Source organism: Pristiophorus japonicus, chromosome 14 (assembly GCF_044704955.1).
Source record: "Pristiophorus japonicus isolate sPriJap1 chromosome 14, sPriJap1.hap1, whole genome shotgun sequence".
In the NCBI taxonomy this organism is placed as follows: domain Eukaryota; kingdom Metazoa; phylum Chordata; class Chondrichthyes; family Pristiophoridae; genus Pristiophorus; species Pristiophorus japonicus.
This window is the reverse complement of record NC_091990.1, coordinates 28040010-28112098: the sequence shown is the minus strand read 5'-3', so window position 1 is coordinate 28112098 and position 72089 is coordinate 28040010. Positions and strand designations below refer to the sequence as shown.

General features: G+C 43.6%; 2 protein-coding genes across 3 annotated transcripts in view; one reads left to right on the top strand and one right to left on the bottom strand.

The window, feature by feature from the left end:
- The first annotated feature begins 14649 nt into the window (after positions 1 to 14649).
- On the top strand, positions 14650 to 64889 carry LOC139279583 (orexin/Hypocretin receptor type 1-like). Its single transcript, XM_070898704.1, has 8 exons — positions 14650 to 14723; positions 14827 to 15125; positions 40200 to 40378; positions 41987 to 42266; positions 46780 to 46943; positions 49794 to 49972; positions 62009 to 62130; positions 64699 to 64889. Exons 1-8 carry the CDS (start codon positions 14650 to 14652, stop codon positions 64887 to 64889), a joined length of 1488 nt encoding a protein of 495 aa, XP_070754805.1.
- A 2819-nt stretch (positions 64890 to 67708) lies between these two features.
- Positions 67709 to 72089, bottom strand: part of pef1 (penta-EF-hand domain containing 1) — a 21182-nt gene continuing 16801 nt past the window's right edge. For both annotated transcript variants that reach the window (XM_070899066.1, XM_070899067.1), the window contains exon 5: positions 67709 to 72089. This exon is cut by the window's right edge and continues 991 nt beyond it. The gene's annotated coding sequence lies outside the window, so the exon portion shown is untranslated.

The following is a 72089-nucleotide window of genomic DNA, read 5'->3' as shown; positions in this document are numbered from 1 at the left end:
GCCTGCCTTGGAGGGCCAGACAGAGAGCTTGATTTCCCTGTGCTGGGAGACGGTCGCCATTGGTCGTGACCTTACCCAGGGATTCGAGGGATTCTCTGCGAACTGGAGCCAGTTTCCAGCATCCTGGAGCGAATTCTCCCAGAATTTCTCCAACTGGTCTTCTGAGCAGTCACTGACTGCAAGGGAGACCTTGGAGGCTATTCGGCAGCAGACAGCCGCAACCAATGCCCTACGGCACGTGTTGCTGGCTGGACACGGCGCTGCACCCTAATGTGTCGTGTCTGCTCGCAGTTCCTCCGGACTTGGAAGTGGCGCCTCAGGCTTCCGCTTCCGCTTCCTCTCCGTCACCTCCACCACGGCAGGAAATCTTGACATCCCACTCTGCACAACGTCTTGGTGTCGGTTTGCGTAGACCAAAACGGGCGAGTGGGGTGCAAACACGGGGTGGGACAGGATCTGGAGGGAAACGTGGCCGCAGGTAGGGAGGGGAGAGTCCTTTTCTATGTAGGTCACTTGTTTTAAAATGTTCACTTGCTGTTATCAATTTATTACACTCTTGTTATTGTTATTGCTACTAAATTGGCCAATTTTATTCAATAGTTAAATGTTCACTTGTTATTAATTAACTATTCACTTTCCATTCTTTCTTAAATGGTCACTTATCATGACTGAAATGTTGACTTGTTGTCTTGAATGAAATGGCCACTTATTAGCATGACTGAAATGGTCACTTGTTATCATTACTTAAATGGCACTTGTTCCTTAAAATGTATTTCTTCTTCTTTTAACGTTTTGGGGATTTGAGGGAAGGGTGGGTTGGTGCGGAGGGTGGGGGGTTGGAGGGAGGGTGTTGTTCATTAGTTGTTTAAAAAAAATTTTGTTTCTTAATAAAAAAAATATTTTTCTACAACTTTTGTACCTTCTCTCTTAGTTACATAAATTTTACAATGTACAGTTTTTCATGCATATTTGTTTGTTTATTCTGTTTCCTCATGGAAATGAAACTTTTGATTAACCATAACTGTAATTAAACGTTTGAATATCAACAATAATAGTTCATGCGAAGTGTTCATTAATGAGCTGCTGACGCAAAAGCTTAGCGGCCGTGTAACTGCCACTGGCTACTGGTCTTCGGGAAAGGTGTGGTGGTGCCAGTGTTAGATCGCCATGCTGATTAAGCTCCCCTATGTCTTCGCCCGCCTGTTCCTCCTCTTCATCCTCGCTGGCTGCCTCTTCTGTCTCATCTCCTTCTGGAGGTGGACCTGCAGCATGATCTGGCATTATTTGTCCTCTCTTTATAGCTAGGTTATGCAGCATGCAACACACCACAATAAACTCTGCTACCTGATCAGGGTGGTACTGGAGGCTGTCTCCAGAATGATCCAGGCATCTGAAGTGCTACTTTAGGACTCCAATTGTCTTTTCAACGATCTTGAGAGTCGCTATGTGACTTTTATTATACCGTTTCTGTGCTTCAGTGACAGGATTACGCAAAGGAGTCATGAGCCAACTGGCAAGGACATATCCTTTATACCCCAGCGTCCAACCGTGACCTTCTGGCTGATTGGCAAACAGGTCAGGGATAGCACATTAACGTAAGATGTGCGCATCATGGATGCTGCCAGGAAATGTAGCATTTACTGTCATAATTGTTTGATTGTGGTCGACAACAAGCTGCACATTTAGTGAGTGGAACCCCTTTCTGTTACGAAACACCACTGCATTCTTTAAGGGTACTTTCAGGGCAATGTGTGTGCAGTCTATTGCTCCCTGCACCTTGGGGAAGTCTGCTATTCGAGAAACCCAAAGCCCTCTCGGTCTGTGCCTCCCTGGTCATTGGGAAGCTTATGAAGTCCATCCTGCGAGTGTAAAGGGCTTCAGTCACCTGTCGAATGCAGCAGTGTGTAGCGTGCTGAGAGATATGGCAGATGTCACCAGCTGAAGCCTGAAAAGATCCCATTGCGTAAAAGGCTAGGGCAGCAGTAACCTTCACCTCAACGGACAGTGCAGTTCTGATGGTGCTGGAAGGCTGCAGATCATCCTTGACGAGTTGACATATCTCATTGATGACCTCCTTCTGGAATCGCAGCCTCCTCAGACAAGCATTTTCAGACAAGTTCAGGTAGGATTGCTTTTCCAAGTACCTTCGTTGGCTGTACGGTCTCCTCCTCTGTCTTCGTCTCCGTCTACGCATTACTGTGCCACCTCTTCGATTGATCCTTTCAGTAACCAGTGTGTGAGCAGTTGCAATTAAAGGCAGGGAAAGCATGGGCCCCATCACTATCGATAATTACTTTCACTAATTTTAATAATCTCTCTACTCTCCAATCACAGTAGCCTGCCCTCTCTATACCAGTCAGTTTGATAGGCCCCAACAATATTAAATAACTTCACTATGTAAAAGCTATTTACTAAATTATTCCAATATAGGAGATTTATTTAGCATAAATAAGTTGATAATACCTATTTATATTCTCTGTCCAAAATTTCTGAGTACAATTTTCTTGAATTTTACTCTCTAAATAACTCAGAACTAATTCTCCACCCTTCCTCTGAAGTTAAAAATGGCGTCTGTGGTGCCCATTTCCCTCTGTAAGGCCCTGAAAAAGCGACGTGCATGCTAGGTGCCGAAACTTGGGATGGGCCTTGTGTGGGCGATCATCTCGGCGATCAAAGTGGAAACTTAGGGGCCTGTTTGTCCGGCAATATTTTGAGCCTAGAAACATAGAAACATAGAAAATAGGTGCAGGAGTAGGCCATTCGGCCCTTCGAGCCTGCACCGCCATTCAATGAGTTCATGGCTGAACATGCAACTTCAGTACCCCATTCCTGCTTTCTTGCCATACCCCTTGATCCCCCGAGTAGTAAGGACTACATCTAACTCCTTTTTGAATATATTTAGTGAATTGGCCTCAACAACTTTCTGTGGTAGAGAATTCCACAGGTTCACCACTCTCTGGGTGAAGAAGTTTCTCCTCATCTCGGTCCTAAATGGCTTACCACTTATCCTTAGACTGAGACCCCTGGTTGGACTTCCCCAACATTGTGAACATTCTTCCTGCATCTAACCTGTCTAAACCCATCAAAAAGCAACTATTCTATGAGATCCCCTCTCATTCTTCTGAACTCCAGTGAATACAAGCCCAGTTGATTTAGTCTTTCTTGATAGGTCAGTCCCGCCATCCCGGGAATCAGTCTGGTGAACCTTCGCTGCACTCCCTCAATAGCAAGAATGTCCTTCCTCAGGTTAGGAGACCAAAACTGTACACAATACTCCAGGTGTGGCCTCACCAAGGCCCTGTACAACTGTAGCAACACCTCCCTGCCCTTGTACTCAAATTCCCTCGCTATGAAGGCCACCATGCCATTTGCTTTCTTAACCGCCTGCTGTACCTGCATGCCAACCTTCAATGACTGATGTACCATGACACCCAGGTCTCGTTGCACCTCGCCTTTTCCTAATCTGTCACCAGATAATAGTCTGTCTCTCTGTTTTTACCACCAAAGTGGACAACCTCACATTTATCCACATTATACTTCATCTGCCATGCATTTGCCCACTCACCTAACCTATCCAAGTCGCTCTGCAGCCTCATAGCATCCTCCTCGCAGCTCACACTGCCACCTAACTTAGTGTCATCCGCAAATTTGGAGATACTACATTTAATCCCCTCGTCTAAATCATTAATATACAGTGTAAACAGCTGGGGCCCCAGCACAGAACCTTGCGGTACCCCACTACTCACCGCCTGCCATTCTGAAAAGTACCCATTTACTCCTACTCTTTGCTTCCTGTCTGACAACCATTTCTCCATCCATGTCAGCACACTACCCCCAATCCCATGTGCTTTAACTTTGCACATTAATCTCTTGTGTGGAACCTTGTCGAAAGCCTTCTGAAAGTCCAAATATACCACATCAAATGGTTCTCCCTTGTCCACTCTACTGGAAACATCCTCAAAAAATTCCAGAAGATTTGTCAAGCAGGATTTCCCTTTCACAAATCCATGCTGACTTGGACCTATCATGTCACCACTTTCCAAATGCGCTGCTATGACATCCTTAATAATTGATTCCATCATCTTACCCACTACCGATGTCAGGCTGACCGGCCTATAATTCCCTGTTTTCTCTCTCCCTCCTTTTTTAAAAAGTGGGGTTACATTGGCTACCCTCCACTCGATAGGAATTGATCCAGAGTCAATGGAATGTTGGAAAATGACTGTCAATGCATCCGCTATTTCCAAGGCCACCTCCTTAAGTACTCTGGGATGCAGTCCATCAGGCCCTGGAGATTTATCGGCCTTCAATCCCATCAATTTCCCGACTAATAAGGATTTCCCTCAGTTCCTCCTCCTTACTAGACCCTCTGACCCTTCTTATATCCAGAATATTGTTAGTGTCCTCCTTAGTGAATACTGAACCAAAGTACTTGTTCAATTGGTCCGCCATTTCTTTGTTCCCCGTTATGACTTCCCCTGATTCTGACTGCAGGGGACCTACATTTGTCTTTACTAACCTTTTTCTCTTTACATATCTATAGAAATCTATAGAGCCTAGTTTCCACTTTTTGCTCAAAATGGCCGTTTTGGGCCATAGATGGGCGATGTGAAGTGAAAAGTCTAGCCCCTTGTTTTTAATTGGATACCATCCTTTATTTCTTTAGTTAGCCACGGATGGCTATCTTTTGTTTTACACCCTTTCCTCCTCACCGGAATGTATTTTTCTTGAGAGTTATGAAATATCTCCTTAAATGTACACCACTGTTCATCAACCGTCCTACACTTATTCTTTAATACATTGGATGTAAATTGTGCATTGGCAAGTGCAGCCTGTTGGAGCGCTTGACATTGTGCATATTCAAACAATCCTTCAGTAGATATTGATACATAACAGTGCCATTGAGCACCAAAGAATTTCAGAGTATAATGATGCATATATTGGAGGAAATAGAACGTTTTCTAGTCACCATGGATGATACGCATGGGTGAAGAACAATATGATAAAAGATTAAGCAAGTTTTGCAAAGAGTGAGAAGAATGTAAATCTCAAGCCAAAGAGTGCACGATAGAGTTCCTGAAATGAGTTATTTGGGTCAGACACTCACAGAAGGACTCAATTCCGATCCAAAAAGTAGAAAAATCCACAGAACAAGCATCAAGGAACTTCAGCAGTACCCTGCAGTAATCAACTACCGAGCCGAAAGTCTACGTTATCTGTCCAGTGTTACCTAAGATCGCTGAACATTTTTTGAGAAAAAGATTGAGTGGCACAAGTCTTGAGAGCTTGACAGGCATTTGTTTTTAGTTGTAATTACTCGTGACGGACGACCCAGTGCTCAGATTCTATTGCGACGTTTTTGGGTTTCCACGCGAGATATATTCCTTCAGCACAGCACCACTGGACGCCACGAATCATAAACCAACGTGCGCCTTTATCTGCCCAATAGCTAGATAAATGCAGAAAGATCCATGGGTGGGCCAGAATACCCTTATTACTGTACACCCTTACTGAAGGCCTCAGAGAAGCTGCAGAAAAGATTTACGAGAATGATTCCATTGATGAGGGACTTCAGTTACGTGGATAGACTGGAGAAGCTGGGGTTGTTCTCCTTGGAGCAGAGAAGATTGAGAAGAGATTTGATCGAGATGTTCAAAATCATGAGGGGTCTGGACAGAGTAGAGAGAGAGAGAAACTATTCCCATTGACAGAAGGGTCGAGAACCAGAGGACACAGATTTAAGGTGATTGGCAAAAGAACCAAAGACGACTTAAGAAAAATCTTTTTGCACAGTGAGTGGTTGGGGGAATGCACGGCCTGAAAGGGTGGTGGAGGCAGACTCAATGTTATCTTTCAAAAGGGAATTGCATAAGTATCTGAAGGGAAAAAATTGCAGGGCTACGGGGAAAGGGCAGGGGAGTGGGATTAGCTGAGAGTCGGTTTGGGCTCACCGGGCCGAATGGCCTTCTTCTGTACTGTAACCATTCTATGATTCTACACCACTCTAATTATAGTAATTGCAAACACTAATCTCAAAATGCCAAACGTATCAACAAACGACTGAGCTTCGAAACATAACTGTTTACTTCTTATGTGGCCACTCACTACCAAGGAACCTTCTAATTAGCTTTATACTTCTGACAGCCTCTGATTGACAGGTGAGTTGAGCACTGGCAGCCAAACAATCAGAAGCTGCTGGCCACAGAGCTGCCCATCAAAGAATCAATGATGGATCATGGCATGCCCCTCTCACTGACCTGACTAATATTGTCACCACAGATACAGCTATCAATCAAACATCTTGCTGCAAAAGATGCCCAGGATGGCAATTACATGGGAGATTTGAATTGAATGGGCTTGGCCCCTTGCTGAGGAACACAGCGATCAGGATTGATGCATTGGACATACTAGGGCCAAGGTTCTGTGCTCAACAACCATTACTACATTTAACTACCCATTATCCTACAGGATCAAGCCACAGACACACATGAATGCCTTCAGGAAACCTGGCCATAAAGTATATTTCCCTGCAGCTTGTAGAATCAGTTAGAAGTAACCCAGTTTAAACCAATAATTAGATAAATGTAGAAAGATCCATGGTTTGACCACAGAACCCTTATTACCATACACCACTCTAATTACAGTCATTACAAACACATACTAATCTCAAAATGTCAACTTGTATTCAACATTCAACAAAAGACTGAATTCCAAAACACTACTGTGTGATGTGATCAGAAAGAAAGAATGCAGTGAATAATCCATCATGGACAGCAATGCAGTACTTTCGTTACACTTTGATGTGATGCCACACGTGAAGCAGTAATTGGTGTAGAGGCAGCCAACAAAACCACCTGGACCATGACCAATTGGCCCACAACTGTCAAAGGAAGGTAAAGGTCCTACCACTGTAACATCACCAACAATCCATCTTCTAGCACTCCTGCCCAAAGCACTAACAAAGTACTGCACCATAGCCTTTCCTGCTGTTTGTGCCATGCAATTGCCATGGCAACACAGCAATCCCAATCATTGACATTTAGGTCAACTACCTGCAGTTACTACACAGCTTTGTCAAAAAGGACAATATTTGGGCAGTTTGAACTTCCCTTAGTTCTAATTTCACACCTCTACCTACATTGTACCCTGTATAAGGTAGATGCTTTTCTTTCCCCCGGATTACAGATGGTAGTTCAACCACCCTCCTATGGATTGAAATATGATTATTACTCATCATCACAGGCAGTCCCTCGAACGCGGATGACTTGCTTCCACGAGAGTTCACAGGTGTTTCGATGAAGGACCCGATGTTCCAGTCCTGAACTTCAGTTGAGGGGGTGGAAGATGCCTGTGCGTGAATTTTTTTTAACGTGTGGTGACCGTTGCACATCAGCCACCACACGGGCTTGACAGAGCTAGGTCTTTATCCAGTGGCAAGGATTAACCAGGACGACTGGAGACCTGCTTTTCTGCATGGACCTAGTGCGCACACACATCGCAGTGTGGGCTGGCTCGTGCTGCCTCTGGGACCTCGGCTCTTCTCATTCGCCGCACCTCCGCCACGATATTCCAGGGCCCGGCACTCCAGCTCTATTTATAGCCCCGACCTGCGGTGGTGTTCTCACACAGGTCAGGGCGGCCCATGCTGTTACCATGGCCCATATAACACACATACCGGAATGAATTGTATTGGTTTTCTCAGAACTGAAATGTTACACTTGTGTGTAGGTGCCTCCTTATCTAGAGTTTTTGTGGCTCAATTCCACAAACTAGAAAGCTTTTCCTCAACATATATATATTTATTTCCAAACACACGTAGGCTATAATGAAAAATAGTGATTTTTTTAAAAATCGATATAAGTTGATAGTCTTTACCTTGCAGCCCAGTTCCTGGTTCTGATTGCCTTTGTCATCAGAACTATAGGTTTGGAATTGTATCATCATTATTATATAAAATTGTAAAAATTCACTTCTAAAATTTTGTTTGCTATTGTGGCAGTTTTCATTTTTATTGTAGGTCGAATATATTAGTTGCAATTATTTGAGATTTTTAGCATTTTCGATGTTATGATGCACGAGTTGGAGTACTGCTGGGTTAATTTTTACAGTTAAAGAAAGCAAAACAGGAAACTTTGCTGCTTCATTTAAATGCACAAGAGTATGTGTAGAACATAGAGATTAATTTCAACATTTGTCTTTTCCCACCTTTAGTATTGAGGTTAGTGCTCTTTTAAATCCAGGCACCATCAGTGAAATCAAATTTTCACATTTAATAAAAAGTTTCAACTGCAAAGTACTCTCCAACATTCATAATATGAAAACTAGTTATAGTTGAGATACCAATGTAAATTGAGTTGCTCCTGTGATATTAAATGCTGAATTAGCTGTGATCTAATCAGTAATTTTAAGAACTGTCCCAATTTGTGGCCCTGAAATCCCGGTTTCTTCTTCCTCCCGCGGGCGTTTGACTAAAAATAGGACAAAAGATGCACACTTACCTTTTGGTCGAAAGCTCAGCAGAGATCCCAGTCCTGAAGCCTCATCTTCTTGCGCAACGGAGCGTGTTCACGTTGGGACATCCGTAGGAATCAGGTGGGCCTGGACACCCAATCACGGTAAAGTATTTTCTCATTCATAGTAATAGGAGTTTCATAAGTCCGAAACTTCTATTACTATGATTGAGAAACACCCAAACATTACATAAAACATTAAAAAAAACTTCATATAAATACATTATAGAAATTAAAGTTGATAGAAATGTTTCTGAAAAAAGGAATTTTTGCCGATTTTTAAAAAAGTTTTAATTATGGTTTAAAATAAAATTACCTGAGTGGGAAGGGTTTTAACATAAATATGTATTTTAAATTTTTTTATATGTTTTTCATATCTTTTTAAACTCTTACGCTGGTAAAAGTAAGCTGTGCGCCTGTTTTTACCAGGCGCAAGAGTTTTAAGGACATTCGAAGGACAAGAGATGAGCAAATAGCCCAATCTCTGCTGTGGGAATGCCCTTCTCCCCGAGATGCGTGCAATTTGTCAAACCAGAAACTTGACAGATCAGAAAAGCCGGTTTTCGGCGCATGCGCATTGCGCGCCAAAAACCGGCTTTTGTGATGCCTTCCCGGGTGTACGGACCCAGGGAGGCCGGGAATTCAGGGTCTATATATTTGCATTTCAGACACTCATGTTTGACGTTCTAGAAGCTATTAAACTCTAGACACAGAAAAATAGCCAATGTCCTCACAGAGTTGAACCAACCCAAAGAAACGGTAACAGCTGCTAGTATGCCATAGGGAAAAAGGGAGCGCAGCAAACCAGTTAGCTGCATTGTGCCACAGAGCGGTGGGATATAGGCCCTGTGATTTTTCCAGTACTGAGCTCCTGATACTGCTGAATTGAAGACCCCAACCAGAGAGAAAGACAGACAGCAGGTAAACCTGAACAGGTCTTAAGCCCCGCCATGTGTTGGCACAAGAGTGCAGAGTGCTTGGCGTAAATGCCTGCAAATACAATATAGCACGAAATAGAAAAACTGATAGTAAGAGTTTCTAAAGGTACATAAAAAGGAAAAGAGTGGCTAAAGTAAATGTTGGTCCCTTAGAGGATGAGACTGGGGAATTAATAATGGAGAACAGGGAAATGGCAGAGACTTTGAACAAATATTTTCTATTGGTCTTCACGGTAGAAGACACCAAAAAATCCCAATAGTGGATAATCAAGGGGCTCTGGGGAGGGAGGAACGTAATACAATCACTATCACTAAAGAAGTAGTACTCGGTAAAATAATGTGATTAAAGGCGGACAAGTTCCCTGGACCTGATGGCTTGCATCCTAGGGTCTTAAAAGAAGTGGCTGCAGAGATAATGGATGCATTGGTTGTAATCTACCAAAATTCCCTGGATTCTGGGGAGGTCCCAGCAGATTGGAAAACAGCAAATGTAACGCCCTATTTTAAAAAATGAGGCAGACAGAAAGCAGGAAACTGTAGACCAGTTAGCCTAACATCTGTTGTTGGGAAAATGCTGGAGTCCTGCTGGAAGTTTAGCAGGACATTTGGAAAAGCATGATTCAATCAAGCAGAGTCAACATGATTTTATAAAAAGGGAAATCATGTTTGACAAATTTGCTGGAGTTCTTTGAGGATGTAACGGTGAATAAGGGGGAACCAGTGGATGTGGTGTATTTGGATTTCCAGAAGGCATTCAATAAGGTGCCACATAAAAGGTTACTGCACAAGATAAAAATTCACAGAGTTGGGGGGTAATATATTAGCATGATAGAGGATTGACTAACTAACAGAAAACAGAGTCGTGATAAATGGGTAATTTTCCAGTTAGCAAACAGTGACTAGTGGGGTGCCACAGCGATCGGTGCTGGGGCCTCAACTATTTACAATCTATATTAATGACTTGGATGAAGGCACTGAGTGTAATGTAGCCAAGTTTGCTGATGATACAAAGATGGGTGGGAAAGCAAATTGTGAGGAGGACACAAAAAATCTGCAAAGGGATATAGACAGGCTAAGTGACTGGGCAAACATTTGGCAGATGGAGTATAATGTGGCAAAATATGAGGTTATCCACTTTGGCAAGCAAATTATAATTTAAATGAAGAAAAAGTGCAAAGTGCTGCAGTACAGAGGGATCTGGGGGTCCTTGTGCATGAAACACAAAAAGTTATTATGCAGGTACAGCAAGTAATCAGGAAGGCAAATGGAATGTTGACCTTTATTGCAAGGGGGATGGAGTATAAAAGCAGAGAAGTCCTGCTACAACTGTACAGGGTATTGGTGAGGCCACACCTAGAGTACTGTGTACAGTTTTGGTCTCCGTATTTAAGGAAGGATACACTTGCATTGGAGGCTGTTCAGAGAAGGTTCACTAGGTTGATTCCGGAGATGAGGGAGTTGACTTATGAAGATAGGTTGGGCCTATACACATTGGAGTTCAGAAGGAGAGAGGTGATCTTATCGAAACATATAAGATAATGAGAGGGCTCGACAAGATGGATGCAGAGAGGACATTTCTACTCATAGGGGAAACTAAAACTAGGGGGCACAGTCTCAGAATAAGGGTCCGCCCATTGAAAAATGAAATGAGGAGGAATTTCTTCTCTGAGGGTTGTAAATCTGTAGAATTCTCTGTCCCAGAGAGCTATGGATGCTGGGTCATTGAATATATTTATGGCGGAGATAGACAGATTTTTGAGCGAAAAGGGAATAAAGGATTATGGGGAGCGGGCAGGGAAGTGCAGCTGAATCCATGATCAGATCAGCCATGATCTTATTAAATGACAGAGCAGGTTCGAGGGGCCAAATGGCCTACTCCTGCTCCTATTTCTTGTGTTCTTATGTTCTTAAATTCTTCTGGTCAAGGGAAATCCCAGTTACCCTGGGGAACCCAAGGAGGAAATAAAAATGCAGTGTTAGATCATTTGACATTCTACGTGATACTATTACCTGTTAACCAAAGACCAAATACAAGGTATCATAGAAGTTTAAAGCACGGAAGGTGGCCATTTCAGCCCATCGTGTCCATGCTGGCCAATGAGGCGCTATCCAGCATAATCCCACTTTCCAGTTCCAGGTCTGTAACTCTGCAGGTTACGGCACTTCAGGTGCACATATAAATATTTTTTTAATGCGGTGAGGGTTTCTGCCTCTACCATCCTTTCAGGCAGTGAGTTCCAGACTGCCACAACCCCCTGCATGAAGAAACCTCCCCTCAAATCCCCTTCAAACCTTGACCATGTACTTTAAATTTCTGCCCCCTTGTTATTGACCCCTCTGCGAAGGGAAATAGGCCCTTTCTATCCAATATATCTAGGCCATTCATAATTTTATACACCTCAATGAGGTCTCCCCTCAGCCTCCTCTGTCCCAAGGAAAACAACCCAGCCTATCTAATCTGTCCTCATAGCTTAGATTCTCCACTCCCGGCAATATCCTCGTAAATCTCCTCTGTACCCTCTCCAGTGCAATCATGTTCTTCCTGTAATACGGTGACCAGAACTGCACGCAGTACTCCAGCTGTGGCCTAACCAGTGTTTTATACAATTCAAGCTTAACCACCCTGCTCTTGTATTGTATGCCTCAGCTAAGAAAGGCAAGCATTCCGTATGCTTTCTTAACCACCTTATCTACCTGGCCTGCTACTTTCAGGGATCTGTGGAGATGCACGCCAAGGTCCCTTTGTTCCTCTACAATTCTCAGTATCCAACCATTTAATGTGTATTCCCTTTCCTTGTTACCCCTCCCAAATGCATTACCTCACACTTCTCCGGATTAAATTCCATTTGCCACCTGACCAGTTAATTGATATCTTCCTGCAGTCCACAGCTTTCTTCTTCAATATCAACCACACAGTCCATTTTATCATCTACAAACTTCTTAATCATACCCCCTATATTCAAGTCTAGATCATCGATATATATTACAAAAAGAAAGACACCTAGTACTGAGCCCTGTGGAACCCCACTGGAAACATCCTTCCACCCCATCAACCATTACCCTTTGCTTCCTGCCTCGGAGTCCAGCCAATTTTGGATCATATATTATGTATAATTAGAATCATAGAATGGTTACAGCACAGGAGACCACCATTTGGCCATCGAGCCCGTGCCAGATAGTATTTATAGTGTTTGATAGTACTTATCCCTCATGATTTATCCCTCAATCAACATAATAAAAACAGATTATCTGGTCATTATCACATATTATGATCGGCATGTTGCATATGATAATCAATCAGCAATTTTGTTATTTTTTTTCCAGCATCTGAAGCAGTTACCAGCTTCCTATCCATATTATTAAAAGTTTTGTAAATCTCCAACAATAATTAACTTCTGAAGGAATGAGACTCCACACTTGTGAAATTACATTTTCATGGCCAGAGAGGCTGTTTATCAGGTTATTGAATGCACCAGCCCTAGCTTTTTATGCTGTGTTTTTATTGGGTAAGTATTGCAACTCGACAGGCCGAATGTGCTGTAATGAACTTCACGCACTTCATGTATTTTAATGCCAAATATATCGGTGAGATACCGGTACAGCAAAGGAGCAGGGCAACTTGGACAGCAACGTCCTGATTTCTGCATTTAACTGCATGTGTGCGGACACTGGAAGTTGCTGTCCGATTTATTCCATGGTAAAGGCGAGCTCTGATTTTATTTATACCACAAAATCCGGGCCATTGAAGTCCTAAAGGTACAATGAATGCCGAGACAATGTTATCTACATACTGTGAAATATTGGACCATTTGAGCTTTGTGAGCTCCTAAGACCTCAAGAGTTCACAAATATAAATGGAAGTATTTATAACCATCTTCACGGCAAACAGAGGCTTAACATCTCAAACCCTCGGAATATTCTGCTGTACAAGTGTTAGCTTTCTGTTGACAGATTTCATTCACTTGGTGACACTGAGTGATTTCATTTCTCAATTTAAAGCAGAGGCTTGAAATATCAGAGGCTGCTTTGTCACAAAGTTAGCTGTCAATAGTTCCACAACATACTGAGGTCTCAAAGGTACATAGGCTGACATTTTCAGTTTATTGTTATAATTACCTTCACACTCTGTTGTGCCACATGCCTAGGATATTGATATGTTAGATCCAACATCCCCATTCCACCAGAAGCAATAAGGCTGTATCTCCAATCATAAAACATTGTCTAAAATATCTATATGAAATCATATTTCATTCTTTGATCACAAAATAGCACATCTATCTACAGGTTCGGTTTGTCTAACATGGTTATTTACAGATGCGTTATATAGTTGAAGAAAACCAGACTTACAGAATCTGAGTAATATTTACACTTCAAATTAGCATCTGATCTCAGTGACTTCCCTTTGTTCCAGTTATGCAATCAGTTTCTGATGATCCCTCCAATTATAGGACTCACAATTAACGACCCATTAGCAAAACTGCATTCAATATAGCTGACAAAGCCAAGTTAAGATTAAATTTCAGCTAGTCCTAAAACACAAAGCCTAGAACCTGGGCAGTGATGCAAGTCAGGCATGATCAGATTGGCCACCCATTATACACAGCACCTGATAGTCTATTCCAGTCAATAGGATTAAATACCAGACGCTGCATATACCGGGGGCTAATTCGATAACGCCTGTCTTGTGCCACTGCCTGAGACCAATTTCTAGGAACATAGGAACAGGAGTAGGTCATTCAGCCCCTCGAGCCTGCTCCGCCATTCAATGAGATCATGGCTGATCTGTGACCTAACTCCATATGCCCGTCTTTAGCCCATATCCAACCATACCTTTAGTTAACAGAAAGCTGTCAATCTCAGATTTAAAATTAATTAATCTATCAATTGCCGTTTGCGGAAGAGAGTTCCAAACTTCTACCACCCTTTGTGTGTAGAAGTGTTCCTTAATTTCGCTCCTGAACGATCCTGCTCTAATTTTTAGATTATGCTCCCTAGTCCTAGAATCCCCAGTGTAAATAGTTTATCTCTATCTACCCTATCTGTTTCCCTTAATATCTTGAAAACATCAATCAGATCACCCCTTACCCTTCTAAATTCTAGGGGATACTACCCCAAGTTGTGTAATTCTAGGTCCAGCAACCTGCAAATGGCCATTGTAAAATTAATAAATGCATAATATCCACCGATGCTAACCAATCAGGATGCTCATGAATAGGAATTTCATATTTAAGACAAATCTTGATCGTATTTGGTTTATAAAGCTGATTATAATGCTGTATTGCCTGTCTTTAGGCCTACTTGGAAATGGATCACAGTATGATGGTCATAGTACAAAAAATGTTGATTGTAGAAATTGTTATTATTGTTCTTTTTTTCAGGTTTCTTTGGAGTCCTGACTACAATCTAAGTAATTCTCTCACTAATGCTGCAATATTGGAGATGAGCTGCGCTGCTATGTTCCCCAAGACCAGGGATACAAGTGGCTATTCTAATGATACTTTCTATGTGTCTGGTCCCATCTCTAATGAGACTCCCACAGTAGAAGCCGGCACCGACTATGATGACGAATTTCTGCAGTACATATGGAGAGAGTATCTATACCCCAAACAGTACGAGTGGGTCTTTATAATCGGATACATTATCGTCTTTGTGGTGGCGCTCGTTGGAAATATTTTAGGTAAGTGGAAGCCTTTTAAACAAAATAAATCCACATCCCATTAAAAAGCTGAGGAATTTCAGTACTGGTAAACTAAACCTTATTTTCCAAATGTTCACCCAGTGACATCATCAGCATCAGGCTCCACCAATGTAATCCAGTTTCAAGAGTGTGCACATTCCCCTGCATAATCCCAATTTCCACACTCACCACTGTCTTTATAACCTGTCTTGCAAAGATTGCTGAATGTGGGCCAGCTAACATTAGGGGACTTTTATACTATAAGAACAAAGGAAGGCAAGAAATAGGAGCAGGAGTAGGCCATTCGGCCCCTTGAGCCTGCTCCGCCATTCAATGAAATCAATGCTGACCTTCTACCTCAACTCCACTTTCCTGCACTATCCCCATATCCCTTGATTCCCTTAATATCCCAAAATCTATCGATCTCTGTCTTGAATATACTCAAAGACTATGGGGCCGAAATTGGTGAAGGCCAAGTGCAGCCCAAAGGACCGCCGATGGCTGCCGAGATACCTTACGGTACTTTGGGCGGGAATTTTGGCAAAAAGTCCTTTAAAAGGGCACCCAGCGGCAAAAGAGGGACTTATGCCGTCAATCTGGGCGGTAGCTCTCATTCTCGGCGGCAAAGGCGCTTGCCAACCAAGTGCCGCTGAGGATGAAGTCAGGCCCAGGGAGGGTTGAACAGCTGGAAATAAAAATCATCAAAAAAAAAAAAAACATCAGAACACCTTCAGGGGACCCCATCCAGTAAGTTGCTGTAAAGAAAATTAAAAAAAAATGTTTACTAACATTTTCTTGCAGGTCTTCATACCTACGGTCGGGGATAGACCAGCCCCGTCCTGGAGCCGACTCCCGCCCGCACCAATCTGTATCTCGGTGGGCGGGAGGTCACTTGCGCCACTCGGCAGCGGACGGTTCCCCCCTCCCACCCGCTCCAGACCAAATGGAAACTCACACAGGGCGGAACCAGAGGAGGAATGTCAGTGGATCTCGGCGGCAGTGGGTGGTAAGGCCATCAATTTTGGCCCCTGAACCTCCAAAGCCCTATGGAGTAGAGAATTCCAAAGATTCACCACCCTCTGAGTGAAAACATTTTTCCTCATCTCAGTCCGAAATGGCCGCCCCCTTATTCTGATGCTGTGAGCCCCCGGTTCTAGACTCCCCAGCCAGGGGAAACATCCTCCCTGCATCTACTCTGTCAAGCCCGATAAGAATTTTGTATGTTTCAATGCAATTACCTCTCATTCTTCTAAACTCTAGAGAATATAGGCCTAGTCTACTCAATCTCTCCTCATGGGACAATTCCTCCATCCCAGGAATCAGTCTGGTGAACCTTCTATGGCAAGTATATCCTTCATTAGGTAAGGAGACCAAAACTCCAGGAGTTTCCAATCAACTCAGCATGTGTCAGCCCTCTTTGGCATATCAAGAGCCTGGTTGAATCAGTCCTACTTTATAAAGAATAACTTGTATTCTATGGGCCATTTAATGATGTAAATGGACTGGGATAGAAATATTGTTTATTTTGGGGTGAAACATCAGGTAACTGATTAGGGACCCCACCGTACACCTCACTCTCATGCATCAGTTCATCTCTGGGATTTGTGCACATTTTGTCTCGTGTTCTTATCTAGTTTAGTAAGCAACTTTTCCCCAAACAGTGAATGGCCCTTGCCTATTGCCCTTGCAGATAGCAGGTAGACCAGATAATCCGATACCTGAGCGAAATTAATCCTCAGTATTCCAGGACACCGTTGATCTACCTGCACGGCTCACTAATGGATCCTTGAGGAGTAGACTAGTCACTGGAGGCTGGCATTTTTCCCAATGTGATTCTCATCACAGCCCAGAGCTACTCACGGCTCTCTTAGTGCTTCCTGCAAGTGGTGTTCAACATGGCAGAGTGTGGATTCATCAGCTGAAGCAGAACAGTAGTTGGTTATCAGCAGGAGGTTCCTAGGCATTATTTGATCTGCAGCCATGATACTTCATGGGATCTGCAGTCAACGTTGAGGCCTCCCAGGACCATACCTACACAATTATAGACCACTGGGTTCTCCCCTCACCTCCACATCTCTGGTGGTTCTATACTGGTGATGGAAGAGTCTGGCTGTTATCTAAAAAATATGACTGTGCATAGAATATATCAAGCTGTTGTTTCACTAGTCTATGGGACAGCTCTCCCAACTTTGGCACCAGTTCCTAAATGTTGGTAAGAAGGACTTTGCAAGAACGACTGGGCTAGAATTCTTAGAGTCTTGTCCCAATCTAATGGCTGGATTGTTGCCTTTAGGTCCATCGTCTATTTCTCTTTTTGTTCTGTTTCGTAGCAGTTACTTTACAACTGAGTGGCATTTTCTTTCACTTTAGAGATAACCATATATTATGCGACTGGAGTCGGGAGGAGGCCAGTCGGGTCAGGGTAGCAGGTACCCTTCCCTGAACAACATTCACGAACCAGGAGTTTTCATGGTCGTTTGTCTGGTGTTAAAATTAGCAGATTTATTGAATTCCGCTTCCCAACTTATTATGGTGCAATGTGAACTCGTAGCCTCTGGGTTCCAGGTCCATACTTGCACTCCCAGGTCCTCTGAGTAGATACACAGTAAAACTTTCCCTGCACTGCCCCATCAAGCACTTCCAATTCAAGTATGATACAGGTTAGATGGACGGTAAAGCTCCTTCTACACAGCACCATCAAGGAGATGTGTACTTGTTGCGAATTTTGGAGTGTATCTTTGCCGTCATGCCTTTTGGTCTGATTTCCCGGTCTACCTTAGCCAACTTGTCCTTCATACCTATGTAATTGGCTTTATTTAATTTAAGGCTATTTTAGTTCTTGTTTTGTATAATGAGACAGGGTTAATTAGTAATAGGAGGCCCGTGTGGTGGCTGGTGCGCAACTGCAACCACACGTTAAAAATATCCAAGCACAGGCATCTTCCACCCTCCAAGATGTAGTTTGGGATCTGGAATATTAGGTTCTTCATTGAAACATCTGTGAACTCATTCCTTTTTGGCGTGGAAGCAAGTCATCCTCGCTTCGAGTGACTGTCTATGATGACGATGAAGGAGACCAAATCTGTACACAATACTCGAGGTGTGGTCTCACCAGGGTCCTTTATAAAATTGTAGTAAGACATCTTTACTCTTCCACTCAAATCCTCTAGTAATGAAGGCCAACATACCATTTGCTATGGACCACGTCTACTGGTTTAAACTACCAGACCTCACATTTCAGTAAATAGCCTTCACTCAAACAAGATCCGGTTTCCATGGGAAATTTGGATTTGTTTCTCTATTGTGAGTTGATTGGGATAAAATCTGATACATCCGTACTGAGCTCTGAATTAAATGGGGCTCAAGCTGGGAATGTCCATACTATTGAGCAATGGGAAGGGGATCATACTGGAACCGTCGGCTTTGCCCAGACTTTGTTTCTCTCTCTGAAATTATCCAGGTCCACAAATTAGTTCCAAGTACTTACGTCAGTGGGTATGTGCACAGGACTAGCAGATATTTATTCAGGATCCCTGCTCAATCATTTTACACTGAAAATGTTTGTTTGCATTCACCAAAAATGTAGGCGTATATATTCTTCGTTTAGAAATAATCCATAAATTGTATCTGTGTCCCACTGGAAATATCGCCTGCGAAAGAAAGCATTTGATTTCTTCCTGTTGGCTTTATTACTCATGAATTTGATTGTCATACCTGGTGGAAAGTGGACAAAAGTAAGTCTGAAACTAAATCTTATCCACTATTTATGGTCAACCATTTCATTACGGAATTTCCTACATCTAAACCACTGGATTTTCCTGTATTCCCAGGTAATCCAGTACATCCAGGAATATATGCACTGCAGTTAAGAAATGGAGCAATTTTTTAAAAATCGTTTGCAAGGAAATGTTCTAAATACGCTGCTTCTAATGTTCCTTTGTTTGTGATTCATCAAAGTCACCACTTCTCGAACACAAGGCAGAGAGACACTGAGACCCATAGGCTGGTAAAGTCACATTCACCACTGCTTCCGTATCACAGTCAATCTGCAAACGACACAAACTTATCAGGGCGCTTTGACAAAATGTCAAAATAGTTATGAAATAACAAGCTGAAAACGTAAAACAAAAGGCAATCAGAAATTAAAGATATTCAGACGGCCTCCACATAATTACTGGTGTCTGTTTAAAATAAAGTCTTTTTGAGCTAATTAAACATTATGTAGGCTGCAAAAATGCTGAAAGAACCATTAATAAGAAATGTAGTCATCTAACTGCACTAAGCTGCTTCTACATTACAGAAAGAGACAATTAAATTGTAATGCACAGTCTGTCAAACAGAGAAACATAGCAACGTTACATTTACATTGTAAATGTCGTCCTTCTAAACTGATGGTTCAACGCAATAAAAAAGTAGATTGCGGTTATACAATCTGAGCTGTAGAATTTAAAGCGCAGCCAGCAAAACCAGAGTTATATTATGGACTTTGAGGCTGAAAGTCACATTCTGCCCATCAGGAGAGCTAGCGATCTGTGTTGGCACACATGCGCAGAGCTCTGCTCCCTCACTTGCTTTTTTTAATGTTTTGGAGATCATAGGTGACATCTTTCACTTTCTTATCTCTATATTTCTATAATATATTTGAAGTCTTTTATTTAGCACACTTCCTGTGGGTGTCACAATTACTTCCTGATGTGTTTTTTCCATCGTGATGTTTCCATTACCCATGCTTGTGGCATAAAGAGTCTCCTTGTATATTGAGCACTGAGTTTAATATTCTTGTCTGCAGTATGCAGGTAGAAACTGTTATATATGTATACTTGCATTTACTTTGTACAGCCACCAGAGGGCTCATCCCCTGGAGTCCCAAGGGATCCCATAATCCCTTGGGAGCACAGGTATATAAAGAGGCTTCACAAGTTGGAGAGGCACTCTGGAGACCTGCAATAAAAGACTAGTCACACTTTACTTTGAGCTCAGTCTGACTCTTTCTCCATACACTACAACTGGCGACGAGATACAGATAGCGAACCCAAAGATGCAGAGAACAGTGGGCATCCTGGAGAAATTTTCGGAGGGAGATGATTGGGAAACTTTTGTGGAGCGATTCGACCAATACTTCGTGGCCAACGAGCTGAATGGGGAACAGAGCGCTGCCAAACGTAGAACGATCCTCCTCACCGTCTGTGGGGCACCGACGTATGGCCTCATGAAGAATCTGTTCACTCCAGCGAAACCCACGGAGAAATCCGAGAGCATTTGAACCCGAAGGAAAGCGTTCTGATGGCAAGGTACCGGTTCTACACTTACAAAAGGTCTGAAGGCCAGGAAGTGGCGAGTTATGTCACCAAGCTGAGACGCCTTGCAGGACATTACAAATTTGAAGGACATTTGGAGCATATGCTCAGACTTTTTTGTACTTGGCATTGGCCACGAAACCATACTTCGCAAGCTTTTGACTGTAGAGATCCCAACCTTGAGTAAGGCCATAGCGATAGCCCAGGCGTTCATTGCCACCAGTGACAATTCTAAGCAAATCTCTCAGCACACAAGTGCTGTTATAAGTACTGTGAACAAAGTGATGTTTTTGAATCGTAATGAACAGGGCAGGTCACACATACCTACAGCTACATGTCCGCAGATGTCTCAGAGTCCACCATCAAGGGTGATGAATGCAAGGCCATTAACACCTTGTTGGCGCTGCGGGGGTAATCATTGTTTCCATTCATGCCGATGCAAAGGATACGTTTGCAAGGGCTGTGGAACAATGGGACACCTCCAACAAGTGTGCAGGCAAGCTGGTAAGCCTGTTAAACCTGCAAACCATCACGTTGCAGAGGAGCACAGATCCATGGAGGATCACTACAAACCAGAGCCTCAGATAGAGGAAGCAGAGGTACATGGGGTGCACACATTCACCACGAATTGTATCCCGATAATGCTGAATGTTGAACTAAATGGACTCCTGGTGTCAATGGAGCTGGGCGCGAGCCAGTCCATCATGGGCAAAAAGACTTTCAAAAGGTTGTGGTGCAACAAGGCCTCAAGGCCAGTCTTAACTCCAGTTCGCATGAGACTAAGAACTTACACTAAAGAATTGATTCCTGTAATCGGCAGTGCTACAGTAAAGGTCTCTGACAATGGAGCAGTGTACAAACTACCACTCTGGGTGGTACTGGGCAATGGTCCCACGCTGCTCGGCAGGAGCTGGCTGGGAAAGATACGCTGGAACTGGGACGACGTCCGAGCGCTATCACCCGCTGACAACACTTCGTGTGTCCAGGTCTTAAACAAATTTCCTTCGCTGTTCGAACCAGGCATCGGAAAATTCCAAGGAGCAAAAGTGCAGATCCACCTAATTCCGGGGGTGCGACCCATCCATCACAAGGCGAGAGCAGTACCGGACATGATGAGAGAAAGGGTAGTGAGCGAGCTAGACTGGCTGCAAAGAGAGGGCATCATTTCCCCTATCGAGTTCAATGAGTGGGCCAATCCTATTGTCCCAGCCCTCAAGGAAGACGGCACCGTCAGAATCTCTGGCGATTACAAAGTAACTATCAATTGTTTCTCCCTGCAGGACCAATACCCACTCCCAAAAGCCGACGACCTCTTTGCAACGCTGGCGGGAGGAAAGACGTTCACGAAGCTGGATCTGACTTCAGCCTACATGACGCAGGAACTGGAGGAATCATCGAAGGCCCTCACCTGCATCAATACACACAAAGGTCTTTTTGTTTATAACAAGTGCCCATTTGGAATCCGATCAGCGGCGGCGATATTCCAGAGAAACATGGAAAGTTTACTGAAGTCGGTCCCGCACACAGTGGTCTTCCAGGACGACATCTTGGTCACAGGTCGGAACACAGCCAAGCATCTGCAGAACCCAGAGGAGGTTCTTAGTCGACTCAACTGCGTGGGGCTCAGGTTAAAACGCTCGAAGTGCGTTTTCCTGGTGCCTGAAGTGGGAAGGAGGATTGCAGCAGACAGCCTCAGGCCCACCAACATGTAGACGGAGGCAATCGAGAACGCACCAAGGCCACAGAACGTGACGGAGCTGCGGTCGTTTCTGGGACTCTTGAACTACTTTGTTAACTGCTTACCAGGTCTCAGTACATTGCTAGAACCATTACATGTCTTACTACGAAAAGGGGGCAAATGGGTTTGGGGTAAAAGCCAAGAAAATGCCTTTGTAAAAGCAAGAAAATTGTTATGCTCAAACAAATTGCTTATGTTGTACGATCCATGTAAGCGTTTGGTACTAGCATGTGATGCATCGTCATATGGTGTCGGGTGTGTATTGCAACAAGCCAATGATTTCGGGAAACTGCAACCGGTTGCTTATGCATCCAGGAGTCTGTCCAAGGCTGAGAGAGCCTACAGCATGATTGAAAAAGAAGCGTTAGCGTGTGTCTATGGGGTAAAGAAAATGCATCAATACCTGTTTGGGCTAAAATTCGAATTGGAAACTGACCATATGCCACTTATATCCTTGTTGTCCGAGAGTAAACGGAAAAATACCAACGCATCGGCCCGCATCCAGAGATGGGCGCTCACATTGTCTGCATACAACTACACCATCCGCCACAGGCCAGGCAGAGAAAACTGCGCCAATGCTCTCAGCAGGCTGCCATTGCCCACCACGGGGGTAGAAATGGCGCAGCCCACAGATCTAGTCATGGTTATGGAAGCTTTTGAGAGTGAGCAATCACCCGTCACTGCCCGGCAGATCAAAAGCTGGACAAGTCAGGACCCCTTATTATCTCTAGACAAAAGCTGTGTGCTTCACAGGAGCTGGTCCAGTGTCCCAGTGGAAATGCAGGAAGAGATAAAGCTGTTCCAGCAGCGCAAAGATGAAATGTTTATACAGGCTGACTGCCTTCTGTGGGGCAATCGTGTAGTGGTCCCCAAGAAGGGCAGAGACACCTTTCACCAATGACCTGCACAGTAGCCACGCAGGCATCGTAATGATGAAAGCGATAGCCAGATCCCACGTGTGGTGGCCCGGTATCGATGCGGACTTGGAGTCCTGCGTTCACAGATGTAATACACACTCGCAGTTAAGCAATGTACCCAGGGAGGCGCCGCTAAGTTTATGGTCTTGGCCCTCCAAACCGTGGTCTAGGGTACACATCGACTATGCAGGCCTGTTCTTGGGTAAAATGTTCCTTGTGGTTGTAGACGCGTACTCCAAGTGGATTGAATGTGAGATAATGTCGGCTAGCATGTCCGCTGCCACCACTGAAAGCCTGCGGACCATGTTTGCCAAACACGGCTTACCTGTTGTCCTGGTGAGCGACAACAGGCCATGTTTCACCAGTGCTGAGTTCAAAGAATTCATGACCCGCAACGGGATCAAACATGTCACATCTGCTCCATTTAAACCAGCGTCCAATGGTCAGGCAGAGAGAGCAGAGCAAACCATCAAGCAAGGCTTGAAGAGGGTAACTGAAGGCTCACTGCAGACTCGCCTATCCCGAGTCCTGCTTAGCTACTGTACGAGACCCCACTCACTCACTCACTGGGATCCCACCTGCTGAACTGCTCATGAAAAGAGCACTTAAGACAAGGCTCTCGTTAGTTCACCCTGATCTACATGAACAGGTAGAGAGCAGGCGGCTTCAACAAAGTGCATACCATGATAGCGCAAATGTATCACGCGAGATTGAAATCAATGATCCTGTATTTGTTTTAAATTATGGACAAGGGCCCAAGTGGCTTCCCGGCACTGTCGTGGCTAAAGAAGGGAGCAGGGTGTTTCGGGTCAAACTTTCAAATGGACTCATTCACCGGAAACACTTGGACCAAATCAAACTCAGATTCACAGACTATCCTGAGTAACCCACCTTGGACCCTACCTTTTTTGATGCCCCAACATACACACCAGTGGCAACCGGCACCACGGTTGACCACGAAGCAGAACCCATCATCCACAGCAGCCCTGCAGGGCCCAACACACCAGGCAGCCCAGCATGGCCAGCTGCACAGCAGCCCAGTGAAGGCCCAACAAATGATTCAACACCACCAGTTTTCACACCGAGACAATCAACCAGGGCAACAAGGGCACCGGGGGGGGGGGGCGGGGGGGGGGGGGAGGGGGGGAGGGGGGGGGGAGGGAGGGAAGGAAAAGAGAGTGTTGTTATATATGTATATTTACTCTGTACAGCCACCAGAGGGCTCATCCCCTGGAGTCCCAAGGGACCCATAATCCCTTGGGAGCACAGGTATATAAAGAGGCTTCACAGGTTGGAGAGGCACTCTGGAGATCTGCAATAAAAGACCAAGGTCACACTTTACATTGAGCTCACAGTAATCAGTCTGACTCTTTCTCCATACACTACAGAAACCATTTTGAAGTCATATCAGATTAGAAATTACCATTGGTGATATTAGTGGATGAATACTGAACGTGTTTACATGGCATTCCTCTTACAAAATAAACACTTCCATCGACACAAATCATCGAAATGTAATAGCCAGGTACACACAATAAACAAAAAGGCTAATGGAATGCTAGCCTTTATAACTGGAGGGCTACAATATAAAAGGGGAGGAAGTTTTGCTGCAGCTATGCAAAGCCCTGGTTAGACCACATCTGGAGCACTGTGCTTGGCTTTGGAAGAAGAGCAGTGCAGATCCACCAGAATGTTACCAGAGCGCCAAGAGTTAAATTATGAGAGATTACATAAACGAGGCTTGTATTTCCTGGAATAAAGAATCATAGAAACATAGAAATTTACAGCACGGAAGGAGGCCATTTTGGCCCATTGTGTCCGCGCCGACAAAGAGCCATCCAGCCTAATCCCACTTTACAGCTCTTGGTTCGTAGCCCTGTAGGTTACGGCACTTCAAGTGCACATCCAAGTATTTTTTAATATAGAAGGTTATGGGGTGATTTGATTGAGGTTTTTCGGATTTTGAAAGAAATTGATAGGGGAGATAGAAAGAAACTTTTTCCGCTGGCGAGGGAGTCTAGGACAAGGGGGACAGAGCCATAAAAATCAGAGCCAGCCCATTCAGGAGCGATGTTTGGAAACACTTCTTCACGCAAAGGGCGGTAAAAGTGTGGAACTCTCCCCCACAAAAAGCAGTAAGATGCTAGCTCAGTTAATAATTTGAAATCTGAGAATGATAGATTTGTGCTAGCCAAGGGATATGAAGCTAAGGCAGGTGGATGGAGTTAGGATACAGATCAGCCAGGATCTCATTGAATGGCAGAACAGGTTCAAGGGCCTGAATGGTCTCCTGTTCCTATAAACAAGTTAATGCATTGTTAGACTAGTGCACATAGCACGGGTTCGGCTGTTAATATCACCAACAGTAATTCCCAGTCTATAGGAAATTTCACCAAACAATCCCAAACACATCACTAATCAAAACATGAAAACTTGAAAACCTGAAGCTTTTTAAAAACTTTCAATCTCTCTTACCCAGTTATGTCGCTGCCAGGATCTTTGGATATCCAGTGCAATATCCTGCTTGGATAAAATCACACTGCTTTCCATCTAATTTATCTCACAGCAGTGTGGTAAATTGCTATATTGACCCTGTGCAAATATTACTTCCTTCTCCTTGAGAAAAGACAACTTGAGCAAAGTGACTGCCAAAACAGAGTTGCTTTAAAGATTGTTCTAGAAACTTTTTTAAATTTGTTCAACCAAAGCAGATGAAAGTGCAAAACATCTCTCCGACTATGAAAGAAATGCAATTAAGGACTCCCACCACCTCACCCACTCGCTAATTAGTTTGTGTCACTTCCTGAGCAGTTATCTCCATGCTCAACCATCCTGTTGATTTCTGGATTCTTTTCCCTCAATCTGGTTCAGTGAAATCACTGAGTCGAATACCGATTGTGCTTTAAACAAAGCAAGCTTTTATTTAAAAAGCAAATCCCGATCGGGGACCTTATCAGACAGAAGGAATGCAACTCTGATAGATCGCACTCACTTCCTACGGACAAAGTGAGTTTACATTGTAAAGGGACGACGATTATACATTTTCGGTAAAAGATAACGAGATACAATTAGAGTGACATCCTATTTCAGCCTATCCTCTTTGATCCCTCTTCACCATTGTCCACTCATAAGCCGATCTAAGAATGGTATGATTTTACACAAAGGCCCATTATGAGTTACTAAGACCTTGAGGTTTTTCTACAAGCTGTGGGTTTTGTTTCAATATGTGTTAGTGTTGTAACATTTCGCAGTCTCGAGTCTGAGATGTCATGGCTATTCCTCCATGAATTCTTTGTTAGCTTACACTGTCCATATATAATTCCCACGTTCTCAACTTCAATGTCTCTATACATTTTCAAACATTCACATTCCCCCTTTTATCATTCCATGATAACACTTAGGATATTTTGCTGATTAAAAGAGTTTGGTTTTCCCGTCTCTCTTCTCAGGTCACCGTCGGTGTAGCTGGCTGTCTATCACTACGGGTAAAAGTTCAAACTGGTCTCCTCGGGACCCATGTTCCAATTAGGATGCCAATGGTCTTGTTCAGCTATGGAGAAGAGGAAATCTGGAACAGAAACAGGAATTAGAATAACCAGTAAAATAGGTTCGTTAGAAGGTGGTGAGCTTGCAGTGGTGCAGGTGAACCCAGGCACTTTTCCCCTCAACCTTGGCTGCAGTGGGGGTAATGAGTAACACCTGAAAAGGCCCCTCCCATCATGGCTCTAATCCCTTCCGAATCCATTTCTTAATCAGGACATACTTCCCAGGTACCACGAGGGACAATTCGGGTAAAACTGGGAGGTCGAGGTGAGCCTCTCGAACCTGGTTGTGAGCTAGTCGCAGAGCCTGAATCAGAGAAAGAACATAGATAATCATCAGTCGAGCTGAGATACCATATCTAGGAACAATTTCCTTCATTACCACCCTAACAACAGTTTGAGCCTTATTGTCCAGGGTAGGGTAGGCTTCAATCCATCTGCTAAACACATCTACTATTACTAACACATATTTGTAACACTGAACTTTTTGCAACTCAATGTAGTCCAACTGAAATGTCTCAAAGGGACCTTCGGGTAGGGGCGTTTTACCGCAATCACAGGGAACTCCCTTCCCTGGATTATGTTGCTGGCAAACCAGGCAACGACTACTGATGTTCTGGGCAAGCGCCTGGAGTCTAGGGTGCCACCAAGTAGCCAAAAGTGTGTCACTCGTGGTCCTTGCTCCACAATGTATGCATTTTGCTACTCATTCAATAACCCATAAAGCCAAATCAGACATGCAAGTCTGTTCCGCGGGAGTGGTCCAGAGTTTAGAAACATTGTCATAAGTACATCCATAATTTTTCCACAACAGTTTTGCTTTTTCAGGAGCGTCCTCCTGTGCTTTAATAACATCTTGGATGGTTGGCATTGGTTTTTCCGAGGCTAACTTATCCTTCGCAGGATTTTTAGTCTGACTCATCATTTTGGGCACTACCATCTGTTGGTCACGAGAGGCCTGTTTAACCTCTTTGTCAGCAGTGGTTCCCTATATCAACCGGGGATTTTCCAGTGGTGTGGGCGGTACATTTAACAATGGCAATGTGCTTGGAGAGCATGAGGGCTTGCAACAAATCAGATACTAGTTGCTTATGGGATATCTCATTCCCCTGTGAGGTTAGGAATCCCCTATTTTTCCATAATTGTCCAAAATCATAGGCCACCCCAAAGGCATACCTAGAGTCGGTATAGATATTGACTTTGAGGTCTTTGGCCAAGATATAGGCTCGGGTGAGGGCGAATAGTTCAGCTTGTTGGGCAGAATAGGCAGTTTCAAAGGCGGCAGATTCCAAGACCTGATTCTCCTGGTTTACTATGGCGTATCCTGAGATTCGTGTACCTTCTGGATTAATAGAAGAACTTCCGTCAACATACATAATACAGTCTGGATCTTCCATTGGTATATCAACTAAATCTTCCCTGACTGATGTGGCCTCTTGAATTAAAGATAAACAATCATGACTGGGTTCTTCCTCATCTTGGGGCAGCTCAGTAAGAAAACAGGCCGGATTAATTGCAGCACAGTGCCGAAAGGTCAGCTTAGGATTGTTTAGTAAGTAGATCTCATATCTGCTTTGCCTGGCCATGGTAAGGTGTTGAGTCTGCAGTTGGCCAAGGAGGGCAGCTACGGAGTGAGAGGTGTACACAACAATATCCTGCTGGAGGGCAAGGTTGGCGGCGGATTGAAGGCTATTGTAGATGGCAGTTAATATTTGAGTGCATACAGGGTGTCCCAAGGCAACGGGGTCTATTTTGGAAGAGTAGTAGGCAACAGGCCTATGCTTATCCCAGTGTTTGAGTTAAGACAGCAGTAGCAGTCTTTCAGGACTGTACAATACAGTTGAAAGGGCCGGTCATCGAGGGGCCGGCCCAAAGCCGGAGCTTGCAGCAGGGCTGTCTTTAGTTCCTTAAAGGCTTGGACGTCTGCGGTTTCTATTTCAAAGCTGTCTTCCTTATTTGTATACGGGGTGAGGTGCTTAGTCATCAGGGCAACATTAGGGATCCAGGATCTGCAGTAATTGATCATCCCCAACCACTGTCGCATTTGTTTAGCCGTGCTAGGGACTGGAAACTGGCAAATTGGTTCGACTCGGCTAGCCTCCAAAGCTCGGTGGATACTCGGTATTGCCTGGGATTTCAGCGGGTACTGTCGGATAGAGGGCCAGTCCACATTGCCCTGCACTGGGATCTCAATCGGATCAATGGGAGTATAACCCACTTGGGAGGGGTCCTCTGCCCACACATGAGGATCCACATAGTCAGGTATGTCAGAGCCAGTATGATGCTGCAGAGTCGTTAAGACCTTCTCGGGGTCCCCGTGGAATTGGACTGTTCGGCCATGTTTTACAATTTGCACATCCCGGCTGGTAGGGTCAGCCTCGTCTATAGCCTGGCGCACCATAACTCCCAAATCTTTAGCGTGGTGGGGAGGTAATACTTCACGAGTAATATGTGGTGCCACCGTTGGGGGCTGTCCATCTGCCTTCCCTTCCGGTCCAGTCACTCTAGCCCTTAATAGAATTTCCTTCATTTCCCCTTCGTGATCCTGATAAAAGTTCTGCAGGTCCTGATTCTTTCCACTGGGATCGTATGCTAGGGTCACGTGATAGGGTGCCTGCGGCAGGTCCAGAGACCACCACTGAGGGGTTCTAGTGGTATAATACTGCTGCTTAAGGGTTCCTTGTTTTACAATAATCCCATCATCTCCACACTCCAAATGCAACTGGAATTTGCAGAGGAGGTCTCTAGCCATCAAGTTACAGTCCAGATTGGTTGTAATAACAAAATCGATGTTCCACCGATTCTTCCTGGTAACCCATTTTAACTGATTCTGACACCGGGAATGTAGAGACTTGTCCCAGGAATCCTGACAGTCCCAGTGTTTCAGTGAAGGCAGGGAGTTTAAGCTTTGATTGTACAGAAGACATGAAGGCTCCCATATCTATCAAGAAGGGTTGCCACTCATTCCGAATTTATCATCATCATCATCGGTTCGTCATCCAGGGAGGATCCCTGCACAATCAAGCTATGCAGTCAATACGAATAATCGGGGGACGATTGGCCAAAGGGGTTGTTCTGGGAGAAGTTAGTGTAAGATCCCCGTCCTCTCCCCCCTTGCCCCCCTCCTCTTCCTCCTTCGTGCCGACGGGAGGGACACTCTCTACTCCAATGTCCTTCTTACCCACAATTAAAGCATCCATCTCGTCTTTCCCAGCCCCGACCTCTTCCCATACCAGGCCGGGGACAGTAGGGCGGTCCGTAATTAGCAGGGCCCGGGCCATTTGGGTGTTTGGTATAACCGTATCCGTGTTTATCCACCCAACCCTGCACGCAACACTGCGGTTCCATCTGGTATCCCCTTGGGTCAGGTTTTGGTCCTTCCACCCGAGGCGGCTCTTCCTTTCTAGTCACGTATTCAGTCTTGACCCGGGTTGGGGGCGCACCTCCCCCCTCTCCTTTCTTTTCCTGCCAATAATATTTAACCGCCCTTTCCATCTGGGCTTTACTGTTATCTGCCCAATTTATATTATTTGTCCGGATAGCGTGAGCAATTGAATAGGGCAGGCACTGAAGTAGGATAGCGCAGAATTGAGGAGAATCCTCTCCTTCCCTGAAGGCATTATCTCCTGATTGACTTTCGTATATTTCAATAAATCTTTCCATGAATTCATCGGCAGTTTCTTCTCGTTTGGGTTTAGTTTCTAATACTGCGGCCATACTGATGGGCTTCTGAAGGGTTGTGGTGAGAGCATTAAAGACAGCGTTTAGGTGATGAGTAGCACGTCCTAGGTGAGTTAGAAATCGGGCATGCCCAGTGGGGCTCAGGGTTTGCTTTACCAGGGCCCACAGGTCCCTTGATTCTGCGTTATATCCATGCATGTCGAGGTCACTCCGTGAAATCAGAGGTCAGGGTTAAGTTGGGTTTGTGGACCTCTTTCAGCTTATTTATCTTGGCCTTTTAACTCTTCAATTTGTTTTGTTTGAGTATCTATTTCTTTATTGTATCAGGCAAGTATTATTTCTATTCCAATGTCTTTCTTGCCCACAATTAAAGCATCCATCTTGTCTTTCCCAGCCCCGACCTCTTCCTATCTGCCCAATTCATATTATTTGTCCGGATAGCGTGAGCAATCGAATAGGGCAGGCACTGAAGTAGGATAGTGCAGAATTGAGGATCCTCTCCTGCCCTGAAGGCATTATCTCCTGATTGACTTCCGTATATTTCAATAAATCTTTCCATGAATTCATCAGCAGTTGTTTTGCTGTGCCTTCTCTGAATATCTCAAAATCCCGATTCAAACTTTGTAATTCAATAAGGTTCACACTCTTAAACTTCCCACACACAGGACAACACTACGAAGGGTTAAAAAAAAAAACTTGTGTTTGAAAAAGTGGGTGGAGCTAAAACAAACCACAACTCCCCGGCTTTTTTTTTTTTCCCCCCCACAGTAAAAATCACACAAGCATTTCTCATTTAAAACAGACGTTCACAAGAGTCTCTCTCCTTTCCTATTAATTGTTTTGGCCGGCTCTATTTTTGGATCCATGACCTTTCAGGGAATTCGGTAGTTTTATCTAAATTACCCATCCTGTGTCGCCGCACGTTAGATCAGGGTCCTAATTAGTCCTGATTGTCTCCACGTCGCCCCGTGGTGGTTTCAGTTATCTTACTCAGAGCCTAGGCGGACCAAGTGATATACAAGATCGATGCCGTACCTGGCGCAAGTACAATTTAAAATTTACACAGTCCCGCAGCTTAATTTTACGTAATTCCCTAACCTCCGCGTTTCCCTACGCGGTTCGCGCGATTCTCTATCCCTCCGTGTCGCCGCACGGTTTTCCTGTTCGTGTCGCCGCACGAATTGCGTCCCCACGATTTGATCTATCCCTATCTAGCTCTAACGATCCCTACCTTCCGTGTCGCCTCACGGATTTGATCTATCCCTATTCTAAGTTTGAAAGGTATTCACCAGATTGTCCTGGATCTCATTCAGACACTACCTGAGAACCAGCGAGTGGCTAAACTTTCCTCAGACTTTTGAAACCGGGGGAAACTGGAGCAGTATTGAAAGTATACTCATTCCAGTGGCCACTTTCCCCTCGTCTCGTCCAAGGCTAGTCTGGCTCTTAATTCGCAAGTTTTCGGCAGTCGTCCGTTGAGATCCCACTTCTGACACCAAATGTTGATTTCTGGATTCTTTTCCCTCAATCTGGTTCAGTGAAATCACTGAGTCGAATACCGATTGTGCTTTAAACAAAGCAAGCTTTATTTAAAAAGCAAATCCCGATCGGGGACCTTATCAGACAGAAGGAATGCAAATCTGATAGATCACACTCACTTCCTATGGACAAAGTGAGTTTACATTGTAAAGGGACGACGGTTATACATTTTCGGTAAAAGATAACGAGATACAATTAGAGTGACATCCTATTTCAGCCTATCCTCTTTGATCCCTCTTTACCATTGTCCACTCATAAGCCGATCTAAGAATGGTATGATTTTACACAAAGGCCCATTATGAGTTACTAAGACCTTGAGGTTTTTCTGCAAGCTGTGGGTTTTGTTTCAATATGTGTTCGTGTTGTAACATTTTGCAGTCTCGAGTCTGAGATGTCATGGCTATTCCTCCATGAATTCTTTGTTAGCTTACACTGTCCATATTTAGGGCCCAAGTTTCCACAAGAAAAAAAACGGGCGCCCCTCCGAGCTGGGCGCCTGTTTTTCGCGCCTAAAAAAATCCTCGGTATTCTCCACCTACTTACAGGTCCTCTGGCCCTCGGCGCAGCCAGCACGAGCTGTGGGGGGGCGGAGCCAGGTCCCAGCGCTGAAAACAGTGCCGGGACCTCTGCACATGCGCGCTACAGTGGGCACGCAAGTGCAGTAGCTCCAGGCGCCGAACTGTGTGGGAGGGGCCCAAAGCACGCAGCCCCTAGCCCTGGCCGAATGGCCTCACTGGGGCTGCGTGAATGAGGCTCCTCCCACGGCCAGCTCCTGCTTCCCCCCCCCCCCCCAGACCCGACACCCGCTCCCCCCCCGCCCCGACCCGACACCCACTTCTCTCTCCACCACCCACCACCAACTGACCCGACTGTTCCCCGTCCCTCCCTCTCTCCCTCCCTCCCTCTCTCTCTCTCGCTCAGCAGCACGAACGGCTGCAGAATTCTCCGTGGCTGAAGCACTTTCACACAGGTAGGAAGATGGTTTATTTAATCTTTTCTTGGCTTATAAATGTTTATTCAGGTTGGATTTATTTGTATAATATTTGTAGAAGTATAAATAAGGATTTATTGTCGAATTTAATGAGTTCCCTTCCCCCCCACCTCGTTCTGGACGCCTAATTTGTAACCTGCGCCTGATTTTTTAATGTGTAGAACAGGTTTTTTCAGTTCTACAAAAATCTTCACTTGCTCCATTCTACTTTAGTTTGGAGTACGTTTTCACTGTGGAAACTTTCAAATCAGGCGTCAGTGGCCGGACACGCCCCCTTTTGAAGAAAAAATTCTGTTCTAAACTAGAACTGTTCTACCTGCCTAGAACTGCAGAAAAAAAAAAGTGGAGAATTGCGATTTCTAAAATAGTCTGTTCTACACACAAAAAAAATCAGGCGCAGGTTACAAATTAGGCGTCCAGAACGAGGTGGGGGGGAGTGGGGGGGGGGGGGGGGGGGGAGAGGGAACTCATTAAATTCGACAATAAATCCTTATTTATACTTCTACAAATATTATACAAATAAATCCAACCTGAATAAACATTTATAAGCCAAGAAAAGATTAAATAAACCATCTTCCTACCTGTGTGAAAGTGCTTCAGCCAGGGAGAATTCTGCAGTTGTTCGTGCCGCTGAGAGGGAGGGGGAGAGAGGGGGGGAGGGGGGGAGGGAGGGAGGGAGGGAGGGAGGGAGGGAGGGAGAGAGACGGGGAACAGTCGGGTCAGTTGGTGGTGGGGGGGGGGGGGGGGAGAAAGAGAGAAGTGGGTGTCGGGTCGGGGCGGGGGGGGAGCGGGTGCTCCTAAAAATCAGGCGCGAATCATGTGGAAACTTGGGCCCTTAATTCCCACATTCTCAACTTCAATATCTCTATACATTTTCAAACATTTACAATCCTTGTTCTCAATCCTGCTTCACTACTTCACTCAAAGCACTGTGGAAAAAAATACATTTAAATCTACTTAGCAGCACCCTCGCCTATGAGTAGGAAGATTGTGGGTCCAGAGACTTAGAACATGAGAACATAAATAATAGGAGCAGGAGTAGGCCCTACGGCCTTCGAGTCTGCTCTGCCATTTAATAAGATCATGGTTGATCATTGGCCTCAACTCCACCTTCCCGCCCGATCTCCATATCCCTTGATTCCCCTAGACTCCAAAAATCTATCTTTCTCAGCCTTGAATATATTCAGAGACTCAGCATCCACAGCCCTCTGGGGCAGAGAATTTCAAAGATTCACAACCCTCTGAGTGAAGCAATTCCTTCTCATCTCTGTCTTAAATGGCCGACCCCTTATCCTGAGACTGTGCCCCCTAGTTCTAGACACTCCAGCAAGGGGGAAACATCCTCTCAGCAGCTACCCTGTCAATCCCCTTCAGAATCTTGTATGTTCAATCAGATCACCTCTCATTCTTCTAAACTCCAGAGAGTATAGGCTCATTTTACACAATCTCTCATCATAAGACAGCCCCCTCATCCCAGGAATCAATCCAGTGAACCTTTGTTGCATCGCCTCCAAGGCAAGAACTTGTATTGCAGTAATACTGCAGAACTTGAGCACATAAATCTAGGCTGACACTCCAGTGCAGTGCTGAGGGTGCGCTGCACTGTCAGAGGTTCTGTCTTTTGGATGAGACGTTAAACCGAGGCCCTGTCTACCCCCTCAGGTGAACATAAATAGTCCCATGGCACTATTTCGAAGAAGAGCAGGGGAGTTATCACCGGTGTCCTCAGTAATATTTATCCCTCACTCAACCTCACTAAAACAGACAGTGGGACCTTGCTGTGCGCAGATTGGTTGCTGCGTTTCCTACATTACAACAGTGACTACCAGTGTTCCCTCTAAGCTGTGTGGCTCTCTGCCAGTCCCACGCAATGGTAAATTTCACGTGTGCCTCAAACTGTGAATGCGCCCCTTAAAGGGATCATTCACCCCCCCAAAATTAAGGGGAACATTGGTGACTACAGTTCAACAAGTATTTCATTGGCTGTAAAGCGCTTTGGGACGTGCAGCGGTCGTGGAAGGTGCTGTAGAAATTCTTTGTTCTGCAGTATTACTGCAATAGAAGTTCGTCCTCCTAATAATAGCTTTAATGATTTCATTTCTACTCAGGATACAGCATGGTAGTTATCACCTCCTCCCGTGGCTAGGGGATTTCAGCAGGCAGGTGGATTTTACTGACTGATTTTTAAAAAAATAATTGAATTAATTCGCAAATTTCAAAAACACTTTAAAAAAGATACATTTATATAGCGCCTTTTACGACCACCAGACGTCGATCAGCCATGATTTTATGAATGGCAGAGCAGGCTCGAGGGGCCGTATGGCCTACTCCTGATGCTATTTCTTATGTTCTTATGTCTCAAAGTGCTTTACAGCCAATGAAGTGCTTTTGGAGTGTAGTCACAGTTTTAATTTGTGAATCGCGGCAGCCAACTTGCGCACAGCAAGCTCCCACAAACAGCAATGTGATAATGACCAGATAATCTGGGTTTTTTTGTTATGTAGATTGGGGGATAAATATTGGCCAAGACACCAGGGATAACTCTCCTGCTCTTCTTCAAAATAGTGCCATGGGACCTTTTACATCCACCTGAGAGAGCAGTCGGGGCCTCGGTTTAACATCTCATCCGAAAGATGGCACCTCCGACAGTGCAGCACTCCCTCAGCACTGCACTGGAGTGTCAGCCTAGATTTATGTGCTCAAGTTCCTGGAGTGGGACTTGAACCCACAACCTAAAAAGAGAACATTTGTTCCTGGGTTTCTGATGTCCAGAGAGTTTTACTTCATGTTTGGAGCACAATACTCAGGGTGCAGAGGGATTGGTTGTGCGGGTGAATTTTTAAATTTGCCTTGAGAGAAAAATGGGCACCTTTCTCCATCGTATCATTGCTTTAATGATCAAGCATCACAACATTAAACATTCACTGGCAGAATCATTTGGCAGTAATTTCTGATTTGACACAGCAGTAATATTTCTTGTGCAGATTACTTTAAAGTAGAGGAAGTAAAGATCATCATCAGTTGCTGTGGTGATAACTAGCATTTGCCAATACTGAGAGAAAGCACATAACCACCTGAATTTTTTTTAACTTAGCAACGGATCATATACGGGCTGTTATCCCACATAAATGGAATAGTTCCATATCCCACGCATGACAACGAGTAATATTTCTCAACCTGTCTTTGAACATAAGAATTAGGAGCAGCAGTCGACCATACGGCCCTTCGAGCCTGCTCTGCTATTCCGTAAGATCAAGGCGGATCTTCTACCTCAACTCCACTTTCCTGCAATATCCCCATATCCCTTGATCCCCTTAGTATCCAAAAATCTATCGATCTCCGTCTTGAATATACTCAATGTTACTGAGCATCCACCGCCCTCTGGGGTAGAGAATTCCAAAGATTCACCACTCTCTGAAGAAATTTCTCCTCATCCCAGTCCTAAATGGCCGACCCCTTACTTTGAGACTGACCCCTAGTTCTAGACTCCTCAGCCAGAGGAAACATCCTCCCTGCATCTACCCTGTCAAGCCCTGTAAGAATTGTGTATGTTTCAATGAGATCACCTCTCATTCTTTTAAAACTTTCGAAAATGTAGGCCTAGTCTGCTCAATCTCTCCTCATAGGACAATCCCCCTTCCCAGGAATCAGTCTGGTGAATTGTTAGTTGCTCTGGCTCGAAGGCAAGTATATCCTTCATTAGGTAAGGAGACCAAAACTACACAGTGCTCCAGGTGTGGTCTCACCAATGCTCTTTATAATTGTAGCAAGACTTCTTGGGGTAGAAACTGCCCCCCGCCCATGGTTTTTAACCACAGCTGTGGTTCAGGTCACCTCTTGAGCGACCTTCCGATCTTTGTTGTTTTTTTTTCCCCTTGGATCCGGATGTCACTCCTGATGGGGGCGCTGACAGCACTTCGGGGGCAGGTACTCGGCGGTGGTAACACCTGAGTGGCGGAAGTTGGGGGCAGTGCGGAGTGACCCCCGCCATGACGTTATCACGGCGCCACATTACCACGGCTCTCCCCTTCACTTAAAGGGGAGAGCCTCAGCGATTTTAAAACTTCAGCCAACTGGGCCACCAGGGAGGGTTGTGGCCAGGCCAGCGGCCAGGCACACAAGAGGGAGTGCCAGGCTGCCATTTGGCAGCCCGGCTGAACCTGGGAGCATAATGGTCAGGCTGACAAAAAAAAAACACATGGCGGCAGCGGCCTCCCCTTTAAGGGAAGCCACACTGCTGTTGCAGAAAGCCACAGCCTCACTGGACCACCGGGAAAAATAGGTTTTGGCACCGCCAGGCGGCCGAAGATTTTCAGAGGGGAATGTTGCCGGCCGGGGGGGGGGGGGGGGGTAGATCGGCGGTGCGCACGGTGACGACGCACTTACCGCGGATCGGCAACAGCGGAGCGGTGAGGGGGGAGATCGGGGCACCGCCGGGAAACCTCGGGAGGGCTATCAGTGGCCTTTCCACTCCGCAGTGTGGCTGCCGATTTGCGGAGCTAACAGAGAGGGGCAATTTTGCCCCTTTACTCTCGTACTCCAGTACTTTTGTAATAAAGGCTAACATTCCATTCGCTTTCCTAATTGCTTGCTGTACCTGCACGTTAACTTTGTGATTCATGTACAAGGACACCCAGGTCCCTCTGAAAATCAACGTTTCCCAATCTCTCACCATTTAAATACTCTGCTTTTCTATTTTTCTTACCAAAGTAGATAATTTCACATTTCTCCACATTATACTCCATCTGCCACATTCTTGCCCACTCACTTAACCCATCTATATCAGTTTGCAGCCTCTTTGTATCCCCGTCACAATTTACTTTCCCACCCAGCTTTGTATCGTCAGCAAACTTGGGTACATTATACTTTGGAAAAAGGTATATTAATAATGAAATTGCACAAAGCTGTGGATAGAGTCATAGCAAAATTACAACACAGAAGGAGGCCATTCAGCCCATCGTGTCCATACTGGATGTTGGACCTTTTACTGATTGACTACATGTTGATGACCTTTGTAATAGCACGATAGGATCCAATAATCCCACAACTTTCTTATATAACGTTGATCAGAAATTCGGTCATGAACGGTCATTGGTCCCTGCAGGATTTTCAGCCCATCAATTTTAGTTCTAAGTTTGTAAAAGATACCGGGCGCAAAATTCGGATCCATAGTGTCCGTTATGTGGGGTGAATCGCACCAGACGCCACAGTGAGCATCTGCCAGAAGTATACAGAGCAGACAGATCATGATCTGAGACCAGTGTTGCTATGTTGTGAGGCATGCAGTGTGCTCAATGTGTGAGGGTGAGGTGAAGCTATGAATGTTAGGTATGAGTCCTGATTGATAGAGGTTATTGGGAGGTGAATGATGGAGGTGTGCTGAGGCTAGTGGTGCAGCTGGTAGGATATGGCATTTGAAGATACATTTACTAACCTTGACTACTCGTGTGAGGTCATTGAACTTCCTATGGCAATGGAACCAGATCCTCGGGGCTTGACTGCTGGCATTGACCACCCCAGCTATCTTCTCCCACTGCGTGTGTCTGGAGGGCCTCCTGCGTATACAGCACATCTCTCCTCCTTTCCACCTCCTCCACCAATGCAGCATTGGAAAACTTTGGAGCCCGCTCTCTCCTTCATTGTACCAGTATTGAGTGTTTCCCAGGTCAGAATCAGTGGTAAAATGACTTGCAGCACCTACTTCAGTTGCAATGCATGGTTTTAAGAGGTGCAGGTTGGCTTTAAGCAATGCAGGCTAGCTTTAACTTGTGCTAGCCTCTCTCAATTTCGGGCTTCCTGCTGATGGTCCAGTTAGAGCTGGCTGCACACAGAAATCATGTTAATCAGCAGGAAGCACGAAGTTGGTGTGTTGCCTGCATCACATTGAACATGTGCAGGTTAATCGCACACTGCGATCCCCTCGCCCATTTTCAGGGACTATCAAATTTTGCCCCCATTCTGTCCTGCCGTTTTAGTCTGCCGACTGCTTTTTGAAAGGCTGGAGTGCCCTCTGGTGGTAAAACTGGGTTATGACCCTCATAACATTCAGAAATATTTTTGTACCTATTTCCCATTAATAGAATCCTGTTCTCAATGAATAGAATAGGTACTAAAAATGAATGTTGAACGTGATTGGACAAATTCAAAACTCAATCTCACATACTATTCTCCATTTGAAAATAGATGGTTCTACAAAGACACCAGTATAATACTTGGCAGTGAATTTCCGATCATCTGCTGTTGCTGCTCTGAAAGAGCCACAGAAATTCTGCCTCTTTATTTCTTACCATCCATTATGTTAAAGGCGTGATAATGCAGTTATCGTGGATGGTACTGTTTCTCAAGCTGATTCACTGCAAAATTCAAATATTAATTGCATATATCAGAAGTTATTCCTGTTCTGTACAATGTGAGCATCAATTTCTACTGACAATAATCAGAACGAAAATGCACCAACTCCTGTTCTTTACAATATCTTTACTTGTCCTGCGCTTATCACTTTAAGGGAACTAAGCTCCAGTCTGGGTTGTTATCATTCATTGTGTTGTATGAAGGACTTTAATTTATTACAAAAGTCTATTCTAGCTAATGGAGAATGACTAGTAAAAGTTCTGATTAACTTTATGTTACAAATCGTAGTTGCCTTGTCCTCTACTTTAATGCTTTGTATTTATAATTCTACCCAATTTTGTAAATACGTTTGATTGGTTGTTTTAACCTGTTGAATGTTTGATTTGTCTATAATATTTCATGACTGTCTGAAGGGAGCAGAACACAAAGCGATGATTGATGCAGCAGTAGTAGAACAACAAATGAGCTCATTGCCAGCCTCCATTCACTCTGGTCCACAGTTATTGCCAGTAGGGAAAGCAAAATGATGTAGATTTCTGACGGTAAGGGACATGGGCTGGTGCCAAAAATCCCAGGCAGGCTGTTGAATGAGAGATACACAAAAAAATCAGAAACTGCAATAATAGCTCTTTATATTTTTAGCCTGCTATCGCTCCACAAATTTGACCCCCCCTCCACCCCCCCCCCCCCAACAATAAACCCCATGATCAGATATGGGCCTGGTGTGCCATAATATCATAATATGACAATAATTAAGAAACAGTAAAAGTCACCAGCAGATTCCTATGTTGACAGATTAGTCACTAACAGAATAGTGACTCCTGGAGAGTTGTCACAATACATAAAAGATCACGGCGTAGAGAAAAACTGTGAACGGGAGAGCATAAAAACGTGAAATGCTAGAAATACAATATAGACCGATCAGCATCAGAGAGAGGAAAATTGATTAATATTTTGGATGGGATTCTTCATCGGATTCTAATTTCATTTTTGTACCGACTGACTTTTTCTGTTCCAGTGTGCTTTGCAGTGTGGAAGAACCATCACATGCAGACTGTGACAAACTACTTCATCGTGAACCTGTCACTGGCAGATGTGTTGGTCACTGCCATCTGCCTGCCTGCCAGCCTGGTGGTGGATATCACTGAGACCTGGTTTTTCGGTCAGACCCTTTGCAAAGTGATACCCTATTTACAGGTACAGCTATCTCGACTCTCTGACCGAGTTAGCCATGTAATCTCTCTGCCCTGGAAATTACAAGCGTGTGAACACATTTTAGCAGAGGCAATAACACATTTAAAATAAATGGGATATTACCTTCATTACAATAGCACGGAAAAGAATTTCATATGAATGTTAATATAAGGCTTCCAACTTTCATTTAACACGGTTGAATATTTAAAAACAAATTATAATCATCACCACTACTTTTCCCCTTCTAGGTCCTTTCTATTTTCTCCCTCTCCCATTGTATGGGATGGTCCAGGCCTTAGGCTCCTTAGTTGTTTTCTGACGTGGGGGCGGCAGGCAGGCAGGGTGCGGGCGGCAGACTATTTCTGCCAGTTGCCCGTCCCTCTGAGCACACTGCCCTCCCGCTGGGCTCAATCTCACCAGCCTAAATGATAACTGGGAAAACTCTTCCAATGAGAGTTTGTGTGTCAATCGACATGGGGCCTTGAACTCCCACCCTTTAACTGAGAGCCAAATCTCCACCAGTGTTGTATATGAGAAGGCCTGCAAACCAAATCCATCATTCCAACTGCCTGTTTAGATAGGTTTGGGTTTTAAACTTCAGTTCAATACTCATCCCTTCATCTGACTAACATTCCTGCATTCCCGAGGAAAACCACTTGCTAAATTAGCAAACGGAGGAGGCTATATCCTGATCATCCGAATGTGGCCTCACCACTGAGCTCAAGCTTGGGAAAGGGTCAATGTATGATGAACTGCGCAATAACTGCTTTGCTGCGGACATCAAATAATTAAAGTTTTGATTTAAAGTTGCTTTTTCATTGGTTGTGGAGGAGTGCTTCCATCAAGGGGTACAGTAGTATAGTGGTTATGTTACTGGTCGAGTAATCCAGAAACCTGGACTAATGATCTGGGGACACGAGTTCAAATTCCACCATGGCAGCTGGGGAATTTAAATTCAATTAAATAAATCTGGAATATTTTTAAAAGTTAGTATCAATAATGGTGACCATGAAACTAACAGATTGTTGGGAAAACCCATCTGGTTCACTAATGTCCTTTAGGGAAGGAAATCTGCTGCCCTCAAATAGCCTAGCAATCCACTCAGTTGCACCAAACCGCTACAACAAAGTCAGCACTGTGGGAGTGCCTTCATCTCACGGACTGCAGCGGTTCAAGGCGGCGGCTCACCACCACCTTCTCAAGGGCAATTCGGGATGGGGAATAAATGCTGGTCTGACCAGTGATGCCCACATCCAGTGAACGAATAAATAAATAAATAACTGATTGCGGTGAAGTGAAGCTCACACACTGACTGGCAACCCCAATATAAAGATGGCAGATTCGCTAAGACCAGGAAAACCTTGTAAAGAAAATGTCATATTCATGTGCACCTGAAACCAATTTGCATCAATGCAACAGTCGTTTTATAACATAAGGATGCTATTTTTTTTTATAAAACATTATTTTTAAATAAAAAGTTTCTTTACAGAAAAACTCTCAGACTAGGATTAAGGTAAATTACTGCTACTAAAGCAGATTGCAGTGGTTTCAGATTCACAACAGAACAATTGTGTTTTGGGTTTAATTCTGACGCTGGCCTTTCTTTTGCAGACAGTGTCAGTGTCTGTGTCAGTCCTGACTCCCAGCTCCATAGCTCTTGATCGCTGGTACGCAATTTGCCATCCCTTACTGTTTAAAAGCACAGCAAAGCGAGCTCGGAACAGCATCATTGTTATCTGGCTCATATCCTTCGTGATAATGATTCCTCAAGCTATTGTAATGGAATACAGCAGCATGATCCCAGAATTAGCCAATAAAACCATGCTTTTCTCGGTCTGTAACCAGCACTGGGGAGGCGAGTACATGAGGCATCGGTGGACCATATTGTACCGTAAGAGAATTGTGCCGCTTTCGGGACTAAAAATCTTTTATATATTTGAAAAGGAAGCATATTCAGGTAGATAAGGTGGTTAAGAAAGCATACCAGATACTTGCCTTTATTCACCAAGGCATAGAATATAAGAGCAGGGAGGTTATGCTTGAACTGTATAAAAAACTAGTTAGGCCACAACTAGAGCACTGCGTGCAGTTCTGGTCTCCGCATTACAGGAAAGATATGATTGCACTAGAGAGGGTACAGAGGAGATTTACGAGGATGTTGCCTGGACTGGAGAACTATGAGGAAAGATTGGATAGGCTGGGATTGTTTTCTTTCGAACAGAGGAGGCTGAGCGGAGAACATAAGAACATAAGAAATCGGAGCAGGAAATTTGGCCCCTCGATCCTGCTCCGCCGTTTAATAAGATCGTGGCTGATCTGATCTTGGGCTCAACTCCACTTCCCTGCCCGCTCCCCACAACCCTTTACTCCCTTATCATTCAAAAATCTGTCTATTTCCACAGCTCTCAGGGCAGAGAATTCTACAGATTTACAACCCTCAGAGAAGAAATTCCTCCACATCTCAGTTCTAAATAGGCGACCCCTTATTCTGAAACTATGTCCCCTAGTTCTAGATTTCCCCATGAGTGGAAATATCTTCTCTGCATCTACCTTGTCGAGCCCACTCAGTATCTTATATGTTTCAATAAGATCACCTCTCATTCTTCTAAACTCCATGATTATAGGCCCAACCTGCTCAACCTATCTTCATAAGTCAACCCCTTCATCTCAGGAATCAACCTAGTGAACCTTCTCTGAACTGCCTCCAATGCAAGTATATCCCTCCTTAAATAAGGAGACCAAAACTGTATGCAGTACTCCAGGTGTGGTCTCACCAATACCCTGTACAGTTGTATCAGGACTTCCCTTCTTTTATACTCTATCCCACTTGCAATAAAGGCCAACATTCTATTTGTCTTCCTAGTTACTTGCAGTACCTGCATACTAACTTTGTGTTTCATGCACAAGGACCCCCAGGTCCCTCTGTACTGCAGCATTTTATAATCTCCATTTAAGTAATAATTTGCTTTTTTATTTTTCCTGCCAAAGTGGATAACATCACTCTTTCCCACATTATACTCCATCTGTCAAATTTTTGCCCACTCACAGCCTGTCTATATCCCTTTGCAGATTCTTTGTGACCTCCTCACAACTTGCTTTCCCACCCATCTTTGTATCATCAGCAAACTTGGCTACATTACACTCGGTCCCTTTTACCAAGCCATTAATGTAGATTGTAAATAGTTGAGGCCCCAGCACCGATCCTTGCGGCACCCCACTAGTTACTGTCTGCCAACCGAAAAATTACCCATTTATCCCGACTCCCTGCTTTCTGTTAGTTAGCCGATCCTCTATCCATGCTGATATATTACCCCCAACCCCGTGAGCTTTTCTCTTGTGCAGTAACCTTTATGTGGCACCTTATCGAATGCCTTCTGGAAATCCAAATACACCACATCCACTGGTTCCCCCTTATCCACTCTGCTTGTTACATCCTCAAAGAATTCAAGCAAATTTGTCAAACATGATTTCCTTTTCATAAAACCATGCTGACTCTGTTTGACTGCATCATGATTTTCCAAATGTCCTGCTACTACTTCCTTAATAATGGACTCCCTGCATTTTCCCAACAACAGATATTAGGATCATCCCTGTTACATTATGATCCAGCTTTGGGCATGCTTGGAGGCATTTCCGAGGCATGATCACCTCTGATAGACCCAGCAGAGACTTGATTGAGGTGTATAAAATTATGAGGGGCTGAGATAGAGTGCATAGGAGGGACCAATTTCCCTGAGCAAAGAGGTCACTAACCATGGGGCATAGATTTAAAGTAATTAGTAGAAGAGAGTTGAGGAAAATCTTTTTTTTTTAAACCCAGAAGGTGGTAGGGATTTGGAACTCTCTGCCTGATGGAGTGGTAGAGGCAGAAGCCCTCATAAGCATTTAAAAAGTACTTGGACGTGCACTTGAAGTGCTGTAACCTACAGGCTACGGACCAAGACCTGGAAAGTGGGACTAGGCTGGATAGCTCTTTTCCAGCCGGCTCGGACATGATAGGCGGAATGGCCTCCTTCTGTGCCATAAATTTCTATGATTCTATGTTTTAGTTAACCATTACCTCCTACTTAATAGCATAACATTGTGCAGTTAAGTAGGGTATACGTCAAAGTAACCCACACTCAAATGAGTGACATCTTTCACCCGCATTGCTATCCCTTCATAGTTTTTAATTTTTGACCATAACTATGAACCGTAAGTAAACAATTACTCAATAAACTAATGAAAAAATGGCCTTATTTAGTTTAAGAGAAAGGTTGCCACTACAGGGTAAAAATTCTGGCTTGCCAGGATAGGTAGCACAGATCTGGGGCACAATACTGGCAGAGTGGGGAGGGGGACGGCAGAACCTGGACACACTGGGTTCCTATGCCTCACACCTTCCCAAGAAAATTATAGCCCAGGATCGTACCCGTTACATTAAGATCCAGCTTTGGGCATTCGCCCCCGATAGGCCCAGCAGATCCCATGCCAGCTGAGAGCAGAGGGTCCTTGGCCTTCTGAAGGACCCAATCAACCTGATCCTGGATTTCAGGTGCCCCCTTTCAGAGGGGGAAGGGTGGTACTCTGACTCCCGCCTTTTCAGCCAGTGGGGTCACTTCTGTTGCGTTGCTGCCGACGCAGATACCCATCCTGAATATTCAAAGAACCGTCGTCCCGAGATTTGGGACGGGATAAGTGCCACGGCACGGCAGCAGACAGAAGCCCGCCACACTTCATCTCCTCCAGGGACGTCGAGGGATCTCCCGGCTGGTATTTTAAACATAGTTTTACGAAGAAAATTCACATTAGTTCAGACACTGCTGCACCTGCTATGAAGCATTTGGTTGGTGGTAGTCAGGGTCAAAGATCAGGGCGTGGTACATCTGTAACCATGCAGTGAGAATAAATCTTAAAAGCAAAATCTCTTGCGTGTAAATGTTTTATACAAGAGTAGGTTAAGCGTACATTTGTGATGAGAGACAGATTGGTACTGTATCAAATTAATGGGATTAAACAATTAAACAATGCAGAGTTAAAAAGGTACCACCTTTATTGTTTTTTTTAGTGAAAGTTCAACAGTCTAACTGAATGAGAAATACAGGAAGGGTGGCATCTTTCATTAATCTTGCACTCTGACAAGAAAATAAAAATTTTCTTTACTTTTTTGGGGGAAACGTTACATTTCTCTACTCATCAAGGCAAGGAATGTCATTATTGGGGAATGAAGCCCTTTCTCATGTTGGACACTCAGTGTCACTATCAAACACTTCCAGATCAAGTATAGCACAGCCAACTGCTGTTAAGTCCCTCCACTCTGCCCCAGCAACATGACTCAATCTCGATATCAGAGGAGCACTCCCACTGCTCCAGTGTGAATGTTTCCATTTCTTACACAAACAATCTCTGAGTGAGATTGTCAGAGATTTTGTTCACATGAAACAGAATAGCCATTCAAGTAGAGAACTCCTTCGGCGTGATTAGGCAGAGTTCAGCATTAATGATTTCTCACTGTTGCTGTACTAAGGAGTTCTTGGGTAGGCTTAGTGCCAGGGTCAGTCCACTATGAAAACATTACCACAGAGCAGCCGTGTTGAACACAGCGATGAGTTTACACAATATATGTTGAACAACAAACTCCTTCACTTTTTTTTATGAATAGGATTGAAATGGTAGCAGGAAATATCACCAATCACCTCACTGGACCCTCTCTAGTGTCTAAGCCACAGTAAAGTATCTCATAAGATACTTTACCATAATAAACTTGCCCATTTTTAAAGAGTATCGTATTTTTAAATTGATTATCTCAATGCAAGTCAATGTTTCTCCTTCAATAAATGCACCCCTTCCTGATGACTGTGATCTAAATCTAATGGTTTACCCTTTGGCATGAATATTCCATTCAAATAATTTCACTTGCATCAGAAAAGTAACAGCAAAATATTTTGCAAAGTGAAAACTGGTGGCTTCTTTCAATGTAATGGATGGATAGAGCCTTAAAGCAATCAGATACATAAAGTCTGTCAGTCATAGATATCAGCCAATAAGTAGGAAAGTTTAAATTTTTTCCCCAAATAGACATCCTTTAGCAGTAGGAAAGTTTGCCACCCCAGAGGAAAGCATTATCTAAGAATATTATTGAACAAGGAACATTTATTTTATTATTGAGATCTCAACGTGAAGAGTCGAGGTCCATAGCGCAGGACAGGCGTGTAGCTCAGGGTATCACCAAGGTTGGAAAGACCAGTGAAGATAATGCAAATGAAGAAGTAATATTTGGGTGACACCAAGTTAAGGCTTAAAAATACTCTGTAGACTGTAAGCAGAGAAGACTGGCAGAAGTAAAGAGTTCCATAGTGACATCAACAATAATACCATGTTACCCATCGACTATAAAATCTGTTTCTTTCTTTTTCTTTTTCCAGATAACGTCTATCACGTTTGCTTTTGTATAGTAACCTACATGGCTCCTTTATTATTGATGTTTTTTGCATATTTTCAAATATTTAGAAAGCTGTGTAGACAGATAGGTGCACAAACAGCCTTTGGAAAGCTAGCATCTACAAAAACAGAACTGATCATTTCCTACGTACAGCAACGAAAACTGGTGTAAACTGGGAAAAAGTCTTCTGATGTGTAACCCACAAAAAGTGTTGCACGTTATTTTTTAAATTTGGGACCTGACCTTTAGGTGCAGAATGCTTCTGTGCAGCTTCCAGTGCTTTCCAGTTCATTGGCAGCAGTTACTCCAAAATATTTATTACTGAATTTGAAATTAATTTGATGAAGCACGCACATGTCAAAAATCAGTTCCTTCTTTCCAAAAATGGTAATTTCCTCAAGTGAATGAATCAGTTTAGTAAGAACTTAAGTCAACCAGAATATTTGTAAAATCAACGTCCTTAACAACAGAAAAGCATTCCCAATTTTCACAGCGGCATTACGAATAAAATGTACGGCGAGACAAAGAAGGCATCATCAGGAGAGGTGACCAAAAGCTTGATCAAAGATTGCCTGGAGCCCCCTCGGTAACATGGCCCACCCCCACCTCTCACTCAGCCCAGCTACTGGTCAAAGCCTCAGCCATGCTGTTGTCACCGCTAGACTCAACCATTCCAAGTTCCGCTCACCCCTTCCTATTCCTGTAACCTCCTCCAGCCCTACAAACCCCCCCAAACTTTCCATTCCTGTGACTCGTCCCTCCTGTGAAGAAAAGGAAAGGTTTACCGAGGGCACTGGAGATTGTGGGGCTGAGGTGTCCGTAGGCATGACCACCAATGATGGGGGCCAGCAAGACTTTGTGCGGGTTAGGTGTTAGGGTAGCAGAGGTTTGGATGAGTTGAAGTTTGGTGAGGAAGCTGGCCAGGAGAGTGTTGGAATAGTTGAGGTTTCAGATTAGCTGTGAGCAATGCCACAGGAGAGTTACCAGTCATGTAAAGGATTACTAAGTAAATCGTAAATGATCTGTGCCATAATGGGAAGTGTCATGTATGTATGCTTGGGGTTACTAGCCACCAGGGGTCATTGGGCTGTACACACGTGTGCGCGGGCCAGGTATATAAGGCAAGCCACCATGTAATGTGGACATTTTGGGCCCGAATAAAGTTGAGCCAGGTTTGCACCTGAGTGAGTTTACTGTATTCTGCTTATCGAGTTATTACATACATAACAGGAAGAAAGGTACATGGAGGTGGGTGGTGAAGACAAGAGAGCTTTAATAGAAAATAGAGAGCAAAGCTGCATCACCTAAGGGTCTGAAAATAGAATGCTTTAGATCATTGATGCAGAGAAAGAGTAAAACATCCTCATATATATATGTAAATGTGTAGTTTCATAGAATATGTGTGTGGATATATAGCTACATGTACACTATATGTCTATGTAAACTAGAGCCATTCGGTCCCTGTCACAAACTCCATTCCCTAGCCACTGACTCTATCCCTCTCCCCAACTTCTGTCTGAGGCTGAACCAGACTGTTCGCAACCTTGGTGTCATATTTGACCTTGAAATGAGCTTCCGACTACAAATCCACAGCATAACTAAGACCACCTATTTCTCCCGTCGTAACATTGCTCGTCTCTGCCCTTACCTCATCTCATCCGTTGCTGAAGCCCTCATCCATGCCTTTGTTAGCTCTAGACTTGATTACTCCAATGCATTGCTGGCCTCCCACGTTCTACCCTACATAAACTAGAGGCGATCCAAAACTTGGCTACATTGGCTCCCGGTTAAGCAATGTCTCGATATTAAAATTCTTATCCTTATTTGCAAATCCCTCCATGGCCTTGCTCCTCCCTATTTCTGTAATCTCCTCCAGCCCCATGACTCCCTGAGACATCTGCGCTCCTCTAATTCTGCCCTCTTGAGCATCTCTGATTATAATCGCTCAGCCATTGGTGGCCGTGCCTTCTGTTGCCTAGGCCCTAAGCTCTGGAACTCCCTGCCTAAACCTCTCTATGTCTCCTTCCTCCTTTAAGACACTCCTCAAAACATACCTCTTTGACCAAGCTTTTGGTCACCTGTGCTAATTTCTCCTTATGCGGCTTGGTGTCAAATTGTTTATCTCATAATACTCCTGTGAAGTGCCTTGGGACATTTTACTACATTAAAGGCACTATATAAATACAAGTTGTTATTGTAGTTTCGTAGAATGTGTGTGGATATATAGCTATATGTACAGTGGCTTCATAAAATATATATGTGCATGTATGTTTCTTGAGAATCCAATTTTAAAACGAAACATTCAAAAATTGATCCAATTTAGTCTCTCCATTGTTCCTGTTTGATACAAAACAGTAATCTACTTTAAAAAAAATTCCTCTTTTTTCTCTCCCTGATATTGTTCTCTGGTTTTTCAGTGTTCATCGCTTGTCGCTCCTGAAAGTGCTGCCTTACGCTGTGGTCCCACGGGCTTTTGTATCTCTGGTATCTATGTAAACGTGTGAGCCCTAGACACTGAGCATTAATGGGCTGGCGGACAATATGGCTCAGCACAGTTAAGCCAAGGCCAATCACTCTTTACCCTTATGATGCCAACATTACCACAGCAGTTGGGATCAACTAATTCAGCACAGCGATTGATCTTCTGATCCTGTGAACAGCCCAGAAGGAAAATCACAGGGGCATTAATAATGTGGTTTTTTTTCCCCATTTTCTTTGAACACTTTTGATTATAGTTATCACAATGTTGGAGAAAGGTAAAAGGGCTGCTTGACTGGGTGGTTCCGGAGGTCCTAGGATGAAATCTCCAGGAATGCGTCTGACCCGAGTTGGCAACCCTAGACCCATTTGACGGCGTGGCTCGATGTCACATCTTTTGAGCCACTGAGTCATGAGAGGCCTCAGATAATTCTTCTCACTCCGTGTTCTCTTCCCTCAGATCCCTGGAACATCGTCAGCCACACTTGCACGTAAGTGGAAGCCACACTCGCACGTAAGTGGAAGCCACACTCAGCACACTGTTCAATGCATTCGCAAGAAGGGACGGCACAAAGAACATCTTCCGCGGAGATCAAGCAGATGAGAGCCCGGAGAAAGACTGCTCGCATGCTGATGGTGGTGTTGCTAGTATTTGCATTGTGCTACCTTCCCATCAGCATCCTCAATATCTTAAAGAGGTGAGTGACCGTGGTAATACTGTGAGCTCTCGCGCCACTGAGAAAACGCTCATAGAACGACGTCGAATTTACAGCACAGAAACAGGCCATTCAACCCAACTGCTCTATGCCAGTGTTCATGCTCCACACCAGCTCAATTCCAAATAAGCACACACCCAATCAAGAAGAAAGAAGTCATTCATTTTGAAGACAGTTTTAAATATTATAGTTCTAATGTAATCAAAGACTGTTAAAGTAAAGTAAGAAACAGGTTCCTGTTCTCCAGTATTGCCGCCTGCTGCCCCATCTTCAATTTCCATTTTGGGACACAGCTAGTAAAATGGACACTGATTTCCCCAGCAAGCTTATTATGTGAGCAGCTGAGCCAGAGAGACCAGGAGAGCCCAAGACAGCCCAAGACCAATCCTCAGTCTATTTTCATTAGCTGATCTCAGTTGGGACAATAATTGGGGGGCCTGCCCCGTCCACCTCCATGGCACAAACCTGGTATTGCAGTACTTCCAGGAACGGTGCAGCTTTGGCTCTAGTCCTTTTGACTAAGAGCAAAATCATTGGCGCAGAGTGATCTTTGATGTGCGCAAGGTGACCTTTGGCGTTTATGATCTGACAAGTTGATCTGACAAAGAATTGGAAAGATTGGCAACGAATAAAACATTTTTTTTTTTTAAAAACAATTGGGGTGCTGCAATGGTCCTCGGTCCCTTCGACTTAGGGAGATGAGAGGTGGTGGGGGGAGCAGCCACAATTCCTGCTTCTCAGTAATGAGTATGCATGGATGTTGAGTCAGTGTAGTACTGAGTGTGGCTGAATAAACTGCCAACACTCATTGTCCAGGCTCAAACGTGGCTATTTGGCTATGGCACTGGAGAAAGAAAGACTTGCATTTATATAGAACCTTTACAGCCAATGAGGTATTTTTGGAGCATAGTCACTGTTGTAATGTAGGAAACACAGCAGCCAATTTGCGCACAGCAAGCTCCCACAAACAGCAATGTAATAATGACCAGATAATCTGTTTTTGTTATGTTGATTAAGGGATAAATATTGGCCAGGACACCAGGGATAACTCCCCTGCTCTTCTTTGAAATAGTGCCATGGGATCTTTTATATCCACCTGAGAGAGCAGACTTGGCCTCGGTTTAATGTCTCATCTGAAATACGGCCCCTCCGACAGTGCAGTACTCCCTCAGCACTGCACTGGAGTGTCAGCCTAGATTTTTGTGTTCGAGGCCCTGGAGTGGGACTTGAACCCACAACCTTTGGTCTCAGAGACGAGGGTACTACCCACTGAGCCACGGCTGACACAAAAGAGCAATGACCACAACACAGCTATACCCCAGTAAGGAGTTAACCTTGTGAGAAGAGAAGAGAAAGAAATAAAACTGGAAAGGAGGGAAAAATAAGGGTTAACATAAATCATTACCGAAAGATTGAAAACCATTTGGTTGATCAAAATACCACTCTATTAAAGGGTTCCTTATCAGAAGCGGAAGAGCCTTGAAGAATTGTGCATTGTTTTACATCACTCATTGTGATGCGCAATGGCATTTTTCAAAACAACTTATCTCCTCATATCAGATGTAAAATAGCAGAATGTGATAGCCAGCAACGTTTTAGTAGTGACAATCTTTCAGTAAAGGGACATGTGGTCTGTTTGTGCTTTTGTAATTCAAAGTGCTTTTGAATTATATCACACTAAGTTTGTACACTAAAAGGTTGATAGTGGCATGACATAGTAATATAATTGCACCTACCTTGATAAAATATTTACATTTAATTTCAAATTAAGAAAGAAATGGCTGAAGTCCGTGCCACAGCAGAAATAAACTAGCAGCCAATGTGGAAGAATTTAAATCTCTCCTACGTGACTATTTGTGTCCGACAGAAATGTAGCTGCAACAAAAACCTTCCCTACGGTGCCAAGACCTTGTTAAACTGTGTGTTCTCCTTCGCTTCCCCTCAAAGTCAAGTCCCAGTTTGTTTACAATCCATATCATAACTGATTGGTAATGTCATGTCGCGATTGTAAAACATAACCTTCAAACCTTCATTGGTAGAAGGCAAGAAATGCCATGTGACAACAGTCACATTACTTAAAATACCCTGTACCTTATTGACATTTGAAAAAGGAAATTATTACAATAACAATTTGGACTAAGCAGTGATTTAACTACAGTCTCTTTTATAATAGATATTCTGAAGAGTTCAGTATAGAAGAGGCAGTCCATTTAACTCACCCTCTCGTAAACATTTAGGATTCTTCCACCACAGCATCTAACTGCCTTCTGAATGGCTCCAGAGTTTTTATCTCCATTAAATGTTCGATTGGTTCTTGGTAGTACTCATTCCTGAGTCTAAAGGTGGTGGTATCAAAACTCACGGAAAACACAGATAACCTGAAACTGCCCTACTTCCTGTTTTCAGCCACGCCAAAAAAGGGGCGTGACATTGTTAATTACATTTTTAAAAACATCTGGTGTTGCTTGTTATAATTTGTTATGGCCTTGCTAATGAGCGTTCAAAGATGTGGCAATTTTGCTGTGGAGGGTGGGAATTAAAACAAGCAGGCAGGAATTAGCTCTTGACCTGGAATTAATTGGATGGAACAACTAAACTCTTTCGGCAGAGCATCTGTTCAATGTAGATTTTTTTTCTGCAACAGCTACATTAATTGGCTCATTGACAGCATTGGCAGAAAGACTTGCATTTATATAGCGCCTTTCACGACCACCAGATGTCTCAAAACTCTTTACAGCCAATGAAGTACTTTTGGAGTGTAGTCAGTGTTGTAATTTGCAGAAAAAGGCTTCACAGAAGCGAAGAATCCATTTGAGGCTGAGCACCCATCCTACCAACTACCAGTGCACCTTTAAACGGTCTTCTGCACTGCATTCACCGGCACGTTAATCAGCTCAGCAGTGTTAGGCTCAAAGACACTTACAACGTTGTGTAATAAATTATTGGGCAGCTCTGATGTACTGCTCCGTTGTATAGTTCGTTCTCCCTCATGGGATACTGAAAATCACAAGATTTTCAATGCTTAACAAAACCAGTGCAACTACAAAGGAGGTTGGAACTAACCAAGAGGATATTATTTTGATATAATTTTCTATGCAAACCAGAAAAGCAGACAGTGCACAACGTTGCGAAAACTTGAATCGTAGCTTCCTCATTTTCTAATTTCAAAATTCAGAGGTTTGTTTTACACATAAAAACAAATCATTTAATACTGCTGTCAGAACTCTCTAAATCAATCCCTTTTGAATCTGGAAATGATATGTCGGTGAATCAGGCGCGAGTGGTTCTCTGTGTCGAAATCTCGACCTCAGAAAAGAATGACTCCGACACTTACAGCTCCGATGGAAGTTTCCCTTTTAATTTACTTGCTCGCAAGGGGTAGGTTTCACTCAGTCAAGGGCCAAATGAAAACCTCCCCAATGGTACAGCTTCACAAGATATTTATACAGTAAAACCCAAGTTCTGGCCTCTCCCTGTGTATTGCTCTGTCTCACAGTCAGTGAATACAGATAAAGAGTTAATTACTATATCCTGGTACTGAAATGGTGTCAAGATATTTCCTTTTGTCAGGGTTATCAGAAAGCCAAACGGCCATTACTCCATGAGTCATAGGTAATGGGCTATCACCTGTCTTGTATTGTATCAGGATTATCCAATTTCCTCACGCCATGCCGTACCATCTTGCCGTCCGGAGGAGGCGGGGGTCCCCGATGGAGGGCACTCTACGCAGGGGTCCTCCCACTATTCATCGGGGACTTGGCCTGGAGGGTGGTGCACGGAGCAGTGCCGTGCAACAAATTTTTAAGCCGGTTCACGGACTCCCAGGCCGCCTGCAATTTCTGCGGTCTGGAGGAGTCCGTGTTCCATGTTTTTATGGAGTGCACAAGGTTGCAGCCCCTGTTCCATTATTTGAAGGGGCTGCTCCTGAAATTCTGGCTGCACTTCAGTCCCACTCTCCTGATCTTTGGGCACCCTGTGCGGAGGGGAGCGGGTAGGTCCGAAGGCCTCCTCGTAGGACTGCTCCTGGGCACGGCCAAGGGTGCCATCAGCCGGTCCAGGCAGCGGGCGGTCGAGGGGGTCGTTCAACCTGACTGCCTGCCTCTCTTCCGCTCTTACATCCGGTCCAGGGTGTCCTTGGAGATGGAGCACGCGGTGTCCACCGGTACGCTCGCGGCCTTCCGCGAGAGGTGGGCACCGGAGGGACTGGAGTGCATCATCACGCCCGGCAACCAAATTTTAATTTGATTTTACGTTTTAAAGTTAATTTGTTTTAATTGCCGGTGCTTTTAGTGTCCCCTTCCCTTTTATAGGGGGCACTGGGGAAAAATTGTGATTTTAGTGCCCAAAAAAAAAAACCAAAAAAAGAAAAACACAAAAAAAAACAAAAAAAAGGGGGGAAAAAAAGGGCCTTGTAAATGTCTGGAGTGTCACCCAGGTCGGGTGGCACTCTTTAATGTTTTATGTTTTCGCAGGTAAACTCAAAAGAAATTATCCAATTTCCTGGTCAGTTTACCTGTTTGCTTCAAATGGATGAGGTAAAGGAAAGAGATAATGGCTAGAAGATAAGGGTGGGGTGACATGGAACTCCTGTAGTGTAGACAATAGGAGAGCACCATGGGGGTTACTTGTCTCAGCATGACTTGTCTCCTAGCTGTCTGATAACCATCAGTCATCTAACAGCAGGTTTAGCTGTTTAAAATAAGCTGGCTGCTAAAATGCAGAAAGTTCTGGAAGGGCCAGGACTCCATTTTAATCAAAAGGCACACAAATACCGTTTGGTATCAGCTTAGATAAAAATACATTTCCACATTCCCCCATTTTGTCCTTCACAAGGACAACTCAATCCATTCTGATCTTGTACAGTCTCTCCATTTCCATTTCTACACAAGAGCCTTCAGCAGTTGTTGCTACCATAACTCTAGCCGTGGTCTCGGTAGGTAACATAGTTTCTCCAACCCTGGCACAGCAACACTTAATGACGACAAATAATAGATACAGGGCGAAGACTATCAGCAGGAATATGATCAAACCCTGTACCACAGATTTCCCCAGGGCTCCCAACCATCCTGATGTTTTCAGCTAGACTGCCGATATCTTCTGATTTATCTGGGATATATGTACAGCATTCTTCACCTATTAATGCGCATGTCCCTCCCTCCTTGGCTAGGAGATAATCTAAGGCCATACGATTTTGGAGAGCCACTGTTCGAATAGCTACCATTTCGTCATTTATCCCTTCAAAGGCTTGGGAAGTTGCGTTGGCTACTGATTCTACTAAGTTAGCCAGTTCCCGTAACTGCCATTCGGTCGATGCTATTCCATAGGGTGGCACCATTACCTTGAATATTCCGTTTAGCCACGTTAAATCCCGTTTAAATCTGTGGCTTCCATAGGCCTCCCTTAGAGTCCTTACTGATCTGATAAGGGGTACCACATATCCTAAGTAACAGGACCCTGTCCAGTTGGCTGGTAACCATGGGTAGGCTTTATGGCCACAAATAAAGTAGGTGCAATTATAGGACGTCAGCTCCTGGTCCTTTCGCACTGTCCCTACTCGAGTGGTCTCACCTTCCCACCCTTCACCTGGGGCTTTGTTATGGACCGTTGTCCAGCCAACGGTTGCTATCTTTCTCTCAGTCGGATTAGTTGTGGCTTGCCATTTAATCATTTGGGAACACTTGCTGCGTCCCATTTCTGGTCCTTTTGTCTCATTACTCACTAGGCATATTATACCCTCAGGATTTCCTATTCTGGGAGTAATGCTTTGGAAGGGAGGCTGATGGTTATTATCATAATTGGGCTGGTACCATCCCTGGAAGGCTGTAAGTTTATACCCTGCCGACCTCCATTCTGTTTGCTCCTTTGTTTCTGGCCCCTTAGTTAGTTTTGTCCTGTTTTGCACTGTCAACCATTCTACCATTTCTGATTCGTTAAAGGGGACAGATCTCAGGGGAATACCCCCCCTGGAGTGGACAGGTACATGGGAACATATCCAGCAACTCGACAAGTTTCTTTCTTGAGCATACCTATGACTCAGTGCCATAAATACGTTTACGTGCAATTCCCTTCGGTGGTGGGTCTGTACCCCTGGTGTAATCAATAATGCGAAGTAAAACCCTGTCAAGCCCAGCACCATCAGTCCCCATAGTCCATACAGTTCCTTATTCAGTCTTCCTTTTTCTGTTCCTCTGATTCCTTCGTCCCTTCCTCCTGGTCGGGTGCCCGTTTGCAATGGGATGCGTGGATCCATGTTGGTCTTTCCTTTACCTTGATTGCAGTATTGGTCGCCAGCAAGACCTGGTATGGTCCTTCGAATCTTGGCTGTAGACTGCTTTTCCTTTTAAAAATCTTGATGTAAACGAATTCCCCTGGCTCCAGGTTATGACACTTCCCTTCCGCTGGCTTGACTTGAGCTTCCTTTACCTGTGAATGAAAGCTGGAAATACATTTGGTTAGTGCAATACAATAATTCAACATATTTTCCTCCATTTTGTGGATGTCCATCTGTTTTGCAGTAAATGGTGCTGTAAAAGGTAGTCGTTGGGGACGTCCCATAACTATCTCATGTGGTGACAAGCCTGTTGTTCTGTTGGTTGCAGATCGCACTACCATCAAAGCTAAGGGCAGCAGTTCTGTCCATTTCAGTCCAGTGTCATTGCATAGTTTTGCCAGCTTATTTTTAAGCATTCCATTATATCTTTCAACAAGTCCAGCTGATTGTGGATGATAACTGCAATGAAAACGTTGATTAATCTGTAAAGCTTTACACATTTCTCTTATGACAGTTCCCGTGAAATGTGACCCGTTATCACTGGAAAGCTTAGCAGGAATTCCGAAGCGCGGTACAATTTCTTTTAACAAACATTTAGCAACAGTAGTGGCATCGGCCTTTTTACATGGAAAGGCTTCAATCCATCTAGAGAACACATCTACAATAACTAATACATACTTGAATCCCATACACATAGGTAATTCAATAAAATCCATTTGTAAATGTACAAAAGGCCCGACTGGATTTGGGTGGGAGGCAGATTCTACTTTTTCCGTCTTACCCGGATTCATTGTCTGACAGGTAACACAATTTTCACAGATTTGTTTTGTAATTGCCGAAATACCTGGTGCATACCAAGTTGCCAAAATATAATCTGCCAATCCCCCTTTGCCTGCATGTGTGAATGTATGAACACATCGGGCAATCCATGGAAGTAAGGATCTAGGGGCCACCACGCGGCCGTCATGGTGAACCCATATTCCTTCTGGATTTTTATAACATTGATCCTTCGTCCAGGTCACCACCTCCTCCGTACTGGCCTGTGTCTGAAAGGCCAGCACGTCATTAATAGTGGGTGGTGGGTCTGAGCAATTATTTTTCCTTAGTGGGAACAATGACACCTGCATCCCCCCTTTCGACAGAGCTGCTGACTTAGCTGCATTATCAGCTCTACAGTGTAGATATTAACTGTGTGTCCTTCAGCCAGAATACAGGCTCGAGTTAACGCAAACAATTCGGCTTGTTGGGCTGAAAAGGAGTCTGGAAGAGAGGCTGTTTCGACAACATTAAACTGAGTTACAATTGCATAAGCCGCTCTAGGTTGGCCCCTATCATTTCGTAAGGCTGATCCGTCAACATAGTACACTAGCTCAGGGTTACACATTGGTACATCTGTTAGATTGATACGTGGTTTAGTCACTAATTCGGTTACCATTTCACATGAATGGGGTTCGCCATCGTCTTCCGTGGGGAGTAGAGTGGCTGGATTTAAGGTAGTACATCTTTTGATGATAAGGTTCGGATTTGATAACAGTTCGACCTCGTATTTGGTGGTTCTTGCGGAGGTTAGGTGTTGGGTGGCACATTTAGTAAGTAAAATCTCGACAGAGTGTGGGATATACAAAATGGTCTGATGATTTAGAGTTATTGTCTGAGCCTGTTGCATAGCATAATAAGCTGCTGCCAACGAAGGAAGACATCCTGGTAGTCCGCGTACCACTGGGTCTACTGAAATATGCTTCCGGTCGCTGCCTGTCCCCATGTAACTGAGTCAAAACAGATTGTGCAAAACCCGACTTGTGATGCACAAATAAGTTGAATAGCTTAGTGTAATCTGGTAATCCCAAGGCTGGTGCTGAAGTGAGGAACTGCTTAAGATTCTGGAAAGCATTCCGGAATACTTCATTCCACATCCTTTAAGCATTGTGAGAATATTTGTGTGGGCTTCTGAACTGGACAAATCTGTGTGTTACACGGACTTCTCATTTATGCTTATGGTGATTCACAGATCACAGAATGTAAAGTACTTGTTTTCTAATCTTATTAAAAGGCTTCCAAACCCAAGATTTTTCCAATACACCCAAAATGTTGATCAAGAGATCACCTGAAATATTTCAAAATCCCAATTCAACTATTGTACTGTTATTCTTTATCAAAAAAAATCCTCTTACTGAGCTAGAAGCTTTTGTAGCAAGAATTTACACCAAGGACAATGAGAGTGTACTCCCCCAGCCTGCACCTCGAGAGACCCACAAAGGCTTTTTTTTTAAAAAAAAGGCATCACAACTTTTAACCACCGGGACCATGTCTCAACAAACCTATTCTTTGTGCATTTCCTAGCTCCGTAACCTCTCATCCGAATAAATCCACACCTGCGCTTCTAACTTAAAATGTCTTAAACTTCCCACATACAGGACAACACTATGAAGGGTAAAAAAAAAACTTCACTTTGTTTGAAAAAGTGGGCGGAGCTAAAACAAACAGGCAGCTCCACAACTTTTCCAAACAGGTTTCCAGACACAAGGAAAAAAGACAGAAGCACTCTCATTCAAAGACAAGACATTCACGCACTCTCATTCAAAGACAAGACATTCACAAGTCTCTCTCCATTCAATAAAGCTTTTTCTTTTACTAGCTTCATCATTTTTTTTTTCCATAAGTCACTATCAGGTTCTCTTTTTTTTTTTTACATTTGATTTACTTCCTCTGTTAATTTTACATGGGCTTGAAGAATCGGAACCCAGGCCTTTTCTATTACTTTCCTTTTTTTTTTTGGATCTCTGTTTATAAGACACTCCTGGAGACAAGTTGTTCTCTCTAAATTAAATGAACCATCGGGTGGAAATGGCCTGTTTTCACCCTTAGTCCACTTTACTGTTTTTTTTTTCTTTGGTCAATTGAAGACTGACCACAATTCTGGAGCATGACATAGGCTGGTGTGCCTTTTGTGGTGTTTTAACTTGCTCCGGCACCCATTCTGGATGATTAAGATTTTCCCACAGTTTCTGATCTCACAATCCTTTCGGCCAACCGAGTTCTCTACGCCCACTTCTCCTGGCCGTTACGTGGCCTGAAAAGGCTCTTAATTCAGGCTCAGTCTGGGTGTGTGAGATATGTTGGCACGAACCAACCGTAGTTGATCAATCAGTTACTGTTTCTTTTCTTAATCAATCCTTGTGGGTTTTTTTTTCGAATCACAATTTTCCCTAGTGACTCTTCCCGTTTCTCTAATGGCAATGACTCACAAAGGTATTGCAACCAACAGTAATACAAGGACAACAAACAATATTCCCGTGAGTACACAAATCATAACCTCTAAACAAATTCTCAGTCTGCGTTGTACGCCACTACAGACCGAGTCCTTAACTTATCCTAATAACAGCTGATAAAACTTAAGGTTCCGTACCCAAACTCTTTGATCGATTGCGCTCTTTTTTTTTTTAATAGTCTTATCACAAAAGAACCCCTTCCGAATTAAAAACAATAAAAATCTTATCACATAAGAACCTTCGATCGATTATTAGCGCTTTCTTTTTTTCTTTTCTTTTAATAGTCTTATCACATAAGAACCCCTTCCGAATTAAAAACAATAAAAATCTTATCATATAAGAACCTGGAACCCTTTTCGATCGACTAGCGCTTTCTTTTACCTACTGAAACCTTCCCCGGGCTGTCTCGAGATTTTTTCCAGAACCTGTTCTCTTCTGCTGGCGAGCTGAGAAAGAAATGGTTATAAAAAAAAATACCTTTAACTTTTAAATGCCGAGTCTTGTAGATGCAGTACCTCAGCTGTGGACAACAGATTACATCTGCGATTCAACAGTGAAGAAAACCTCTTGTGAGCAAAGGCTCACCTTGTTTGGCCACTGAAGCCTTTCACTGGAGAGGCACTATGCCTGTATCCGTTTTACTCACAGAACAGAGAGTATGCATCTCGGTGAAATCTCGACCTCAGAAAAGAATGACTCCGACACTTACAGCTCCGATGGAAGTTTCCCTTTTAATTTACTTGCTCGCAAGGGGTAGGTTTCACTCAGTCAAGGGCCAAATGAAAACCTCCCCAATGGTACAGCTTCACAAGATATTTATACAGTAAAACCCAAGTTCTGGCCTCTCCCTGTGTATTGCTCTGTCTCACAGTCAGTGAATACAGATAAAGAGTTAATTACTATATCCTGGTACTGAAATGGTGTCAAGATATTTCCTTTTGTCAGGGTTATCAGAAAGCCAAACGGCCATTACTCCATGAGTCATAGGTAATGGGCTATCACCTGTCTTGTATTGTATCAGGATTATCCAATTTCCTGGTCAGTTTACCTGTTTGCTTCAAATGGATGAGGTAAAGGAAAGAGATAATGGCTAGAAGATAAGGGTGGGGTGACATGGAACTCCTGTAGTGTAGACAATAGGAGAGCACCATGGGGGTTACTTGTCTCAGCATGACTTGTCTCCTAGCTGTCTGATAACCATCAGTCATCTAACAGCAGGTTTAGCTGTTTAAAATAAGCTGGCTGCTAAAATGCAGAAAGTTCTGGAAGGGCCAGGACTCCATTTTAATCAAAAGGCACACAAATACCGTTTGGTATCAGCTTAGATAAAAATACATTTCCACATCTGCTCTGCTTAATTTACTACAGTTTCTCACTCCCCAGAAATGGTTCATTTTCCTTGCCTATTTTTTCTTGATTACTTAAGTCACAGTTAAAAAAAGAAAGGCTTGCATTTATATAGCGACTTTCACGTCCACCAGATGTCCCAAAGTGCTTTTCAATACTTTTGTAGTCACTGTCGTAACTTAGGAAACGTGATAGCCAATTTACGCATAACAAGCTCCCACAAAACTCTTTTTTGGAGTTCACCTGCAAAACATAAAACATTAAACGGTGCCACCCGACCTGGGTGACACTCCAGACATTTACAAGGCCCTTTTTTCCCCCCCTTTTTTTGTTTTTTTTTTGTGTTTTTCTTTTTTTGGTTTTTTTTTGGGCACTAAAATCACAATTTTCCCCAGTGCCCCCTATAAAAGGGAAGGGGGACACTAAAAGCACCGGCAATTAAAACAAATTAAACTTAAAAAACGTAAAATCAAATTAAAATTTGGTTGCCGGGCGTGATGATGCACTCCAGTCCCTCCGGTGCCCACCTCTCGCGGAAGGCCGCGAGCGTACCGGTGGACACCGCGTGCTCCATCTCCAAGGACACCCTGGACCGGATGTAAGAGCGGAAGAGAGGCAGGCAGTCAGGTTGAACGACCCCCTCGACCGCCCGCTGCCTGGACCGGCTGATGGCACCCTTGGCCGTGCCCAGGAGCAGTCCTACGAGGAGGCCTTCGGACCTACCCGCTCCCCTCCGCACAGGGTGCCCAAAGATCAGGAGAGTGGACAAGCTCCCACAAACAGCAATATGATAATAACCAGATAATCTGTTTTTTAGTGATGTTGATTGAGGGATAAATATTGGCGAGGACAATTAATCACTCAAGTAATAACCAAAGAAGTTGTCAAGCACGTCTTCATTGGTGAGGTTTCTGCTGGTGAAATCTGATTGAACAAACTTGTTGGATAATTTAAGTACTTTGCAATTCTATCTGTTGCCATTAAACTGGTGAGATTAATACACCACAAAAATCAAAAATAAATCACGTTTGTGATCAAATTGAAATAAATAGTAAAATCGAAAGTTAAATAATATAACAACAATGCTATCAAAATAGTTTTGCTGAGTTTAAAGTGTGTTTTGTTCCTCAGGGTCTTTGGGATGTTTGAAACCTCTGATGACAGGGATGCTATCTATGCCTGGTTCACCTTCTCTCACTGGCTTGTGTACGCAAACAGTGCTGCTAATCCCATAGTCTACAACTTTTTAAGTGGTAAGTTTCCACAGACTGATTTTGGGGGTTTTGAGAGTAGAGGAGTGTCTGACTGTTCCGAGAGAGAAGAATTATTCTTCCAATGATATGTCTATAATTATCGATTACTAGAAGCGGGAAAGAAATCACAATCTTACCAAGAAGGAAAACTAAAACCGAAAATTTACGAAATTCATTAAACTTGCTGAGTTTCACTGGAGGCCGATTTTCGACAGTAGTAGATCGGCTACCTGTTAGACAACCCGCCCTTGTTTCCTTATTCAGGTGAGATGTATAACAGGTGGCTACAACCAGCTTTCCACCACCACCAAAAGAGAAATCATCTCCCAAAATATTGTATTTCAAATGGTCATAAGGTTGTTGATTTCTGGATTCTTTTACCTCAATCTGGTTCAGCAAAATTACTGAAACGAATACCGTTTGTGCTTTAAACAAAGCAAGCTTTTATTTAAAAAGCAAATCCCGATCGTGGACCTTATCAGACAGAAGGAATGCAACTCTGATAGATCGCACCCACTTCCTACGGACAAAGTGACGTTACATTGTAAAGGGACGACGGTTATACATTTTCGGCAAAAGATAACACGATAGGGCTAGAGTGACATCCTAGTTCAGCCTCTCTCTTTGGATCCCTCTTTCCCTTTGTCCACTCATAAGCCGACCTAAGTATGGTCTGATTTTAAACAAAGACCTTCTGTTAATGTTTCAGGTTAATAACATGATTTAATAAGACCTTGAGGTTTTTCTGCAAGCTGTGGGTTTTGTTTCAATACGTGTTAGTGTTGTAACATTTCGCAGTCTCGAGTCTGAGATGTCATGGCTATTCCTCCATGAATTCTTTGTTAGCTTATACTGTCCCTATACAATTCCCACATTCTCAACTTCAGTGTCTCTATACATTTTTAAACATTCACAAGGTGTTATAGCAGTGAGTTTGCAATCACATCTCTGATGGATGGGGACACATTTGCAAGGCACAGACCGAACAGAGGTACCTACAGTGGATGAACTGGTAAAGTGTAGTGTAATTGTTAAACCTTTGTTAATAAACCAACTAGTTCTTAAAGTAATATGTTGCTATGAATGCTAAAGCAAAGAACCTATGAAGCAAATACATTACACCCACCATCGATGTGACCAACATACTGCCAAAAAGTGTACTGGGTCATAGAGTGACCGAACAGAGGTTTGATCTTGATCAAAATATGCTAACCTCATAACGAAGGCACCACATCTCCACTGAGTGTCCAAGGTTTGGTGATAAAACACTACTGGGCCAGGTTTTCGACTATTCATGGTCGTGGAGTGGGGGAGTGCAGGAAGGGATGCTGGGTGCAAAATCTCCACCAATAATGGGCTTTATCAGGAGGGGCAGGGCAACCTTTTTCAAAACAAATATTTTTTTAACTTCTAAATATTTTATTCAAATACACCCAAGAATCACTTTACAGAGAAATACTTGAGGGTTAAGCTATGTTTAGGCTTTTTCCTGGTAACTTCCTCTGATCTGACAAGAATTTTACTTTTGTACCATTGCTTTTTAGCTCAAAAGCCAATACCTAGCGATAAATACTGACACACAATTTATTCCTGGTTGAAGTAGCAGTTCCTTCTGTATATCAAATTAACGACAATTTAGTATATTATAATTACAATTGGTGTTGTCACTAGCAATGTTCCCTCTAATTATTTTTCCTGTACGGTCCCTTTAACTGGCTGCACGACCCAATCACATTTTCACATACGCGCGGTTTCTTCCATGTAAAAGCCAGTGAGCAGCCTGCACAGGACCTCCAGACTGTTGTGCAGCCACGCAGCTTAGCAGGAACATTGGTCACTTGGCCTATTTACCATTTTAAGACCAATATACATAGACAAAAGGATCACACTTAAACCAATACTTTGTGATACAGGTTGAACCTCCCTTATCCAGAACTCCCTTATCCAGAACCACCCCTCGTCCAGAACCATTCCCGGCCACCGGGTGGCGCATGCGCAGAACTCCAACATAAACAAATTGAAGTCCTTCCTCACTGCCGACTCCTGCAATCGCTGGCCTGACCCCATGATCCACCGCCCCAACACCCCCGCCCCCCCCCCACAACATGATCTCCCAGCCCCAAGCCAGCCAGCCCCGATCTCCCCTTGTTCAGTACCTCTACCATTCAATTTAACGTGACCACCCCTTGTCCAGAAAAATCCCTTATCCAGAACAGGCCAGGTCCCAAGGGTTCCAGATAAAGGAGGTTCAACCTGTACTATTATCACTAATATTTATTTCTAGTGTTGCTCGGCCCAATATGATTTCTCTCAATTCATAAATCATGGAGGATAAATTCTGTAATTATACTGCTGGATGTATTTTTACAGCTCAAGTCGACATAGTATGAAAATCTATCAGCCCCAATAATCTTCGTCACAACACTAGAAATGCTTGTTTTGCTCATGTCACCATCGAATGTTACCAATAAAAAAGAAATAAGGAAGGAAATAAATGAAGTTAATGGCAAGTAAAAATGTTCAAGCTCTAATGTATACACTGGACAAATTAATTATCTCTCATTTTAGGAAAGTTTCGAGAGGAGTTTAAGGCAGCATTCTCATGTTGTTTCCTTGGACCTCAGTCGTGCAAGAAATTCAAAGACCAAACAAGTGCAAGGAGCCAAAAATCAATCACCACAAAGACGAGCAAGTTTGACACTGTTTCCAGAGTTTCTGAGCATCTTGTTCTGACCAGGGTCACCACTGTGCTCTCATAGATCATTCAACTTCAGTAGCCTCAAAAAATACAGCGTATCTGAACAGAAGGTCACGAGAGAAAGAGAACGTGGAACCTAACCTACCCAATCTCTATTTCAGTGTCAATTGAAAGATTGGCTTTTCAGTGTTGGAATAAATCAGATGAAGGTTAACCTTTTGGAGTTCTGAAGGATTTGAGTACCAGAACAAAACCTGCAATACAATTCTTTCAACTTAGCAGATACTGCAAATTGGTAATTATTCCACATATTGTATGACATGCTCCAAAGGTGTGTAAGTTAGTATTCTTTGCCGATGTTATTGACAGAAAATTACCAGTTTGTGAAAGTTACATGACATGGGCTAGAAATTATGTAGCGCCCCGTTTGGGCGATAACTTTTGCGCGAGCGGAAAAGTTTTGCCTGACGCTACACAATTGATTCCAATGCTCCAAGAGGGAGGTGGAGCACTACGTCAAGTGCTACCACTTCCCTTAGAGCACTAAAGGGAGCGAGAGGGTAGCGGCAGAGCACTGAGCAAGGGTATGGTCGTCGATGGCGACTGCAATATGCACATAGCAACTTCAAGCACTCTATGAACGTGCTGGGCTGATCAATCGTGGGCTGGAAAAGTTTCAAAAAACACCACTATGAGGAGATTATAACATTTTTGCCTCCCTGAGCACCACTGCCTTTAATTAGTGCTGCAAAAGCAGCCAACCAGGTGGCAACGCCTCCTGCAGCTGCCGTTGTTGATGCCCGGCGATGTCGCAAGTGACGGAAGTGAATATTACATCCAGGGCGCTAACGGGGCGCTGCACACCAGATGATTTCACGATCTCCGGGGTGCAACAGATCAAGGCAGTAAGTTTTAGCACCAGCGCTAACCCACCATGGAAGTTTGCGGGCATCGGTAATTTCGCTGCACCCAGTCGGTAAGCCCTTAGCACCCCATTATCGCCCCCTGGAGGCGTTAACAGGAGGCGCAAAGGAGGCCAATTTCTCCCCCAATCTGTCTCAAAGAATTAATAGAATCAGGAAAAGGTCAGAATTTTTCATAAGACTTGTTTTTGTAGACTTTTCCAGATGATCCATAGCCAAACAGACCTTTATTCTGTGTCTTCTTACAATTAGGTTAAGATTTTAAATCACATAATCCATTCCTTGATTATTTTTGCAACTGCGTTGAGATTAAGAACAATACGCTGGAAGCCCTAGATGTCACATTCCATGCATCGCGCTTTGTTGCACATGCTTCTGATCTCCAGCCTGAAATTGACCAGCACATTCCAATCTGCAAAACTCCCTGACCAAACAACAATCACAATGGCCCAGATGTTGCGGCCAGCAGCGAACGAACTGCACTCACCGTTCACTACACTTACACTTGCCCACGGACTATCTGTGGGCTTTTGCACTGGAATTTGCGGTTATTTGATTCAAACTAACATGGTGCCCTCTACAGGGCATCTGGGACCTGTGTGAACAGGCCAAGCGACGGTGTGTCTCATTAGCCAATCAGGTTGAAGAATCCTTACTGAGACACGCAGAGTTTAAACCAGGAAGTGTAAAGTTAATATAGTTAATTCAATGTCAAATCATGTACAAAAAGTGAAATAAAGAGGGGAAAGAAAGGTTGGATTAAGAGAGAGATAAAAGAGACGGAACTAAAAAGTAAAAACAATTATTTACATTTTTTTATTATTTTAAATCTCCAATAATAATTAAAATCTGAAGGAATGAAACTCCACACTTGTCAAAGTTAATTTTCAATGCCAGAGATGTTGTCTGGCAACAATTAAGACTTATCACACCATTGGGACAAGCCCTAACTTTTTCTGGCATGTTTAGTGGGTTCCAACGTGTAAGTACCGCAAATTCACACCCTTCCACTGTCGAGTTTCTAGGCGGGGTACCGGTGTAGCGAAGCTTCAAAAGGAGCAAGGCAACTCGGACAGCAACTTCCTGATTTCCGCATTTAAGTGCACATGTACGGACGCTGAAAGTTGTTGATAGCCTCACCGTTACTTCGACCGCAAAATCCAGGCCAATATTCAGATTGCCAGGGTCAAGGGTCATATCAATGACACTTAAAAAAGTGAAAGCCAGTTTGTTCTGTACTTGACCTGGTCATTGATTTCAAGAATACAAAGGAATTTGTTTTTATTTATTCCTGGGATGTGGGCGTCATTGGCAAGGCCAGTATTTATTGCCCATCCCTAATTGCCTTTGAGAAGGTGGTGGTGAGCCACCGTCTTGAACCACTGCTGTCCGTGTGGTGAAAGTACTCCCACAGTGCTGTTAGGGAGGGAGTTCCAGGATTTTGACCCAGCGACGATGAAGGACCGCCCAAGAGAGAAGAGAGATGTCGAGCCTCTTGAGTGTTGCTGGAGCTGTACTCATCCAGACAAGTGGAGAGTATTCCATCACACTTTTGACTTGTGCCTTGTAGATGGTGGAATGGCTTTGGGGAGTCAAGAGGTGAAACACTTTGAAGCATGAAAAGAACACACCTACAATTTAGCAGCAGAATAATATATTGAGCATTATATATTATAAAGCTTCTGTCATTCTAAAATAGCATTTCCTCTTACATCGAGCAGTGCCATGGAAAATCCATGATTTTATGTATATAAGTGTTAGTAATTAGATGGAAATTTGTATGATACACTGACTATCTCTAAATCTTTCATTGCTGAGACAAAATACTCTTAGAATTATTTTAGTTTATGCACATTCTGAGCTATACCATGTTCTATAGCTTCATAATACAATAAACCATCTTTATAACATTATCTTTGAGAAGCATCACAAAAAGTGAAGAAAAGAAAATGGCAGATTGAAAAGAAAATGTTTTTAATGGTTTGTATCTGACTAAAAGAAACATGAACAGTGAATTATTATATCAGAAGTCATGTTCGATCAGAGAATGTTTCAGCATTAAACGTTTACCTCCATTCACATCAATGTTAAACATGACAGAATTGGAAGCTGCACATAAATTAAAAACACAAAGAATTAACAATATGTACGGCTCTGTACGTGGAGTAGAACTGAAATGATCAGGCAGAATACTCCTTTAGCGGACAGAACAGAACACAGAGAGAACAAGTAGTGGTCACAATTGGCCTACAACAGACAGGTGTGCCAACAACAAATTTATCAGAATTCATAGAGGATGTAACAGAGCTGGATAATGAGGGTAAATTAATGGATATTACAAGGCTGCACTTGCAGAAGTTATGGTCCCTCAACAGAGATTTATAGCTAAAGTAAAAGCTTTTGTTCATTTCATTCCAGAAAGTCTTCAGTTTCAATGTCGATAAAAAGTATTTTGTAATTTCCCCTATATTATCACAGTGACTACATTTCAAAAGTGCCTCATTGGTTGTAAACCACTGTGGGACATGCTGAGGTCATGTAATACATTGTATAAATGCAAATTATTTATTTTTAATGCTGTCTCACTTTTGCATACAAGCAACCATGATGGACTTGTATTACATTTGAGCCATTCTGATAATGCAGTTCACTGCAGTATTGAGAGAACCCTGCTTCCATACACTATCCTGGTACCAGCTGCTTCAAGGAGGCAGAAGTGGGAGTGACGACCTTCTACTACATAACAATATTCTGTTTTTATTATAAATATTTATCGCTTTTAGCCAAATGGCAGAATTATACAGCTTTTGTCCTCCTGGAAACTCCCATTGAATGTTTCAAAGTACACCAGCAAATCACTTTTGTGCTGTTAAAGTGGTTATCAATTGTCCGCTGTAATTAAAAGCCTCTTATGTAATGGCTTGTTAGACATATCAGGAACATTACTAATATAAAACTCCATTTAAAAACATCCCTAGCAGGGCCCAGTTCAAAAAATAAGTCAACGAAACAGCTGATTGAAGTCAATTGCCACATACAGTAAATGCATTAATTCAGTGTTTTTAGTGCACAGAGTACGAGTGTTTATATTAACACAAATTTCCTGTGCCGATTGTTAATATACTAAGGTGATGGGCAACAAGTTACTAATGGGTGTCTGGAAGCAACAATGTCTAATTTTACAGGTAAAGCTTTAAGCATCAATGACTGACATCATACAATGAATTGATCAAATTCCTATGTATGTTTCATTTGACTTGTACTAAATTAAATTTATAGCGCATGCAAATATGCTAAAGTTTCCATGAATTATCATTGTTCTGTAATCAATACCGAGAGATCTAATAAAGGTCATGTCACTTTTTATATGTGTTTCTTCATCTTTAAAAGTGATTTTCAAATAAGTTGAAAATTCATCTTTTTTATATGTATATGAAATACTCAATTGGTAGACAATATATTTAAGGAATGACCTAGATGAAGAGAAAATAATTAGGAACAGCCATCACAGATTTCATAAAAGACAAACCTGATAAAGTTCCTCTGCTCACTGACTTACATGGGTTCCGGTCCTGCAACACCTCAAATTTAAAATTCTCATCCTGGTGTTAAAATCACTCCATGGCCTTGCTTCGGCCCATCTCTGTAATTCCCTCCAGCAATACAGAACTCTGCATTCCTCCAATTCTGGCCTTCTGCAGCTCAGATTTCTTTCGGCCCACCATTGGCAGCCGTGTCTTCAGTTTTTTTATTTATTAATTCACGGGATGTGGACGTCGTTGGCATTGCCCATCCCTAAGTTGCCCTTGAGTAGGTGGTGGTGGTGAGCCACCTTCTTGAACCACTGTACTCTGTGCGGTGAAGGTACTCCCACAGTGCTGTTATGGAGGGAGTGCCAGGATTTTAACTCAACGACGATGAAGGAAGGCAATATATTTCCAGGTTAGGATAGTGTGTGACTTGGAGGGGAACTTGGAGGTGATGGTGTTCCCAAGCACCTGCTGCCCTTGTCCTTCTAAGTGCTATCGAAGAAGCCTTTGAGAGTTGCTGCAGTGCATCTTGTAGATGGTACACACTGCAGACACGTGGTGGAGTGAATATTTAAGGTGGTGGATGGAGTGCCAATCAAGCAGGCTACTTTGTCCTGGATGGTGTCGAGATTCGAGTGTTGTTACAGCTGCACTCATCCAGGCAAGTGGAGAGTATTCCATCACACTTCTTACTTGTGCCTTATAGATGGTGGAAAGGCTTTGGGAGTCAGGAGATGAATCACTTGCCGCAGAATACCCAGCTTCTGACCTGATCGTGTAACCACAGCATTTATATGGCTGGTTTAGTGAAGTTTCTGCTCAATGGTGACCCCAGGATGCTGATAATGGGGATTCAACAATGGTAATGCCATTGAATGTCATGGGGAGGTGGTTAACTCCCTCTTGTTGAAGATGGTCATTGCCTGGCACTTGTGTGGCACAAATTTTATGTCACTTATCAGCCCAAGCCTGAATATTGTCCAGGTCTTGCTGTATGCGGGCATGGACTGCTCCATTATCTGAGGAATTGCAAATGGAACTGAACACTGCAATCAGCAAGCATTCACACTTCTAACCTTCTTAGGAGGGGAGGTCATGGATGAAGCAGCTGAAGATGGTTGGGCCCAGGACACTGCCCTTAGGGACTCCTGCAGCAATGTCCTGGAGCTGAGATGATTGGCCTCCAATAATGCCAAACATTTTCCTTTTCCAGCCAATGGATAGTTTTCCCTGATTCCCATTGACTTCAGTTTTACTAGGGCTCCTTGGTGCCACACTTGGTCAAATGCTGCCTTGATGGCAAGGGCAGTCACTCTCACCTCACCTCTGGAATTCAGCTCTTTAGTCCATGATTGGAACAAGGTTGTAATGTGCTCTGGAGACAAGTGGTCCTGGCAGAACCCAAATTGAGCAATGGAGAGCAGGTTATTGGTAAGTGCCACTTGATATTATTGTCGAAGCCACCTTCCATCACTTTGCTGATGATTGAGAGTAGACTGATGGCCAGTAATTGGCTGGATGCAATTTGTCTTGCTTTTTGTGTACAGGGCAAAGGCAATTTTCCACATTGGCGGGTAGATGCCAGTGTTGTAGCTGTACTGGAACAGCTAGGCTAGAGGCGCAGCTAGTTCTGGAGCACAAGTCTTCAGCACGACAGCCAGGATGTTGTCCGGGTCCAAAGCCCAAAGCCTTTGCTGTATCCAGTGTGCTCAGCCATTTCTTGATATCACGAGTAGTGAATCGAATTGACTGGAAACTGGTTTCTGTGATGGTGACACCAGGAGCCACCTAATTTGATTAGTACAAGTATTGCTGGACCACAATAACTCAGGTAAAAGACTAAGCATAACAGGAGTGATAAAAAGAAAAAATTAGTGCTGGTAATCAGAAATTGCAGCAAATACACTGATCAATCAGCATCCAAAAAGTGAAAGATAGTTAGTTCTGAACTATTAGTCTATCCTCTCTCAGATGATCACATTTTTAGTATTTTTTTAATTTTAAATGTCAAAGAACTTTTGTAAATTTAAAACCGAAATTAAACAGCTTCTGCAAAGGCTGCCTTTTTATATAATACACGACAAAGTTTATCAATAAAATATAATTTAATTTTGTCATTAAGCAATTTGGTTGAAGCCTTTATTGAATTTTGTCTGTGCCTATTTAATATATAAGGCAGTCTCAGAATTTTGCTGAGTACAGCCACACAATCGGAGATGCAAATACAAGAGAACATCACAAGCCTAAATGCAGGAACATACTGTTCCAAAATATTGGCTTAAGATGTTCTATACATGGAACGGCAAGCAAATAGGTTAAAAGGACAGTATTAGGGTACTGTTAAAGACCGAGATATCTGTGACTAGTAAAAACCCAACAGGAATTAGATAGCTGTCGTGGATACCAACAAACTCCAAAACAAATCTGATTACATAATGTTAAAACAATTTTACCTGCTAATATTTTTCCTTGTGAATGTGAATGAACAATTCAGTTCATGACATTTGTGCTTATTTTTAAGCATGCTTAAATGAAGCTGCCGATTAGAGATGTAAAGCTCCAGTACAATTTTTTTGAACGATAAGGGAGTCGAGGGTTATAGGGAGTCGGCAGGGAAGTAGTGTTGAGGCCAAGATCAGATCAGCCATGATCTTATTGAATGGCGGAGCAGGCTCAAGGGGCCAAATGGCCCACTCCTGCTCCTATTTCTTATGTTCTTATGACAAGTATAGCTTGGTGTTTGTTTATTATATGCTGCTGTATACACAGCTAATGAAAATGATCACTCCAGTTCAAAAAAAACTGTTT

What these genes read in the sequence shown, in the direction of transcription:
- LOC139279583 (XM_070898704.1), top strand. Translation starts at nt 14,650, where the DNA reads ATGCTCATGAATAGGAATTTCATATTTAAGACAAATCTTGATCGTATT. An exon ending in ATAAAGCTGATTATAATGCT is followed by an intron (nt 14,724 to 14,826) that starts GTATTGCCTGTC and finishes TCTTTTTTTCAG; the next exon opens with GTTTCTTTGGAGTCCTGACT. An exon ending in TCGGTGGACCATATTGTACC is followed by an intron (nt 42,267 to 46,779) that starts GTAAGAGAATTG and finishes TTCTTTTTCCAG; the next exon opens with ATAACGTCTATCACGTTTGC.